The sequence below is a fragment of the Henckelia pumila genome, unplaced genomic scaffold (assembly GCF_033568475.1).
Source record: "Henckelia pumila isolate YLH828 unplaced genomic scaffold, ASM3356847v2 CTG_466, whole genome shotgun sequence".
NCBI classification, from domain to species: Eukaryota; Viridiplantae; Streptophyta; class Magnoliopsida; order Lamiales; family Gesneriaceae; genus Henckelia; species Henckelia pumila.
Genome location: NW_027331833.1, coordinates 3,753,831 through 3,825,919, shown reverse-complemented (window position 1 = coordinate 3,825,919; position 72,089 = coordinate 3,753,831). Strand labels below are relative to the sequence as shown.

The 72,089-nt window shown below is 36.9% G+C and overlaps 4 protein-coding genes and 1 long non-coding RNA gene across 6 annotated transcripts; all 5 read right to left on the bottom strand.

Moving 5' to 3' along the window:
• Positions 1–14,830: 14,830 nt before the first annotated feature.
• Positions 14,831–17,461, bottom strand: LOC140872658 (uncharacterized). Its single transcript, XR_012147876.1, has 3 exons — positions 17,322–17,461; positions 17,087–17,168; positions 14,831–16,451 (listed from the first exon to the last, which is right to left on the bottom strand). It is a non-coding gene; the product is annotated as an uncharacterized lncRNA (long non-coding RNA).
• A 3,191-nt stretch (positions 17,462–20,652) lies between these two features.
• On the bottom strand, positions 20,653–22,136 carry LOC140872590 (peroxidase 5-like). The gene is made up of 4 exons (XM_073275480.1): positions 21,871–22,136; positions 21,548–21,742; positions 21,284–21,449; positions 20,653–21,192 (listed from the first exon to the last, which is right to left on the bottom strand). Exons 1-4 carry the CDS (start codon positions 22,102–22,104, stop codon positions 20,780–20,782), a joined length of 1,008 nt encoding a protein of 335 aa, XP_073131581.1. The 5' UTR covers positions 22,105–22,136; the 3' UTR covers positions 20,653–20,779.
• A 3,368-nt stretch (positions 22,137–25,504) lies between these two features.
• On the bottom strand, positions 25,505–30,103 carry LOC140872524 (uncharacterized). Of its 2 annotated transcripts, none has more exons than XM_073275375.1 (6): positions 29,974–30,103; positions 29,010–29,668; positions 27,394–28,910; positions 27,007–27,165; positions 26,688–26,865; positions 25,505–26,568 (listed from the first exon to the last, which is right to left on the bottom strand). In XM_073275375.1, exons 2-6 carry the CDS (start codon positions 29,641–29,643, stop codon positions 25,736–25,738), a joined length of 3,321 nt encoding a protein of 1,106 aa, XP_073131476.1. In that variant the 5' UTR covers positions 29,644–29,668; positions 29,974–30,103; the 3' UTR covers positions 25,505–25,735. The 2 variants fall into 2 exon arrangements, with proteins under 2 accessions (XP_073131476.1, XP_073131475.1); XM_073275374.1 differs by having other exon boundaries at positions 25,505–26,625; positions 26,715–26,865.
• A 23,012-nt stretch (positions 30,104–53,115) lies between these two features.
• Positions 53,116–53,733, bottom strand: LOC140872621 (uncharacterized). Its single transcript, XM_073275510.1, has one exon. It carries the CDS (start codon positions 53,731–53,733, stop codon positions 53,116–53,118), a length of 618 nt encoding a protein of 205 aa, XP_073131611.1.
• A 996-nt stretch (positions 53,734–54,729) lies between these two features.
• LOC140872620 (uncharacterized) lies at positions 54,730–55,725 on the bottom strand. The gene is made up of 2 exons (XM_073275509.1): positions 55,437–55,725; positions 54,730–55,277 (listed from the first exon to the last, which is right to left on the bottom strand). The coding sequence occupies exons 1-2, from the start codon at positions 55,723–55,725 to the stop codon at positions 54,730–54,732; spliced, it is 837 nt and encodes a 278-aa protein (XP_073131610.1).
• Positions 55,726–72,089: the final 16,364 nt, after the last annotated feature.

The following is a 72,089-nucleotide window of genomic DNA, read 5'->3' as shown; positions in this document are numbered from 1 at the left end:
AAACTTGATGCATGGTGTGACCATGACATCAAGACCAAATGCTATATGCAAGCCTCGATGTCTGATGAACTCCAGAGGCGATTTGAGGACACGGTGAATGCTGCTGACATTCACGCGCAACTCAAGGAACTTTTTGGGGCTCAGTCGAGGGCTGAAAGGTTCTCTACTGTTAAGGAGTTGATGACGTGCCGCATGCGTGAAGGGACTTCGGTCCGTGATCATGGGGTACGAGTGATTTGGCTCATACAGAAGTTAGCGACCCTTGATTTGGTGTTGGAGCATGAACTCAATGTGGACTTGCTGCTTCTATCTCTTCCTTCTTCATTTGATGGATTTGTGATAAATTTTAATATGAACAAGATAGAGGCCACCCTTGAAGAGATGGTCAATATGCTCGTTACATATGAATCCACACTTAAGAAGGATAAGCCAGCTTTCTTGGTGGGCTCCTCATCTTCTGCTAAGAAGGGGCCAAGTATGAAGGGCAAGAAACGTTCTGCCCCACCCAAGAAAGTGGAACCCGAGAAGAAGCAAAAGACAAAGGCTTCAAACAATGGAAAATCCAAGGATGTTTGCCATTACTGCAAGAAGCCGGGTCATTGGAAGCGCAACTGCAAGGAGTATCTTGAGCAGTTAGGAACTGCAAATGGTATGTTCTATATCGAAATAAACATGTCACTTAATACAACTTCTTGGGTATTGGATACCGGATGTGGATCTCACATTTGCAATGATTTGCAGGTGATGACAAGAAGTCGCAGGCTTAGAATGGGTGAGACCCAGCTGAGGCTCGGAAATGGTTCCAGAGTTGAAGCTACGGCCATTGGAGATGTTTGTTTGATTTTGCAGAATGGTTTTAAATTATTGTTGAGAGATGTTTTATTTGTGCCAGATTTAATTAAAAACATTATTTCTATTTCTATGCTTGATAGAGATGGTTATTCTTGCAATTTTGTGAATGGGATTTGCAATATTTACAAGAATGAATGTTTAATTGGAAATGGACAACTTGAAAACGATCTATACAATTTAAAACTAAAAGACGTTCCAGTGAATTGTATTGACAAACCGGCGACAACAAACAAAAGGAAAATCGATAGTCAAAACCCGGCAAACCTTTGGCACGCTAGACTAGGTCATATTTCCTCAAGGAGGATGAACAAGCTAGTGGGAGAGGGCATGTTTGATATGTCTGATATTAACTCTCTACCTACTTGTGAATCCTGCCTAAAAGGAAAAATGACTAAATCTCCTTTTAAGGGGAAACCTGAGCGTAGTCAAAATCTGTTGGATTTGATCCATACAGATGTTTGTGGTCCATTTAGAGTAGGGACTCAACATGGCCACACCTACTTCATTACCTTTACTGATGATTATTCAAGGTATGGGTATTTATATTTAATGAAATATAAGTCTGAAGCATTTGAAAAGTTCAAAGAATTCAGGGCTGAAGTAGAAAACAAGCTAGGTAAAAGTATTAAAGCACTTCGATCGGATCGAGGTGGAGAATACTTGAGTACCGAGTTTTTGGACTATCTGAAAGAGAATGGGATTCTCTCTCAGTGGACTCCTCCTATGACACCACAGCTTAATGGTGTATCGGAGCGTCGTAATCGAACTTTGTTGGACATGGTTCGATCTATGATGAGCTTCACTGAGCTTCCACCTTCGTTTTGGGGCTATGCGCTTGAAACGGCGGTATTGTTGTTGAACAACGTCCACACTAAAGCAGTGGACAAAACACCATACGAGTTATGGAATGGCAAAGCTCCTAAGTATTCGTACTTGAGGATTTGGGGATGTCCTGCTTACGTGAAGCGGACAGTGGGAGATAAGTTGGATAGTCGATCCAGCTTATGTTATTTTGTAGGGTATCCGAAGAATTCAATCGGATATTATTTCTATTATCCTGCTGAAACAAAGGTGTTTGTTTCTAGGAATGCCACCTTCTTGGAGAAGGAGTTCTTATTGGATAAGAAAGGCGAGATGATGGAACTCGAAGAAGTTCGAGAAGAACCCAAAATACAAAATAACGATCCTACACCTCAGGAACCATTGCTGGACACGCCTGCACCTAGAAGATCCGAGAGGACTTCTAGACCTCCAGTTCGATATGGTCTTCTTCTTGAAGGGGATCAAGATGAACCCGACATTGGATGTGATCCAAGAAACTTCAAGGAAGCAATTTCTGATGCGGGTTCGAATTTATGGCTTGAAGCTATGCAGTCTGAATTGGATTCGATGCATACGAACCAAGTCTGGTCTTTAGTAGATCCTCCCGATGGAATTGTTCCAATAGGGTGTAAATGGATCTACAAGAGAAAGCTTGGGCCTGATGGTAAGGTATTGACCTACAAGGCGCGATTGGTGGCGAAAGGTTATACTCAAAGGCAAGGAATTGACTATGATGAAACCTTTTCACCAGTTGCTATGTTCAAGTCCATAAGAATCCTTATTGCCATAGCTGCATGGTATGACTATGAGATATGGCAGATGGATGTGAAGACTGCTTTTCTTAATGGAGACATTAAGGAAGAAATCTATATGAGGCAGCCTGAGGGGTTCACATCCATGGGAAGCGAGCATAAGGTATGCAAGCTTCAGAGATCAATTTATGGTCTAAAACAAGCATCAAGAAGTTGGAACCAGAAATTTGATGAAACAATAAAAGATTTTGGTTTCATCAAGAACCCGGAGGAACCTTGCGTGTACAAGAAAGTAGTTAAGGATGCGGTGACATTCTTAGTACTTTATGTTGATGACATCCTACTCATTGGGAATGATGTAGGGATGTTGCAGTCAACAAAGATATGGTTATCAGGTAGATTTTCGATGAAGGATTTGGGAGAGGCATCCTACATTCTTGGGATACAGATCTATAGAGATAGGTCTAAGAGAATGATAGGACTCACTCAATCAACCTACATCGATACCATATTGAAACGGTTTTCAATGGATGGGTCCAAAAGAGGACATCTACCCATGTGTCATGGAGTTTCTCTATCCAAGTCTATGTGTCCCAAGACTGATGAAGAGATAGAGAATATGACACATGTACCATATGCGTCAGCTATAGGTAGTATCATGTATGGGATGATATCTACCAGACCGGATGTAGCATTTGCTCTGAGTGTCACGAGCAGATATCAGTCTAATCCTGGTCAAATGCATTGGAAAGCCGTGAAGGACATTCTTAAGTACTTGCGAAGGACTAAGAATATGTTCATGGTTTATGGAGGACGAGAACTCAAATTGGAAGGCTATACCGACTCTAGCTTCCAAAGTGATGTGGATGACTCGAAGTCAACCTCTGGATTTGTGTTCATGCTCAATGGCGGTGCTGTCTCTTGGAAGAGTTCCAAGCAGGACACCACAGCGGATTCCACCACTGAGGCTGAATACATTGCAGCATCGGCTGCTGCTAAAGAGGCCGTTTGGATGAGGAAGTTCGTCCAAGAGTTGGGCGTCATTCCTGAATTTGTTGGTCCAGTCCCGGTGTACTGTGACAACACGGGTGCCGTTGCTCAAGCAAAGGAACCAAGGTCTCATCAAAGATCCAAACACGTACTGAGGAAATACCACATAATCCGGGAGATTGTGGAAAGAGGAGACATCATTGTCGAACGAGTGGCCTCTGCAGACAATATCGCTGATCCGCTTACTAAGCCCTTGCCAGGACCATTGTTTGACAAACATCGCGAAGCAATGGGTCTACGTAGTATGACTAGTTGGCTATAGGGCAAGTGGGAGATTGTAAGAGTGGGTGCCCAGTGAGCCAACTGTGTGGCTATGGGCTTTGATGACTCTTTGTATAAACAATCTTTTGTTTAATATTATTTACACTTTTATGGCAATGACTTTATATTACTTCATATTGTTATATTGTGATATACTATTGTTGTTTTGATAAAGACCTTGAATATACCATAGTGTATGTAAGATGTGGTAGAACATGGAGATGTCTATCATGAAATACATCTTATAGTCACTGTATATTCTAAACTGTTCCTAGTCGATTGAGCCGTCCGATAATAAGGATAAGGATCGCTCGAGTTTGAGACTAGCATTTGCGATGCGGAGTACCACGTTTCATTGGTAGGGAACATAGAGATGTTCGAAGCATGCAAATGGATATTCATAGGATGAATAATCGAACTACCCTATCCGGACTTTCCAAGTGGTTATCACTTATCGAGTGGATAAAGTCCGCGGTTTTGGTTGTACACCATTAGTCCTTACGACTTGAAACATCATGGAGACTCTATATGCTAGTGCTGTGCTTTGACTCGTTTATCGACTCTATGGGGGTCATCAGGTGTCGAGATTGGGTACAGTTACGACACATATAGGAGTCAATGCATTGTTGTCAAGGATTCACCACATACTTGCGAGTGTGGATATCCTATGCGATCTGAGGAGATATTAGTGTGACAAATCTCTGGCCAGAGTACTTGATGTGATTTAAGAAATGGTTTCTTAGTAGCACATGCGATGTCACTAATTTGATCTTCAAGATGTATTGCATAGTTATCGAATCTTGAGCGACTCTCGATATACCAATGGTTGTTGATTCGATCGGGATATATGGATGAAGGGACCGTACTGTACGCTAACCAAAATCTACTGGTTCTTGTAGGCACTATCAGTGATACCTAGGGAATCATGGGGCGATGTTGCTAGGCGCTTTACCATGATTCGTTGGGCAAGTCGGAAAGTGTTGTTCCGAGTCACAAGGAGTTGTGAGCCCACGGCTAGCTGTATCCCTGAACCATTGAGGGTCACACAGTGTAATGGAGTTTTAATCCCCGTTGAGATAGTTAAATTTAAAGAGTTAAATTTAATGAACTAAGGAGTTGGACTTCTTAAATAAGAGTAAGGGAGTAGGATTTCCTAAAATGACATAGGGATGGACATTTTTGGAAACCACTGAATTCGGATTCAGGAAAATTTATTTTGACTTTAAAATGTGCAGAAATGGTTTCTGTGCACATTGGTGAAATCAGTTCATCAATCGGAGTCACGATGAATTTTATATTAATTTCTGAACGAGCGGGCTTTGCTTGTCGGGCCCCAGCTTATGACTAATGGGCCCTAAGGTGTTAGTGGCCTGCATTATAAATAAGTTATTTCAGTACAGAAATTACACACAACAGGTCATAATTTTGAGAGCAAAAATCGAAAACCCTAGTCTCTCTAAAAGAAAATTTCGGCCGACCCCTCCCCCTCTGCCCGAGATTTTCCGGTCTGTGATTTTGAATTGCAGTCTGGAATAGCGAATCAGATTCGTTTATTCTCTTCGCAGAAAACTTCTGATAGATTTTCTAGTGCAATCTATCAGAGGGATTAAACCTCTGTTCGTGGACCAGATTGAAGGAGTTCATCGGTTCCAGGGAGAGACAACAAGAGCAGATAAAATCTGTTGGTGTCCATTAATCTCGTTGCGAGATTGGAGGTAAAATTTAATAACTGTTATTTGAATTTTACACACACAATAATTTAATCGTTAAACGGTTGTTACCCACACTATGGAATTGTTCCATAACAAAATTTTTAAACTTCCGCTGCACCGGGTATCAATCGTGATTGATCTGACCGCCAGAGTTTTCCAACATGAAGGTGACGGCTGATGGGGAAGAAACAATCGGCTAGTTTGGTTTTTAGGGTGGATTAGGGTAAATTTTTGTATTAATTAAGATATAGGTTAAATAATAAAATAAAAAGGTTTTTAAGATAATTAAAATACAAGTTAACTCTTAAATAAACCTTTAGAAATCTGATAATATAAAATAAACTCGAAATAATAATTTAGGGGAATTTTAAAAATACTAAAAAGTCAATATTTTGACTAATTTTGGATAAAAAATGACTCCTAAAATTAAATAAAATTAAATACTTAAAATTTTTGAGATAATAAAACTCAAAATATTATTTTAAGGCTCCAAAAAGGCTCATAAAATAATTTGGGTGGAAAGTTGTCATCTCGTCCGTCCTCGGTCCCGTCTACGCGATTAAATAATAAAAATACTAAAAATCATAAAAATCACTAATTATGGGTTAAATGCTTAAAAATAAATTAAATCATGCATAAATAATTCACCTAATTATTTAACCCATAAATCATAAATTTAAATAATTAAATATCCTAATTATGCAGGCGGATTTATGTAATTAAAAATACCGGGTGTTACAATTCTCCCCCCCTTAAATTGAATTTCGTCCTCGAAATTAAAGTACTTACCCGAACAACTCCGGGTAGCGAGTCCTCATATCCTCCTCGGTCTCCCAAGTAGCTTCCTCCTCCGAGTGATTCAGCCACTGGACTCTGACCATCAGTATGACCCGCGTCCTAAGCCTCCGCTCCTCTCTAGCCAAAATCCGCACTGGTCTCTCCTCGTAAACAAGATCTGGTGGCAACTGTAAGGGCTCAAAATCCAACACATGCGACGGATTGGAGACATATCTCCGAAGCATGGATACATGGAAAACGTTGTGCACTGCCGCTAGCCCTGGAGGTAGAGCTAAACGATAGGCCAACGTGCCAACTCGCTCCAAGATCTCGAATGGCCCTATATATCTCGGATTAAGCTTGCCTCTCCGTCCAAAACGCGTTACTCCCTTCATAGGTGACACCTTCAAGAATACGTGATCACCTACCGCGAACTCCAAATCGCGTCGTCTGGCATCCGCATAACTCTTCTGCCGACTCTGCGCAGTCCTCATCCTGTCTCGAATCTGCGTCACGATGTCAGCTGTCTGCTGCACAATCTCCGGACCCAACAAAATCCGCTCACCAACCTCATCCCAATGCACCGGAGATCTGCATCTCCTCCCATAAAGTGCTGCATATGGAGCCATACCTATAGACGACTGAAAGCTGTTGTTATAGGTAAACTCCACCAATGGCAGTCTAGTCTCCCAAGAGCCCGAAAATCAATGACACAAGCTCTCAGAAGATCCTCGAGAACCTGGATCACTCTCTCAGACTGACCATCTGTCTGGGGATGAAATGCTGTACTGAACAGAAGCCTAGTCCCCATAGCCGTGTGCAGACTCTTCCAAAACGCAGATGTGAATCTCGGATCTCTGTCTGACACAATAGACACTGGTATGCCATGCAGTCTAACAATCTCTCTAATGTAAAGCTCTGCATACTGTGTCAAAGTATAGTTAGTCCTCACCGGCAAGAAATGAGCTGACTTGGTGAGTCTATCCACAATCACCCAAATCGCTGTACACCCTCTGGCACTCCTCGGTAAGCCAACCACAAAGTCCATCGTAATATTCTCCCATTTCCATTCCGGAATAGGGAGAGGTCTAAGAAGTCCTGCTGGACGCTGATGCTCTGCTTTGACTTGCTGACAAGTCAAGCACTCTGACACCACTCTCCCGATGTCACTCTTCATCCCGGGCCACCAATACAATAGCTGCAAGTCTTTGTACATCTTCGTACTTCCGGGGTGAATGGAGTACGGAGATGCGTGAGCCTCTGTCAAAATCTCAGCTCGCAACTGATCGACGTTCGGTACCCACATCCTACCACGGTACTGAACGATGCCATCCTCCACTGTATACAAGAGATTACCTCTAGCCTCATCTCTCTGTCTCCATCGCTGTAACTCCTCATCAGTGGACTGTCCCTCTCTAATCCGATCTCTCAAAACCGGCTGCACCGTCAACACTGACAAGCTCGGTGCATGGCCGCTCGGATAGCACTCCAAACCAAATCTCTGAATCTCGGTCTGTAGTGGTAACTGCACAGTCAAACATGATACCACTGACGACTTCCGACTCAAAGCATCTGCCACTACATTAGCCTTACCCGGATGGTAGCTAATGTCACAATCATAGTCCTTCACCAACTCCAACCATCTGCGCTGTCTCATGTTCAACTCCTTCTGGGTGAAGAAGTACTTGAGGCTCTTGTGATCGGTGAAAATCTTGCACTTCTCGCCGTAAAGATAGTGCCTCCAGATTTTCAAAGCGAAAACCACTGCTGCCAACTCCAAGTCATGCGTCGGGTAGTTCTGCTCATGAATCTTCAACTGTCTCGACGCATACGCAATAACCTTACCACACTGCATAAGCACTGCGCCTAAACCAAGTTTAGACGCGTCGGTGTAAACCACTAACTCCTCATGTGGTACTGTCATCGCTAACACTGGTGCTGTAGTGAGTGCTTCCTTCAGCTGATCGAAGCTCCTCTGACAGTCTGAACTCCAGATAAACTTCGCATTCTTCTTGGTCAAGGAAGTCAAGGGTACTGCAATAGAGGAAAAACCCTTGATGAACTTCCTATAATACCCCGCCAAACCCAAGAAACTGCGAATCTCTGAAGCATTCTTCGGAATACCCCAATTCTGCACTGCCTCCACCTTAGACTGATCGACTGCAACTCCATCTCTTGAAATAATGTGGCCAAGAAATGCCACCTGCTCAAGCCAAAACTCGCACTTGCTGAACTTGGCATACAACCGATGCTCCCTCAAAGTCTGCAATGCGGTCTGAAGGTGCTGTCTATGCTCCTCGATGCTCCTAGAATAGATCAAAATATCATCAATAAAGACTATGATGAACTGATCCAGATATGGCTGAAAGACTCGGTTCATGAGATCCATGAAAACCGCTGGAGCATTGGTCAAACCAAATGGCATCACTAAGAACTCGTAATGCCCATATCGTGTCCGGAAAGCAGTCTTGGACACATCTGCATCCCTAACACGCAACTGATGGTAACCAGATCGCAGATCGATCTTGGAGAACACTGAAGCTCCCTGCAACTGGTCAAACAAGTCCTCTATCCTCGGCAGTGGATACTTGTTCTTCACTGTGACTCTGTTAAGCTCTCGGTAATCGATGCACAGTCTCATACTGCCATCCTTCTTCTTCACAAACAACACCGGAGCTCCCCAAGGAGAAAAGCTAGGTCGAACAAAGCCTTTCTCTAACAACTCCTGAATCTGCTCCTTCAACTCTTTCATCTCGGTAGGAGCAAGCCTGTACGGTGCCTTAGAGATAGGCACGGTGTCTGGCACTAAGTCAATACTGAACTCCACCTCTCTCACTGGTGGAATTCCTGCAACATCCTCCGGAAAGACATCCGGAAAGTCACGAACCACCTCTAACTCTGATAATGATCTGCTAGATGGCTCCGAAGTCGTGACGATACTCGCTAGAAACCCCTGACAACCCCGTCTCAACAACTTCCTCGCCTGAATATAGGATATCACCTGAGGAATATCACTGCTCTGAGATGCATGAAAAGTGAACGGGTCGCCCCCTGTAGGTCTCACTGACACTGATCTCCGACGAAAATCAATCGAAGCTCCATTGACTGTCAACCAGTCCATACCCAAAATAAGATCAAAACCACTCAACGGCAAGACTACTACATCTGCTCGAATGGAGTGTCCCTGCAGCTCTAACTCCAGTCCTCGAATAACCTTCGAGGTAGACATAATCTGCCCTGACGGCATAGTAACATCATACCCACTGTCACTACTCTCAGGTGTGATGCCTACTCGCCTGATAAACTCCAGGGAGATAAACGAATGCGTAGCCCCTGAATCTAGCAACGCAAACGTGGAGTTGCCTCCAACTAGAATTCTCCCTGCACGCAGAAAATTCCCAACAGTTTCATACCACTTCTAATTTTTTCCAAACGAGTCACTACAAGTTCTTAATTCTAATCACAAGTAAAACATGCTTCCTATTCTAACATGCAGTTAAATGACCCAAATAACAAGAACTTCAAATTAAATACTAAATCTTTAACCAAAGGAGAATTATTAAAATACTAGGGATAGGATGTACCGGTGATCAAGGAGGTGTCTGGATCGACCTCCTCAGCCTGCATCACGAACACCCTACCAGCGGTGTTCTTCTTCCTGGGGCAGTTAGCAATCTGATGCCCCGGCTCTCTGCAGTGGAAGCAAACTCCTGCTCCCAATAGGCAAGGTCCCGAATGCATCTTCTGGCACTTCGGGCAAGTGGGATGAGCTATGGCATTAGGGGCCCCGCCCCTCTGCTGCTGCTGCGGCCTCTGCTGCTGTGGCCTCTGCTGATTCGGGCCCTTAGCCGGCCCTGTATACTGCTTCTTCGCAGGTGGCTGCGAAGATGGTCGCTGATACCCTGTCTGCACAAACTGCCTCTTACCCTGCTGCTCTCTCTGGATCGCTCTCCGACCCTCCTCAGAACGCAAAGCCCTGCTGACTGCAGACTCATATGTAAACACGTCTGCCATGCGCACGTCATGCCTGATCTCAGCCTTCAGGCCCTCAACAAACTGTCGCAGCTTCTCCTGCGGACTATCAGCAATCATGGGCACAAAACGACAGCCCCTCTCAAACTGGCTTATGTACTCCACCACAGATCTGTCCCCCTGACGGAGACTCATGAACTCTCGGATCATGCGACTGCGCACATCCTCAGTGAAATATTTGGCGTAGAAGATACGCCTGAACTCAGCCCATGTCAGAGTAGGTAGATGGACTCCTCGTACTGCACCCTCCCACCATGAGGCTGCATCGCCTCGCATCATGTATGTAGCACAGCTCACCCTGTCGGCGTCTGTGATCCCCATATAGTCAAAGATGGACTCCAAAGATCGAATCCATCCCTCAGCCACCAACGGATCGGTGGTCCCCAGAAACTCCTTAGGCCCCTTCTTCTGGAACCTCTCGGCGACGTCCTCCTCGTGGGATAGTCTGGGACGGGCTGCCTGCTGCTCCAGCAAGGCAGTAATACCTGCCATCATCGTGGCACTGGCCTGCTCCAGTGCTGTCATGGGGTGCTGCTGAGGTGGCGGTGGAGGTGGAGGTGGATGTGGAGGTCTCCCACGTCGATTCACCTGTCTGGGAGGCATTCTGCACCACCACATATTTATTTACGTAAATCGCCATGCATAACTAAGTGTTTTGAAATTTATACTAACTTAAATTCTAGAAATTAAATCATGCTACAAACATTTAAAACTTACAGACCGGTAGCGTGGAGTTCTGAGCTCGCATAGCAGTGAGGACCCCTCCGAGGACCGTGCTTTGATACCAACTGAAACGACCCTAACTCTATAATAAATAAATATGCGGAAATTTTTTTTTTTTATTTACTTACTAAATAAAATATGTACATATATGCCCATACATATATGCACAGAATAAAAATATTTAAAATGAATAAACAATTAAATACTTAAATAAAAATGCATTCTTAAAGATATAATAAATATCTGAGTCAAACATTAATTAAAAATATACTGCATAAGTAAATAAAAGTTTGCATGCACTGAAAAAATTAAATAAATATTCTAGACCCTCAATCACTGAAAATAATAAAAGTGTATCATGCTGACAAGAACAATCACATGCATAGCGACTCAGAATATTTCACGGTCACGGGGCCACTGCATGCATGCTCATACGTCCTCGCCTCCGGTGGGTACAATGTCATCCTCAGCGTACTCACCTGCACCATACCAGTGTAGTGAGCCTAGAGGCCCAACATGCTAACATAACAAGGGTTTAAAATAATTTAAACCAATTTAATACTAATACATACATATACATGAATGAGAATGCTTAAAAATTACATAACATAACTTACTTAAATAAACATAATACATAACATAATACATAACAATATTGAGCAATTTATTTTCTAACATAGCATGGTTGTATCCGTAGTGTAACCTTAAATCATACATTAAATACTGATCAGCGTGGAAACCTACGTACGTGGCCGGTGACGAATCACCTCTTAAATTGGCAGTAAACTGCCCTTCAATCATATGGGGACGAATCCCCCTTAAATTGTCACACTACTTCAACTTTCAACATAAAATATTTTTATTGCTCAACTTAAACATTAAATCATGCATAAAATATTATTTCATGAATGCATGTACTTGAATAAATGTGTGTCCATCATATATATTTAATTTAATTTCTTATTAACATATAAATATTAAAATAACTCAAATGCATAAAAATAATTAAATATATAATCAGGACACATGCAAATTTTCTCATGGATGGTCCTGGACTGCTGGCCCTAACACTCAAGCCCATTAACTTAAAACTGGCCCATTAACATACTTAAGCCCATTATTTCAAACTTTAAGCCCAAATAATTATTCTAAGCCCAATTAAATTAATAAAGCCCATTAAAATTACACTAAGCCCAATAACACTTAAACTGGCCCATTGGGCCCAAAAACCCAAAGACTGGCCCATTAACTTTTATGGGCCCAAAATCCCATAAAATAAATGGACTAACTTAATTAAAAATTTTAAAAGTCCAAATAAAATTATTTGGGAGTCCAAATAATTTTATTTCAATTTATTTGACTCAAAAACACATAAATTGTAAAATACTTTAAAAATAAAATACTCGAGCCCAATTAAAATAACCCGGACCCGGACCCACTTAACTTAACCCATATTATTTTAGACCCGACCCGGACCCAAGACCCGACCCGGACCCATCAGGAAACCCTAGACCCGAACCCTTAGTCACCCTACCCACTCTCGGCCGCCGACTCGCGTGTGCAGCAGGCCTTCCCGGCCTGCTGCAGCCCAGCTCCGGCCGCCGTGGCCGGAGCCCCGCCGGCAGGACCTCCCCAGGGTCCTGCCGGTTCGAACCACCCCCTGGTTTGAACCCCATGCGGCCTAGACTAGGAGCCCGAAGGCCCTTCCCGTCAAGCCCTAGCCTGCGCAACTCCTGCACCCTTCTCGGAAAAACCTTTCGGCCTTGGTTTCTAGCCCTCAACCCAACCATGGCCGACTCACCTAGACCTCCTAGGGACCCCGTAGGACCTAGCCAACAGCCCCTTTCATGCCATGGAGGAAAGAAACGTGAGCATGAACTATACTTGTCCAAAAACGAAAGCATGAGAGGAAGAAATCGAAAACTTGCTGTCAAAAAGTTTATATTCTGATGTTACCCACTCACACTCATACATGCACTGATATAGATTTGAAAAGTAGAAAGAAACATGCCTTAACACCGTAGATAATGATTGAATACGCGTAGGAAGGACTCCGGGACGACGGGGCGACGATATCTTGCTTGGAACCTTGAAAATCGACCTCCTAAGGTGCTAAAGAGCTGAAGACCGATTGGAGAAGAAGGTGGGATGAAGGTGACGGCTGATGGGGAAGAAACAATCGGCTAGTTTGGTTTTTAGGGTGGATTAGGGTAAATTTTTGTATTAATTAAGATATAGGTTAAATAATAAAATAAAAAGGTTTTTAAGATAATTAAAATACAAGTTAACTCTTAAATAAACCTTTAGAAATCTGATAATATAAAATAAACTCGAAATAATAATTTAGGGGAATTTTAAAAATACTAAAAAGTCAATATTTTGACTAATTTTGGATAAAAAATGACTCCTAAAATTAAATAAAATTAAATACTTAAAATTTTTGAGATAATAAAACTCAAAATATTATTTTAAGGCTCCAAAAAGGCTCATAAAATAATTTGGGTGGAAAGTTGTCATCTCGTCCGTCCTCGGTCCCGTCTACGCGATTAAATAATAAAAATACTAAAAATCATAAAAATCACTAATTATGGGTTAAATGCTTAAAAATAAATTAAATCATGCATAAATAATTCACCTAATTATTTAACCCATAAATCATAAATTTAAATAATTAAATATCCTAATTATGCAGGCGGATTTATGTAATTAAAAATACCGGGTGTTACAATTTTTCAGCCTTGAAGATGATGAAAAACCATCGTTCTTCAGGGGCATTACGAAGCTGCAAGGTTAGTGTTGTGGGTGCTGTGGTTTTGTTTATATTCTACTCTACCTTTTTTGTATAATGCACATATAAGTATGGATCTAAATGTGGTTTCACAGTGGAGAGTATTCATGACATATTATGCATAGCTATGTTAGACCCACAAGTCTTCCTTATCCGGTATTTGGCCCTGTAGTTTGGGCATTTTGTGTTGTTGAAGATCTCTATGTAATCTTTTATGAAGTACAATTACTACGTATAATATGTTGTTCTATCACACTCTTTTCTATACAACCATTAGAAATTAGATTATTAATTTCCTAACTTACTACTATTTGGATTTTTATCAATTACAGTTACACATGAAAGCTTTTAATACATATGATAATTTTAAATCATATTATTCACATCAAATGTGTATTCACGATTCCAATTTCCATCTAATTCCCTCATGGTTACAGTGACCACTTTAAGACTACTTTAGTGACAACAAAACTTTGGAAAAGTAATTATTAATTGCTAAGACTAATTAAATACTGATAACGAAACTAAGGAGAAAGTAAAAAAAATTTGTGTACAAAGAAACACCCCAGAAACAATCAATGACCCAATACAAAATCCTCAAGGTCATCGAGTGCCAAATATTTGTTTCTTCTATGTTAGAGCCCAATCTCACTCAAAATCCTGGGTTTTAGTTGTTCAAAAAATAAAAACTATGGAATACTGCAATATGATATTTCAATGCTTAAAAAAAGTCTTCTCATAACAATGCAAAAGAAAAATGAGAATTATTAAAGTTTTTGCTGTTGTTAGACAACCCAGCGCTGGATTGCTGTGGAATCACCAGGGTTCACAAACACAGCAGCATGTACTGCCTCAAGTAATCACATGCAATAAAGGCAAAACTCCATGGAATTCTAGCATCACAGAACGATCATATCTTGAAGAATCCAATCAATTCCAGAAGACCAAATTCATCCCACAAGAAATCACAGCACCCAAACGCATGTTTATTCGAATTGCAGCAAACTCAAAAATCCACATTAAAAAACCATCTCACGCAACAAACATTGTGGATGGACAACATGTTCAATGTAAATGTGACAAGGAGGAAAAAGATACATAAACGATATCACTTATACGGTGTAGGAGAACCCTCTTACATAGGCTTTACAAATACTGGACATAGATTGAACAAAACATTAACATAAGTCTAACTTAAACATCCAACCCACCGTATTACATCAACATAAGCAAAACCCAACAACACGGGAAGATTGTGAGATGCATCCAAAAAAGTGATGTCCCCTACACAATTACATACCATATCTTCAAACTTTAGCCACTTTTTTCACTGGTGAACATCTAGATTGTGAGCTTTCAATCACACCTTCGTTCAAAGCCGATTTCTTAGTTCCACTGCCAACGGTTGTACTGTCTCCCATATTCATGTAGACATCAACTTCACAACAATGCTTGCTTAGAACTTCCTTTTCTTTTCTCAAGTTAGCCACATACTCTGCTGCAGTTAGAGCCAAAGAACCTTCTACAGAAGCTTTTAACTGTGACGTCGAAAGTGCTAACATTTCTTACATTTAGGAGGTGATTCCAGAACCTCAACTTCATCATCTGAAGTTAAGTATACATACTCCAGATTTCTTTTGGATTCATTTGGAAGCATGTAACACCAAGCAGAGTTGACAATATCAGCAGAGGATTGTTCCTCCAACTCACTCATGTCAGCAGCTTCAAGGAATGAGGAAGTTTGATTTCTAAAAATGACACAAGTGGTTTTATATGCACTTTGCTAAACAACATTCATGCAGAAGTCCTTATATAGAATGTTTTGAGGTACAAGGAGTAAATGAAGCATTTACAGACACTTAAAACTTCCACAAATACCACATTAATTTATAGACTACAGTCTCTCTTACATAAGAATGACTGGTGTGAAGCATAAATAGTGACGAAAAAATCAACTCTGATTCTAATAATCATTATATCACATTAAAAATTAATAAGAAATGCAAACATATATTAGTAACTTACTTCATGTTTCGAAATACATATATAACCATAAAAAACAACCATGACACATCTAACAATCACACCAGTTAACATATAAGCAAGTGTCATGGTCTAAAACACTCTTATTTTAGGACATTACAATCAAACTTACGCAGAACTAATGCAGCACCCTAGTGTAACACATGTCATTGTCATAAACTTCTATCATCACTTGGATAAGAATATAATAAGAAAGATTAGTAGAAGGATGCCACAAAGAATCGAGGAAAACAACAACATATTTCCTCTACGGTAAACGTTGGAGTTGGACGGACGGGTTTGGGTATGTTCGAGTGCAAGAGTGACCTGGGCTCAGATGTGGATGTGGACGACTCAGCATTGAATGATGAACTTCATGTCGTGGTTCATTGGTTACTCCTTTTTTCTGTTAACACACTTGGTAGTCGGTCCACCTACTGATGCACTTCCAGTTACTGTTTCCTGAAAATTGGATACATCTTGGAGTCGATGGTATTAATTGTGTCATTGAAATTTCTTTGGATGGTTGAGAGAGCCTGTACATATGTAGTAATATTTGCCAGGTTTTGTAGAAAACTGTCCAGCTTGTCGTAAAACCATTAAACCATTCCCACACTCACATTATGGTGGATTTAGCGAATCCATATTACCTGATATTACCTGTAATAGAAAATGTAGGTTAATTTGATGCGGTAAAAATTAGTTGAGGAAAGAATACAATCCACATTATAACTAAAATTTAGGACATTGTGTTTCTACATTTTTCTAGAGTGCGTATTGCAAGAATATCAACTAAATTTATTTACATTACTACTCAGCCATCAGAACAATAGTATTTTACACAATCAAACTTGTATTTTTGTTGAAAATAAACTATATAACAAATCAATCAATAACGAATAGGAAGAGCTTCAAGAAAACTTATGTACTAATTAATAAGCATCGCTTGATACAATTTACTTTATTTTTAATTACCAGATGAAGGTTCTTTATAAAAAAAAATAAATAAAACATCAAATCACAAACATAGTATGCGAAGATTAATGCAAGCTATTGAAATTATGAATACATATTGAAACCAAACACAATCTCTACAACAAATGTTTTAAATGTGTATGGCTATTGAAAATGGTGCATCGGAATTTGATTTACGAATTTTTCGAAGTTTTAAATCGTGTACATTTACGAAAATTGGAAAGGAAGTTCAAAAATCGCTTTGATGATTAAAATATGAAACATCGTGTAACGAAATAAGGAAAATATTGTGCTAAAAAAATAAAATCCAAACAAATTACATGCAGATATTCCAATCTACTGATAAGAACTTGGAATTCAGATTTTTCTTCCCGTTGAATCCGATGCTAATATGTTGGAAACCTGGAAATGAGGCAAAAATTTTAAATATTGACAAAGGGGTGACAAATAAAAACAACACGAACACTCGTAAATCACAAGGATCCAACAATATACATTAATACTGGGAAACCTAATTTATTTCACAGATCAAAAAAATAAAGGGTAGGTACTCACCGAACGTTGATGTATACTCACTGGAGGAAAAATCCCTTCTACCCTCTAACGAGAGAGCATGGTTGTTGATGGCGTTAGAGGGGAATAAGTGTCTGGAGTTTTAGTTGGTGTTAAGCATTTAATGTGATTGTCGTTCCCAATTTTTGTCCCGATATGCAAGGTAGAGGAGAAGAAGTGTGGACCTAAGTTTGAGTTGGTGGTGGACATTCAATGTGATTTTCATTTAGTAATTTTAATAATTTTTCATGGGTATTTTGGATAATTTACATTAATTTATTACTAAAAAATGCATACAATCACACAAAATCAAATACAGTATAATTTATCACATCATACTACACATCCACATATTTTATTTTTTAATAACTAAGATAATATATCTTTCTTTCATCCCATCACACGAACCAAGCGGACCCTTGGTGAATTCCTTATGGTCATCATGATTTGATGATATTTTTTTTTATAGTCGCTATGACTTGATAGATCTTTTTATAATCGCTATGTCTTCTTGAATTTTTTACAATCGCTATGAATTCTTGGATGTTTCTTTATAGTACTCGCTATGACTTCTTGGATGTTTCTTTATAGTACGCGTTATGAATTTTTGAATTTTTTATAGTCGCTATGACTTTTTGGATGTTTCTTTATAGTTGTTATGACTTCTTAGAAATTTTTTTATAGTCGCTATGACTTTTTTGGAATTGTTTATAGTCGCTATGACTTTTTGTTGCGCTCTATGAGAAATAACTTAGTAACATGGAGTACTTAGGAGTGGATCAAGTTCCCAAGATTTTGTCTCATAGGATAGTCCTGAACCCACTCTATTAGGTGGTGAGGTATCCCAAAACTTTAATTTTGTCGTCTTGACCTCTTATAGAATCATGGCTTAGGTAGTCCTATAGGGCTGGCTAGGCCTTTGATGGATGGGTAGCCTCAATGATTGCATGGGCCGTGACGTATGAGTTAAGCATTTGTTGATGGAGTTGTGTTTCTGCCTATATAATTGAATAAAAAAGTAAACAAATAAACGTAAGTTTATTATTAAACTTAAAATAAAGGAGAAATAAATAAAAAATTTTGATCTGCAGAGCAAATAAAGTAGCAGCATGAAATTTATTTTAGCTTGCTGGTGTTTGCTCTATGAGTGTAGAGTTTCTTTAGATTGATATGACTCTCAGTCTTGGGTTATATTTCGTCGTATTTTTCTTCTTGCTTTCTTTTTCCCGAGGAGCGCAGCTCATCAGCTTCCTAAATGCATATGTATTTTTTTGGCTCTATGCAACAGCTCCTCCAAAGTGTTCGGGGATTTTCCTGCTATAGATTCCTTGAACCTTCCTGGGCTCAAGTTTTGCTGCAATATTCCAGACAACAAATCGTGGTTCACGTGTAAGACTTCGTGCACTGCGTGAGTAAATTATCGAACATATTCTCTCAAGTTTTCTCCTTCTTTTTGATGATTGTGAATAGGTATGCTGTTTTTTTTGTATTTCTTGTTAATTGAGAATTGCTAGATGAAGCATTGGATGAGTTGCTCTAAGTTGGCGATGGATCCGGATGGCAACTTATTGAACCATGTGAGTGCTCGCCCTGATAATGTTGTTCAAAATATTTTACATTATGCAGTGTTTGTGATATCATACAAATGTGCTTTCGCGTAGAACTTGTCAATATGATCTTGAGGATCACTAGTTACATCGAACTCGGGCAGGCTGAGGATTTTGACTCCCTTAGGTAATGTTTCGGCTAGAATTTTTTTGGTGAAAGGGCTTCGACCCGAAGACATGCAGAATTGCCGATGATTTTATCCGTTTATATCTTTGCGAGACCTATATCCGTGGTTTAGACTAGTGGTTTTGTCTTCCTCGGAGTGGTCGGAAACTGTGTGGCTACTTGGTTCGTCTTCTTTGCGAGTCGTATTTTTTTTAGTTCCCTAGGGATCTTTGCCATTCGTTTTTGACACGGTTTTCTTCAGGTCTTTGTAACCGGGTTCATGAGATGAGGAGCCTCCACTTTGTTCTCTCTTGTCGGTGCTTCGACATTGACGGGATGCCATGAACTGAGCGACCGCTTCAGTCGCTGCGCATGTGGTACTTCCTTCTATTATAGCTGTTAACGTTTCCTGGGTGAAACTAAATCCAGATGGTGGTTCGAAGATGGGAGGTGGGTCTCTATTGCAATTATTTTCTTGAGATATTTCTGATGGAATATGCATTCTCAATGATGCAGCGAACAAGTTTCCCACAGACGGCGCCAAGCTAATGTAGCCAAAAATTAATATTACCCTATTGTAGAAAATCTGGGTAATTTGTGGAGATCCGGGTAAGCCAGATTAATACTTGAACAATTTCAGAGAAGGAACTTCGTGGGTTGTCACATGCATCACAAAGCAAAGTGAGTGACGTCGGGGGTTGCTCGGCGAAGACACTCCGACGCAAGACAGTATTTGCCTAATAAAAGTTCTAGAGAACTAGAGCATGTGACTATAGAGAGCATACCTTAAAATGAGATGACTTGAGATATTTGTAGATATTCGAAGAGTTTCATGATCTTGAGTCTCTTATAGGCTTTTAAGAATTTATGAGCCTTAATAAAGTGTCTAAATAAATAATATGAGACCCAAATGGATTTAATCGCTGGGCTTGGGCTCGGGAGAAAGTCAAATTGGATGATAACCCATCACTCGGAATTCTGAGTAATCTAGAAGAAGGTTTGAACTGATCTTAGGGTTCTAACTTCTAATTGCATGCCTTGATAAATTTTAAAAACTTTTTATGAAAAAACAATGATGTTTTAATACCTTGTGTTTTTAAATTTTGAACACATATTAAATCTAATGGCTATCATTGGATTGAAAAATATTTCTATGTGGAGTCAAGTATGGACCTCGCATGTTTGGATCAATGATGATAATTGGATTTGTATCGAGGGCAATCCCTGCACTTGTACAATTTCATTAACCATGTTCCAAATTTTGAGGGCATATATATAATCTTGTCCGTACATATTTTTAGGATATGTGTGCTCAAACTTTGAAAACACGAGAATTGATAGTCACAAGCGGTTTTAGCAGTACTCTCGAGATTTGTCAAGATAATATATGCAATCAAGCCTTCGATCCATCAACACAGTAAACACACAGCGCTAGAGCCGACGAATTCCAGATTGATGATGAAGAATTTTCTCCAAAACCCATCATTTTCAGGCTGTGAACTCTGGAAAAATACATAAAGCTGATAGGGAGCAAATTTAAAATTTGTCTAAATTAATTATAGATTCATTCATATATCCAAACAAATTAAATATTTTTGGAATCATAAATTTGAAAGCCACGTACAGCTAGCTGTGAAACAATAAAACAAACTCATTAATTAATACAAAATATTCTTTGGCAAGAAGCTGAATTTATTACTAAGAAAAACAGCAAAACATTTCATATATATATATATATATATATATCTTCAGTTGATGACTCTGCAGTTTACACGAATCTCGCCCGTGTTATTACCGGTCAACACACCAATCTGCCCCATCTTCACCATTGCAGCAGCAAATTTCTTCTGCCAACCGAACAAATCTTGAGAGTTTTGGACCACCTGTGCTCGCGTTGGTTGGGTGGTAAGCAAGGTTTGATCCGAAGTGAAGAGGCCTCGATTTGCCACAACTCCTTGATAGTAGTTCACGTCACTAGTAGCCGGGCTGAGCGGGTCCATAGGCACCACCAGATTCGGATTTGTGCTGCCCTGTGGGCATGCTGCCTTCAACTGGTTTGCATAATTGGGTTCCAAAGTCGGATCTTGGCTAGTAGTCGAGTTGAAGTTGTATAGCCTGTTGCTAAAAGACGTGCAATGAGACCGCCCTATCGTGTGTGCACCTACATACATTGTGAGTTAATTAAAAAAGTCATGTAGAGCTAGCTAGGATCGGAGTAGTAGTTAAATATTATATTGTTTTTATATATATACCAGAAAGGATGACCATTTCTTCTTGAGTTAAACCTTTGTTTCCAAAAGATTGTGTGAGTTGATTCACATTGGATGTAGGAGGTGGCAAGTTTGCCAATGCATCAGAAGCTAAAGACACTCTACCATCCTTTCTACCTGCGGGGACTTCGTATCCGAGTCCTCTGGTCTTATAATAACAAAAAAAGCCCGGTCAGATTATAATTAAGTTTTTACAAGAATTGATAAATATATATATATTCATGTTGTCCATTAAATATTTCTTACTATCTCCACGCTGTCTCTAGCCGCAAAAGCGATAATATCCGCGCATGATACCGTGCTTGCACAAGCGGCTTCTATTCTGGCCTTGGCTCTGTCTATCACTTCAAAACCTCGAAGGCTCGGATTATTGGGCGGCGAATCCTTCTCCGCAGGGCTGGATGGGTTGACGGTGTCGATCAGAACTGATCCATCACATCCCTATATACGTACATACACAAAGCAATAGCATGCATGAATACTAATTAATTATAACGCTACCTTAATTAGAAACAAAAACATGATTTACATTAATTCAGTATTCATTAATTCGGAATTCATGAATTTACCCTGACGAAACAATCATGGAAATGCATTCTAACAAGGCCAGCAGCCAATCCATTATTCTGAATGAAAGCATTCCTAACTTCTTCCTTTACAATGCCCTCGGCCAAGGCACACGAAAACGAATAATAACCCACCCGAAGCTCAGCTTCTGTTCGGACATGATTCATGTAAAGACATAACACAACTAAAGACCAAGAATAATATAGAACAGCTTGTTTTGAACTTATAATTACCATTTTGCTTCAATTTAATTAGCTCTTGTGTTTATTTTTCTCTCTCTTTTTTTTATATGGTTCTTAGCTGTATACGAGGAAGCTATTTATAGGCAACAATATGGACAAGCTAAATCTAAGTACTATTTCATTCATGCATATATCGAGTACCATATTAATTTGTTGCAGCTAGGAAATATACTGTAAATTAATTAATGTCGTTTTAGCTTGTCGAGATGTAAGAAAAGACGAGAAAATGTCAACAGGATTAAGTTAGAACATGCATTGTTACGCGCTAATCATGGTTATTAAGTTATTATAATTTATAGCTAGGAACATGTATATATTAGGCCTAAAACGTAGTTTTCATGCAAGAACTGGACAAAGTACATCCATTTGTATATATTGACTTGGGGTGCATTAGAATACAAAATTAGTTGGAGTAGATAAATGATAATATATATATATATATAAATGTGCTTAGTAGTAGGGAGTGAAGTGGGCCTGATGATATTGCAAATTTTTCAAGGGTCGGTAGCGAGGCGGATTCTGTAAGCGTGCAGATCATACGGTGGGAGGTGACGTATAAATTTCTAAAATTATATATATATATATATATATATTAAAAAAACATATGTTCTCTAAATTTGCCCAATTGGATTTTGTAAACGTAGATATCCAGAAATTGTTAAATTGAAAAGTTAGCACTCTGGCGAAGATTGACAATTATGGTCAAAATGTTTATACGATATAGACGAATATAAAGGAAAAAATCTCGGTTCAATCCTAAATATTTGGACACATTCTCGGTTCAGTCCTAAATGTTTGGACATTTCCAGTTTGGTCCTAAATATTTCTCAAAAATTCCCGGTTCAGTCCTAAATGTTTATACGTTCCCGGTTTGGTCCTAAATGTTTCTCAAAAGTTCCCGGTTCAGTCCTAAATATTTTTACATTGCCGATTTTGTACCAAATATTTCTCAAAAGTTTCCGATTTGATCCTTCCATCTACTCGTGTGTTAAAACTAACACCGCGTAGTGTTATATCATTTTTTATTAAGTTTTATATTATTTATTATATATTTAATATTAAACAAGTTATAAATAAAACACAAATTTATTAGAGTTTTTATCAAAATTTAAATCAATTTTACACAATGTTCAAAATGAAAATATTAAATTCATGATGCTACAAAATAAAAACTTAAATAAAATAAATGAAACTTGAGGAATTAAAATTTAATAATGTTATTTCACATTTCTATTAATTTTGTTATATTCTCATTCACGATGCTTGCACATTTAAGAAAAAATCTGGAGGTTGGAAAAAGATATATATCTTTTTATAACTCTTTTTATAATTTAAAAAATTAGTATTTGAGAAAAATTTACTATTATATAAAACTTAATTTCATATCACTACTTCAACAGTGGTCAAATAATTCATTATATTTTCTCAATTGTTAACCATAAATATTCTTCTCTTGAAAAATTTGTTGAAAATTTCAAATATTTTGTGAAATAAGTAATACTAGTTATTTGATAAAACATTTGTTTATTTGTTTGTGATTGATAATTTTTTTAACTATAAGATTGTACGGTTCAATTATTTTTTTATTCTATAATTTTATTTTGCATAATTTATATTATATTTTCATTTGAAAGAAATTTTTGTTCATTTATTATTATTATTATTATTATTATTATTATTATTATTAATATTATTATTATTATTAGCTTCTATTTTATTTAACTTTGTCTTTTGTTTGTAAGTTTTTTTTTATCACACTTTGTTTGTAGATGGAAGGACCAAATCGATAACTTTTGGAAAATATTTAGGACGAAATCTGGAACCTAAAACATTTAGGACTGAACTGGAAATTTTTTAAAACATTTGGGACCAAACCGGGAACATAAAAACATTTAGGACTGAATCGGGAATTTTTGAAAAATATTTGGGACCAAACCGGGAACGTTCAAACATTTAGAACTGAACTGAGAATGTGTCCAAACATTTAGGATTGAATCGGGATTTTTCCCCGAATATAAACTATAAGATTCGAATTTTTTCGTTGTTAGTAAGAAAGTTTCAAATTTTTACATGATGAGATGAGATTATGCGCGCAAAATATAAAATTGCTTAATTCTCAACCTAAATTGCAAACTCTTAAAAAACTTTAACGTAACTCTTGTGACACGGTCTCATGGATCTATATATCTGTGAGACATATTAATTTGATCCATATCTACCGTGAAAGTAAGAAAGATTTAGTTTTCTAGGCTCGGCCAAATTTCTTTTTGCAAATTTAGACCTCCCTAGCTAGGGTAATGAAATACACTGGAATTGGAGAGGTCAACTTTGAGGGGAGGGGAAAAAAATGACCGAGCCCATTTAACAAAACGGTCTCACAAATCTTTATTCGTAAAACGGGTCAACTTTACTCATATTTACAATAAAAAATAATATTTTTTGCATATAAATTAATGGTTTTTCATGTGTGACACAAATAAAATATTTGTCTCACAAAATTGATTAGTGAGACCGTCTCACATGAGTTTTTGTGAAAATAATATTATTTTATGAATCAAATTGGATCGAATATCCACCTCACAAGGGATATATGAGAGAGTTTTTGTTAAATTTCTATACAAGGGAGGTTATAACTATTAGACATATTCAACTTTTCTCCTTACTCTATTAGCTAATTCAGAGCAAAACTTGACATTGTCAACCGAATGGTGAGTGATTTTGAGGAAAATATTTCAATAAGATTTTGTAGATTATGTTTCTTGTTTGAATGAGACATCGATTTGAGAGTTGAATATAATGGAGGAAGCCAAAGGAACCAAAGTAAGAAAATGACATCACAACCGAATAAAAATAATTGTATGAATCCGAGTACAATAATAGAAAAGAGGACGAGAGAGGGAAACACAAAACAAAATAATTCGATGATTGGATAAATTAATTAAAGGTTTAGAAAAATGTCCGATGGCTTTTAAGTAAAGTTTTCTTCCACCAACTGTCATCATTCATATATATATTTTACATAATGATTTCATTTTCAGCAATCTTCGTGTCAAATCAGCTTTCAAATTTTATAACAGAATACAGAGTCAAATTTACATTAAAATCTCTTGAGAATTTGGTTAAAAAAAAACAAAATAAAAGGTTGGGATTGATACCATGCAGAGTCAAATGTATTCATTATCCTAAGACGTGAACCCAACAAATAGAACTACACATTTTGGCGATATTTGGTGTCATTCAAGAATTCAAATTTGTATTCAAATTTATAAAACTCGAAATGGACTTGATAATAATGTAATTTGCAATACCCAAACTCGACTTGAACAAATAAGGTAAGTTCAAAGAGCTGGCTTTACACTCTGTGCACATATAGACGATGAACAAGTTTTGCATATAGTTGAGCACTCTGTAAATAGCATTGCATAGGAAATCTTGACCTATTTATCATAACATTTGTTTAATGTCAACAGTGCAAAGACACAAAGAAAGGAGAGATCTCATGAAAACTACTTGGAGCTCCTCTTGTCCAATCTAAATGTACAAGTTACTCCATTCAAATTGTGATTGTATTTTACCAAAGAGAGTATCATGCTTTTTAGAATCACTTAAAAGCTGAAACAGACTACTAGAAGTTTTTCCATGCCAACTCGTCTTCTTTCTGAACATGTTCCCAATCTGAAGATAAGCTGCTATCATGTAGCCTGCTGTAGCATTGATTCATCCTCTTTTTGTTGTCGAATGAGCGCATCATGGGATCATTGGGCACAGAGAAATGAAGTTCTTTTGGAAAGCCGTATCCACAACCATCTAACTTTGACCCAAATTCATGTTCAGTGAGACTTCCTGTTTGATGAGTTTTTGGAGACAAGTAGAAAACTTCAGCTTCTGATTGAGTATTCTTGACTGGTGCAACGTTTTTCTTACCAGAAAACTCAAAGTCAACCATATCAGCTCGTTGTTCCTCTTCTACATATATTCTTGAGCTGGCCTCTCGAGATTGCAAGAGTTTGAATCTGGCCAAGACGGATTCAGCATGCTCGTTGTTTACAATCTCAGGGTGTGGTGGTTCCTCTTCTTTATCAGTTGATGTAAGGCTGCCTTCTCTTGGTTTCATGGCATTTGATCTCACCAGGACGGGTTCTGAATCACCACAGTCGACCATCTCAGGTTGTTGCCCCTTTCCTATATCAGTAGATGCCAGGTCGTTTTTTCGAGATCTCAAGATATTGAATCTCTCCATGATGGATCCTGCAAGCTCACCATCACCCATCTCCAATGGTCGTTCTTTTTCCAAATTTATTGATTCAATGTTATCCCCACGAGATTTCAAAATTTTGAATCTTGCCATGATGGAAGCCTCGGCATCGTTGGCATTCTCCGTCGTGCTAGAAATGAAAGAATTCTTCAAGGCTGAACTCGGACTAGTTCCATCATGAGTCGTGGGGGTCAGCTTGGAATCTGTGTTTGGACAAGGCAGGGAAGGATTTTGTGACCTCATTTCCACATCTTCATTTTCTGAGCCAAGATTGATAGAAAGCAATAAGGCATAAAAGATTCAATCAGAATGTAAATGTAACCTTTTAAAGTGTTGGCTTCGATTTTACCCATCTCAATCTTCATTTGGTCAAAGCGAGCTTTATAACCAATGGAGCATATATTAGCTTCTGCCTCGAGCCACAAGCTCTTAAAGAGAAGTGCTTGTGAGGAAATTTCTTCATTGCAGTAAAAATTCTCTTTGAGGATCTTTTTTATAGCCTGCAAATCCGCAACCCATAACTAAATGAAAACATATTTAACAATCCAAAGGCACACAGAGTTTCCTACTCCTTCCTATTTGCAGCAGCGACATGATAGAGATCATATTTTCAAACTCAAAATTTGCAACAAATAGCATACCTTGGACATATCATCATTTCTTTTTATGCCTTCTCCTCCCCTCAATGGTGCAAAAATTAGTGATTCATTTGTCTTCCCTTCACCCGTATGTGTATAATTAGGCTGGAAATGAGAGTTAAAGGTATCATTTGTCATAGAGTGCCAGTCTGCTATCTTATCCTGAAAGAAAACATCATAAAACATGAATTTTGAAGAAAATACAGATGCTAATAAACAGTGTATAAGAATGAATCCGCCAGTCTGCTATCTTATCCTGAAAGAAAACATCATAAAACATGAATTTTGAAGAAAATACAGATGCTAATAACAGTGTATAAGAATGAATCCTGAAGGAAAATTGCATCTCTTTAGACGGTTTAGCTAGTCCATAAATGACAACGAGATTACCACACTATGAGACTCCTCAATGATTGCTGACATATCTCGGACACACTTCTTTAATTTAGGCTCAGGTTCCTGGTCGATATTATTTCTCATGCATGCATTGAGATTGCTAATTATACTCTTGATAACCTCCACATTTTTTTCTTCAAGGGCACAGCATGCATCACGCGAAAGGTGACACAGAAGCAACTCTGAAAGATTGTGTGTCGCCTTTATCATTGTTTGAACATCAAATTTTGTATCAGGTAATGGTTTTGCACACTCGTATCCAGCTTCTTGAGAAGAAGGTGAAGCTAGAACCTTCTCTGCTGCACAAACTGCCACTGAACCACCTTCAGAAACGTCATTGAGAGTCAACCTAGTGTCCTCTTCAACATTCAGATGTTTTGTTTCTAAAAGTTTCACATCAAAACTGCTCTCATAGTTCCTTGGATGGATAGGTTCATTCTGGAAATTCAGTTGATCGCATATTTGACTTCCTTCACTACTCATTACAGTCGAGGTCCCAACAAAGGCTTTTGCCCCATCTGATAAATTTTGTTCTCTATTCAAGGAATTGGCATTAAGGGTAGCTTTTAAAGAGTACAGACTATTTCTTCCACAGCTACTGTCATCAACATTGTTACCTTCACCACCTTTTTCACAAAATGCTCTTGTAGAATCACTCAAAGAGCAGAGATTTTGACGCTCTCTGTGATCAAAGGCATAACATTGATCCAGATTCTTCTTAAAAGTGTCTTTAGATCCAATGCCAAATGCAGAAAATAAAGAAGAAGGTGCTCCTTTCCAACAGGGTGAATCCACAGAAGGGTTGCGATGATCAACAAAACCTGAAGAATCCAAGGCAGAGTACACTACTTGATTGCCATCACAAGACATCGAAAAGCCACTTGAAATATTTATATCTGGTAATTGAGATCCAACACTTGCTTTGAATTCACGAGGAAAATTACACTTAGACTGCATAGGACCAGTCAATTCTTTCCCTGAAGCAGGTAACAGTATATTCTCTTTTAAATAATAGCTTGGAATCGGGCTAGACTCATTCCTCTTTGAGGGACCGGACTGTTCAAAATCTACAACTGCAACATTATCAGTATGAGTGGGTCTATAAGAAGCAACATCTTTTCCCAAAAAATCACTGACAGAAGGTGGTGGCCTACTAACCACTGCAGGGGAAGATCTCGTAACTGATACAGAACTAGGGAAATAAGGATCAAAAGGCAGAACATAATTTTCATATGGACTGCACAAGTTCTGAAAGTTAGAGATGTTCTGGTGCATTTCACAGGATCGGCCTAAAGAATATGATTCCGGAAAGATAGAACCAGATACAGAAATACATGGTTTAATACAATCATAAGGAAGCAGGTCAGCATTTTGCTCAAGAAATGGTCTATCTTCCAGCTTTTCCAGTGCGAGCTGTCCCCGATGCACTTCGTCAGAAACTCTGTTCAAATTTCCGCAATGAACACCCAAAACTTCTTGAGGTTTTTGGCCAAATGGAATATCATATATTCCTGAATTATAACAAAGAAACGCATATTACATTCATATGCAAACACACACACACACACACAGACACAGAAACCACATCTGGTTGAATGTAAAATGCATACCTAGGCTTTCTTGAATTTTGTAACTATGTGAACCCCCGACGCTCGCATTCTTTGAGGAGATTTCTCCGCCAAGTCCTACTGTTTTGACCCGCATACCATCACTGAATCCAACATTATCAGCCCATCGAGGTCCATACTCCAAATCAAAGAAGCCCTGGTTATAACCAAGTTGGGATGATGATACAGACAATCCAGAAGGAGAGATCGCATTGCTACTTTGCCCATCATACTCATTGATGTTGCTTCCTTCACCAATCATAGGAGGGACACTAGGAGAATAATAAGGCTTCACTCCACCACCATAAGCAAATGCACTGTCAGACCAATGGACACCAGACGGACCAAGATATCTTGAGTCTGAAATTTGGTGATCATGTAATGGCATGCTTGTTGTTTCGGTGGGATGGATATCCAGCTCATGTCTAGGGGCTGAAGGGCTGGCAAATTGGCTAGTCTGGCTATAGGGTTCAACAGCATAAGACAATTCTGAATAATTTAAAATAGGGTTTGAACTGAGCATAGGGTTCAAATTCAATCTATCAACAGTAAACGGTGGCGCAAGAGCTGACAAATTCGAGATTGATGATGATGAATTTTCTCCCGATCCTTCGCCCACAGACCCAAAACCCATCATTTTCAGGCTGTGAAAATTCCAAAAACTAGAAACAGACCAAAAAAAGAAAAAAAATTACATGAAAATGATGACTGGTAGCGCACTGATTCCAAAAAACAGGAGAATCTTTGTGAAAAGTTGGCCAGAGAAATAGTAATTAAACAATTACTTGAAAACCAATTAAGAGCAAGCTAGCCACGGAACTGATTAACAAACACTGGTTTCGATTAAATTAAACAACAATCGCAAATAAAACATCGATGAAGAACTGAGATGACTGAAGAACAGGAATACCGATAGAATTCAAAAATTGAACAGAATAAAGAAAACGAAGAAATTGAGAAACAAAACCTGAGAAAGAAATTCAGAAGATTTCTCTCCCTCACCGCATTCGTCTTTCTTCAATAGGGGAGTGGTTGCGAAATGTAGTGTAGCATAGCGATGCCTTCCGAGCTGGGGCATTCAGTAGGTGACAATTATATATTTCACATTAGTCCTTGAAATATTGCATATTTATTTATTATTAATAATAATTTGACCTTCTTCAAAAGAACATGATCAAAAAACGAATACAATTAAAGTTGTCAAAACGGGCTAGCGTGGCAGAACGGCCCACAATCAGTCACAACTCACCATTAGACAGGACGGAGCGGGCTGGCCCCACCTTTTAGGCGGATTGGGAATGGCAGAGCGGATCAACCCGACGGATTTACGTGTAATTTGACGGGTTTTGCCGGATCAACCCGCAACCCACCACAACCCACCATTAGGTGGTGCGGGGCGGGTCGGCCAACTTTTTAGATGGTTTGGGAAATTGCCAACCCAACCGACCTATTTTGTATATTTGGACGGGCCAACCCGATAAGTCTAACCCATTTTGACACTTCTAACTACAATGAGGCTCAAGTTAAACGGTCTGCTGATTAGAGATGTAAATTTGGGTTTATCCCGATCGGTCTTAAAGAAAATATAGGTTGGTTTATGATCCCGTTTGAAGATGGTTCAAAAAGAATCGTTCGTCCAGTTATGGGTTGGTTTGGGTTGATTGTCGTTTATTTTTAAAAATTAAAAATTTTATTTAATTATTATGTGGTTTTATTAATTTTGGTGTAAGTGATATTTTATTAGACCTCTTAGTTTTGGTGATCACAAACAAACATCTCATTGTTATAGAATAAATTGTTAACAGGTACTCAAGATGCCAAATGTGAGGTCCGACCAGTCACAAGCAGTTCAACAGCTCAACCGGTCACAAGTAGTTCAACCAGTTGTTGGGTCTCGAAATGCAAGCAATCTTGATTTTGATGATAACAAAAATTTTTATTTTGTTTCTAACATATTTACTCAAGTGTATAGCTAGTAGATCAAAAGTTGGAAGTTTTGAGAAGTTGGAACTCAAATTTAGTCTTTCAAGCATATCTCATAGCTCAGTGATCCAAATGACCAGACGTCAAAACAGTTGAATAACCAACTCAAAATCTACAAGTCATATCTCGGACCAATTGTACCATTTCGGATGTTATCTTAGTCAAACTTATGCCTCAAAATAAAGCTGGATGAACTTATAGCAGCAAGAAGTTTGACATATCAGTTCTGGTTTAATGGTCATATCTCTCAGCTCAGTTATCCAAATAGAATTATTCAGCATGTGTTTCAAAGCTAAGATCATGATTAAAAATCATTTTTACAAGTAAAAGTCTGAATCGGATCTTAAGAAGTTGAAAAATAGTATTGAAATTTCTGGTTCTACACTCAAATTCAGTTGAGATAAATTTTTGGCATAGCTGAGTATTCGAAGCATATCTCTCTCTTAAGAACTTGAAATCCAATTATTCTTGATGCTATGTAAATTAAAGACAAAGAGCTACAACTTTTATGTTCATCACTTTGCTCAAATATCAACGAATCATGCTCAACTGATGTGGTTGCTCAACTAATCCATCTCAACTGAACTCATCCTCAACTGATCCAATTGAGTAGCTCAACTGATCCTATTGTTCAACTGAACTGATGCTCAACTGAACTCATCATCAATTGATCTAGTTGAGTTGCTCAACTGAACCCATGCTCAATTGATCCGAGTTGATCAACTATTTCAGCTCCGCTCAACAGTTCCAGTTTATCTCCAACAGTTCAAATTTTTTTCCCAACGGTCATATTTTTATGTCTAACGTCTTTATCATTGTTGGAGGATATAAATACAACATTTGGAAGATCAAACAAAAGATTTTGATGTGAATTAAAAGCATGGATAGATTATTGAAGAAAAACAAACTAGAATGAAAGCAAGCCCAAGAAAGTGAGGGGTGAGGAAAAATACAAGAGATGGGTATTGAGAGATAAATTCCCCACACCAAAATGAGTTTGTGGAAAAATCTTTCACGTTCAAGTATTGAAAAATACATCATTTGAAGAGATCTCACTCACATAAAAAGAGATGTATTTCATAGAATAGTTGAGTGAGAGTCTTTGCACAAAGACATTAAGGAATATGTAATATTTGTATTCGGTAGTGAGACTTATTGTCACAACCATATCTGAGAGTTGCTAGGAGTTTCGATTAGGCAAGAGATAAGTACTAAGTTAAAATGGGTTTGTACAAATGACTTGTACAAATCAAAGTCTTCTATTTGAATCCTTCCGAAAATGGAAGAAGGGGAGATGTAGAAGAATTTGGTCTTCGAACTTTCATAAAAAATTTTGTGTTTCTTTATTTTGTTGCATTTACTTATTGCTACTTTTTTTAGGTGCATTGTTGAAGCATTTTATGTATTTGATAAAATACCAAAATATTGCATACAAAGTGTTTGATAAAATGTTTAAACCAAAATATTTTTATTATTTCAACTTGCATTATTTTCAAATGATTCTTAATTTTTTCAATGAATTTTAGAGGGATTATTTTGAATGTATTTCTCTCGGTTTGAAAACCGAACTTGATATAATTTTTCGGTGCTCGGTTAATATTTGAACATTTCAATAACAAGCTATTATAGCTCAAAATATTTTAAAAGTGTGTATTCACCCCTCTCTACACACGTTTTCGATCCTAACACAGTTCAACGTTTCAACCAGTGCAAACAGCTTACAAATTTCAGAACCAGTTGCTAAAATCAAAGATACAATTGATCAATCTCGTTAAGAATAATCAAGCTATCACAACCGTTGACTAGTCTCTAAAAGTGCTCAAAAAAACTAAGAAGTTGAAGATATTGCCGTTGAAGTTAATGCATTTAAAAAGAAAAATAAACATCTATATTCGTGCAAGAAAAATCATGCTCCAAGAGCAGACAAATTGATGGCATTACATGCTCAAGACTCAAGTGATCAAATATTTACCAAAAATGGTATCTTTGGACGGTTTGTTTTATCAGTTGCAGTAACTCCCTTCACCCATTTTAGGAAAATGGCTTTATTCAACATTTATTGAAGCAAGGACAGAGGGTTAATATGAAAGAAAACATCCTTTCTCAAGAATTTAATGAAGGGCTCAGTTGAACGTTGTCATTGATGCATATATATATACATACATATATCTATATATATATGATGTAGACAAGCTTCAAGATTACTAAAATTTTGGTCTATGCACTCTTATCAAGCTTACATACTTAGAGCACTTGCCATTTTTCAATCTTTTACATTGCTCACGTATTTCATGCATACAAGTTCAAACATCATATCATTAAGGATAATCAAGGACTCAAAGTCAATTTTTCAACTACTCGTCTTGGACTATTGATGAAATTGATATTCAGATTCATTCATACTTTATCGCATGTATTTGTATTGGTGTTGAAGACGTGTTGTCTTTCGTTGCGAGATACAAATCAACAAGATTGAATATGTGCGGAGATCAACTAGTAATCTCAGTTGAACTTTTAAAGATATTTTACAAATATCGGAAGAGCTAAACAGGTAATGACAATGTAACAATGAAATGAGACGACATATTGTTTTTGAAAATTCGAAGGTAGTATGATATTTCTACGTATCCCTTTCTTTTGAATCCATAAGGATGCACACTAAAAAAAACTTTGGTAATTACAAGTAATTTGAAAAAACCTACTTTGGCTGGACTTATCACACTTACTAACCGAAACTCTTAGTTTAACACTCTTTGAATCAACTTGTGCAAAAGGAATCCTCATAATTACAAAGCATTATGTAACCGAAACTCTTAGTTTAACACTCTTTGAATCAACTTGTGCTTCAACTATACCTTGTCATTCGCTCCCTCATCTCAAATTTGTCCCAAACCTCCTTGAATGTGTAGTGTTGTGTGTTTATATTATGTCGGTGTTCTCTAGTGAAAAACTTATGAAAAGTGGTGAAAAAGTCTCCAAAATTCGGCTGTCATCTTTTATTTATAATATACCATCATTAACGGGCTGAAAACGCCGCACAAAAGCCCAAAAAATAGATAGTTTTTCGAAATTCTGTAAGTCGGGCACAGTGGCATAGCGTGGGTGCGCTTGATGCAGCGCTAGGGCACTTGTGAAGGGCTCGGGTGCGCCGCGTTGATTTATGTGTGGGCGCGGGTATGCCTTGTGCTGCTCTTTTTTTTTTCCTCGATTCTTGTTCAATTCTCGGACTTATTTTTTTTCATCTCTTCATGATTTCTTTATCACTTCATCTGATTTAACCTATTTTTGTCAACTAAAAATATATTTTTTTACCTAAATTTCAGCAAATGACACAAACAAAAACATGGACACATAGTATCGCTCGAGAAACAAACAAAAAGTCAAGTTAAATCCTATAAAATTGAAGTGAAAAACTTGCACTTATCAAATTCAAATACACACTAAGATCCTCAAATGATAAAATATTTCAAATTAAGAGTTGTGCTTCAAGAATTTGACTTTGGTTGTTTTTTCGACTTAGCTCACAGTAAAATAGTCGACAAAGTAGAATTTGAATATTTTTCTGTAATTCTAGAGAGAGAGAGAGTTCTAAGCTTTTGTTCAAATTTGAACGCTTCTTTTGGATCGTACACAACTTGTTGCCACAAATAGTATCTTGTGTCACGTGTCCCTAACAAGTATATCGAAATAATACCATCGATGAGAGTGTGGGAGACTGATAGCTAACCGCTCTGCCTTGTTTGTCACTATACCAAGAACATTCTCGGAATATCTGATTTGCTTATCTGAATGTTTATTTATATATATAGTAGAAATCGATTTGGAGTGAAGAGTGGTATTGACCAGAACTCAGTTAGGCTCGATTATTCGACATGACTAGAGAATTAGTTGTGCAGAGTTCTTGAATTGAGATGTTATGTCGATTTTGTTAATTTGTCCTTTTTATCAAGTTTTTAATCGAAAAATTTCCATTCAAATTGGTCAATATTTTGTAAATACACCAAAATTTAATTGTCCATCAATTTTATTTTTTTTTGGTGATATCAAAATATTGAACTAATGAGATTGTTTTAGATAAAAAAAGTAATTCAATAATATTGAATTTGAAGAAGTACAAAAATGTCTTGGATACAATAAATCGAATTGTGTTGGGATCAAAGATGTGTGAGAGGGGGATTAATACACACTTTAAAAATTTTCTTTGAAAACGTTGTCAAGCGGTCGAGTTGGTGTTAGCCAACTAGACCAAAATTTTTCAACTTTTGAAATTGTTCGAATCACAAATAGTGCAGAAAGGGTTTTCAATGAATCTCTATACTCAACCCAAGAATATGTCAACAAGATAATAAAGTGCAAAAAGGGAAATAACACAAGATATATGGAATTTTGAAGACAAAATCCTTCTACGTCTCTCCTTATTCCACTTAAAAATGAATTCAATAGAATACTTTGGTTTTACAACTCTATGTAACAACCCACTCCAACTTTATGACTTATCCACTGCCTAAATCGGAATTTCTAGTATACCACAAAGATAAGACAACAAGTTTTATTAACAAAACACCACAAGAAACAATAAAAATGTTTGAATCCTTGGATTCAAACAATCAAACTCTTCTATGAAGGCTTTCTGTCAAAAGCGGTCGAGAAGCTTGATGAACCCTTGGTTGATCCTTGAAGCTCTGATGTATTTCTGATAAGTGAGGGTTGGTTTGAGCAAAGAATAATATGACTTTCTTTTGTGCTCAAAGTATTTGAGAATGCAAACTTGTAAGCAAGGTTGATAGCGTTTTTTATTAAAAAAAATTCAGATTGAAAAGTTCTCCTCTCTCAGATGCGTTCTCTATTTATAGTAACTTTTTCATGGGACCATTCAATGTTCTAAAATGATCTCATTAATACAAGAGAACTGTTGTCACGGTCCTTTTTTTATATAGAGTACGCTTCAATAAATGCGTGATTTGGATGTTTTCAAATGTAGAAAGCAACTATCGCAGATAGCTCCTGTACGCAAACTCTGTAGTGTGCATTTTGGGAAAACATTCTGATTTTTCTGATAATTTGTTAGTTGTACATGTCTTGACAACCAAGTTATCTAAAAAAATATGTGGGATACTTTGTAAATTATGTAGCTTGAATCAGAAGAAATCATTACGACCATTTTCAAATAATCTTCAAACGGAAAATGGTCGAGTGAGTTGTCTATAACTTGGACGGGTGAGTAGATCTTCTAATGGTCTTGAATGGTTGAAAACTCTTAGCTGCTTGAGACCAGTTGATAACTTCTCTTGAGTCTTCAATACATATGGTCGAATACCTGTAGTACATTTTAAGGTAGCTTTGTCTACAACAATGAAATATTGTTTGTTATCACCAAACTAAGAGATCTAACAATTTTCCTCTTTTTGATGATGACAAAACCTATGACCCAAAAGAAATTGCAAAATAAGATAGAGAAATAAAGAAATTCATTGATATAATGAATCTCAGTTTTTACAAAGTGCAGAATAATAAAACAAATCTTATTATACCTACTAAGCAAAAGAAAAACACCTAGTCTATTTTCCGAGCCAGCGGCTTCCTGATCCACCTCATCTTTTTCTTTGTATTCCTCTTCCTTCCACATGGCTTCTTCCTGTCTTTGCCTGGCCTCCTCCACTTTTGCATCATGGTTTTTATTTGCTTTCTCAAAATTGTTTCTTTCTTATTCACTTTTTTTGTCAGCACCCCGAGTAATATGATCAATCATTTCCTTAATCTCGGTGACAAAAGTTGTTTGAAAGTTGTCCATACGAGCTTTGAGTCTCTGTTTAGTATGAGTGAACTTTCCAAATATTGTCACAAGTGCGTCATTGGTGTTCATGCAGAGGCCTTAACTTCCTTCAAGAATCCTGCAACTTCCAGAGTAAGGGCATTTGCCTTGCCCATTATGGCTTTGCGGAAGTCAGAAACCCCAACATCAGAAGTACTCAGGTGAGAATCCACATATAAAATCAAGCTTTGAACCTGTTGCATATGATCATACACCGTAGCCAGAGTGGCATCGGTATTCACTTGAGTTGTGGCAGTATCAGGTTCGGTCTGGTTATCGCCTGGTTGATCATCATCTTTAGAGTCAGAATCCTCATTATCTTGTTCCATCTCTTCTGCACTGGTGATGCCTTCATGAGTAGGAATGATAGGAGAGGCATCTCGAGCTTCTTATGTATCAACGGGTGGAGGGGAAGTAGGAGATGTATATTCTGTAATCACCGGCAGAGTAGCAAGTGTGGAGGTGTGGTGGAAATTTGTGGAACAATAGAACTGGTAGTGGTAGTGGTATATGGTGTGGCAGGTGAGGTAGTTTCCTCAATATCCGGTTAAGAAGGAGACTTTAGCACATGTTCTTCAAAGATAGTCTTGGGAGAAGGAATCTTGTGACCAGTAGTTTGTTTTTTGTCCATGTGAGTGGATTGGTCATCGAAGAAGTCAAACTCCGTCATGGACATGACAATTTTATATCCACTGAGGTGAGAGGAATCTCAGGAAGGAAGATCTCCATATCCTCATTTAGAGTACCTGCAGCAAGAGTAGGAGAAAAATTGGTAGCAGATGCCTCAGGTTGAGCAATAGATGGATTGGTTCCAACAATAGCATCAACCTCAGTGGTTGAGGAAGTTTCAACGGGTGTGGAGGTGGTGGATTCAATGGTCGAGGGGGCCTTGGTGACATCCTCATCAATACCAGTCGATAGAGGCTCTACGATCATTTCTTCGACTTAGTCACCAGAATGTTTTTCACTTCTTGTTTTCCCACAGAACCACCGTCGTCCTTAAGGCCTAACTAGATCTCTTTGTCATCCTTAAGGACCGATTATTCCGCTTCTCCTTAATCTTCAGGTATTTATAGGAGATAATGTCCAACGTTATAAAATCTATTCGGTGCAATTATGTTCCAAGAATAGCTGACAACTCAGCAGAATGCGCCACATGTCTTTGTCATCTTTCCAGATATAGTACTGATCGTACGGGGTAATTGTAATATAGCTATATATGAGAATATTGTCATTATTCTCTTTTTTTTCTCCAACAACCTAGATCGAACTTGAATTTAAAGTGAAATATGTTTAGATGGCATAATTGATTTGGTCTGGATGTCTGAGCTTGGTTTGGCAGACTGAACTGATCTGACAGTGAAGATTGATCCAGGAAGACCAAACAAGATTCTTTTTGTAGTAGTCCGGTTTCATTTTACAAGATTAATTTGCTAATCATGTTTAGATGTAATAAAACATGGTTAAGGAATTTATATATATATGATCTAACGGACCAAGAAATCGGACCCAGAACATCCAAAAGTAGGAAATGAGCTTATTTGGGCTTGGAAAAGTTCAGACGATCCGAACTGGGATCGGATGGTCCGATGAGATCGTTTCCAACGTTGGAGTTTGGAAGCTATGGGGACGATCAGAGCATCCAAACCGGGATCGGAGCCTCCGATCATAGTGTCATGCACGTGGCAATAAGACTTGAACACGTAGTTGCATGCATGAGATCTTAGCCTCCGAAGTGGGGATTGGAGCTTCCGATCTTGACCGATCGGAATGTGGCATGCATGCACAGATTGGAGCGTCTAATCTGGACATTGGAGCGTCCGATCGTGCTCTATAAATAGGGGTTCCGAGGAGCTATTTTCACACCAAATTCAAACCTTTCCTCTCCCGTAATGGCTCTATTTTAAGAGCTCCGGGACTCTTTACTTAAGATTTGGAGTAGGTAGTAGTATTTTTATAGTTAACGGACAGTGTCCATAGTGGTGGACTAGCAGCGAAGCTTTGGCTAGGTGTCCAGGGGTCGTAGCAGGGCTGTGCCCAAACTCTGGGGCATTCGACAACAGCGGGCTAACGACGGATGAAGGTATAGCTCTGGCTCCTTATAAAAAAAAATAAGGAGTATGATATAGTTTAATTAAGGCTTTTATAGCATGATAGATGATGTTTGGCATGTTAGATAATGCATGATTATTATGTATTGTAGTGCTGCATGGTAGACTTGAAACCAAGATGGGAGCTTCTAGGATCTGCCTTAGAAAGGTACGATAGTGCTGTTCGAGATATCCTGACTGTGTATGCATTAATTATGTGTTGCATGATTTATATGGCATGATTTTATATGCATATATTATGACATGTTATTATGCTGCATGCATGATCATCTTGAGCTTGCATCCTTGTGATATCCTGTAGTAGGGTATTTACCCAATCTTGTTAGTGGATGGTTGAACATGGACTTGTGTCAGATCACCATCAGTTGGGTATGTAGGTCACCTCCTGAAGCGACGGCACAACGTGCTACCTACTCAGGGCCCTAGTTTGTTTCTTGACCCTTGTGTCTTGGTATCCAGATCACTTGCATTCATGTTCATATAATATTTGTATACACATACTCTCGTGTTGAGCATTTTATGCTCACGTCCTCGTACTATTTTAGGACACCCCATTCGGTGGGTCAGTTGCAGATAGTTTTCCTGAGGATTTGAAGGTTAGGTGGTTAACAAGGCAGGATTTTAGGGTTGACCACTAGATTATACCATGCTGGTATTAAGGTATTTAGTTTCCGTAGTTTATCTCTGATTATAATTGATTATTTTTTAATCGCATGCCTAAGTTTTTTGATTAGTAGGTGATCACGGTGTGGATCACTACATTTATAGTATCAGAGCATGCAATAAGATTCTTTGGGACATAGTGTTGATATTGGGTTATCCTTTGTAGGATTACAAGATGGATTCAATGACGATGACAGTAACAGGAATTGGAATAGCAAGATATCTAGGCTTTTCCAAGATCGTCATTGCCGAGATTGGAATCATTGTATCGCCTTGTCTGGATCCCAGCAGGATGGAGCTGGAAGAGAAAATCCAGTTATCAACTCCAGGAACTTCTCAGGGTTGAATGGAATGTGTGACATGTAGTCATCCATTCGGCTTCGACCAAGGAAGCCACCCCTGAAGACTCTCCACTAGTAGTTGAAAAGATTGTCATGAAGATCCTACCGGAGAATGGACCATTTAATTGGTAGTTTTCGGTAGTGAGATTAAATATTTTAGATCTTGTGAAGAGGAAGTCTGCTGACATGCTTGTATTGATGCTTTTGTGTGTGGCAGACGGAAAACCTCATGTTCAAGATCAGTAGACGGAATGAAAGATTTTTGCATATAGTCAGATTGTAAGATTTCAGCTGTATTGGGTTTTAAATAATGTATTAAGTTTTGTTGTAAACAGTATTTCAGTTGTAAGCATTTGAATCAGATGTATTAATGATTCTATACGTTTTGATGTATCAGTTATCATTTCATTGTACATCTTCCGATGTAATTGGATGTAGTTGTTTATTACATGAGATTGTAATAAAGATTGTATAGAACCTGGGTTAGTGGTTCAAGTGTTGTAATTGTAATCTTTGGGATTATCTTGATTATATTGAATAAAGGATCAGACATTTGTTTAAACATGTATATAATTAGGATTGAATTATGCATGTTTTCAGTTGAATAGTTCTAGATGTATTTCCTAGAATATTCTATCAAGACTTAGTATTTTCCAAGGATGATGTGTTTTCATCAGGGGAACAGTGATGAGTTATACCAAGTGTTTTGGACTGTGTCGATATATGACTAGACGGAGAGAAAGTGCGACCCCATGCTTATATTACTCTGGGAGCCTTTCGTGCTTCAGAGGGTGTCTGGGAGCTTTTCTTGCTTCAAATGGTTATTAAGGAGGAGGCTACCTCAGTCTGATGTGTTTCAACAGTCACAGTACGGGTATATATATTCGATATTTGGATTCTCTCGTGAAGATTTAATTGATACTGAGATTTAGTATCTAAGGAAAATAATTATCGTCTGACTTCGTCAGAGATAGAGATTAAGGATTTTCTGCTGTCAGAATTAGTCTTGGAAATGATTTCCCTTGACGAGTGATCGTTCTGAACAGATATATTTTGTTTTCGATATTGTGATATCTCTAGACGAATAGATCTAGTAGGTGAACGGAATTCTACTAGTGATTATTCGAAGTATCTTCTGACTTTGTCAGAGATGCAGTGACACATTCCTTGAGACAAGGAAGATTCGGGATATTGGATTGGAAAAATCTGCTTTGGGCTTAGTTGGTCTTGGTGTCCATATTGTGTGGACATAAGCAGTGGTAGTAAGCATGGATTTGGTACGGGATTGATGTTAGTAACTACCCTTAGCTATCGTTTGACTCTGTCAGAGATAGGAGTGATGAGTTCAGTGTGGACTTTGTAATTCCAAGTGTTAGGAATTAGCAGACATATGGCAACGAGATCAGAGTTGTTGAGAGCCATGTAAATTATCAGTAATCATTAGATTATCGTCTGACTTCGTCAGAGATATGGAATGAGATTTCCATGATAACGGAGATTGTCCAAGATAGAGGGTGATCATTTGAATTAAGATTAGTCCAAGGATTACTGAGTAATTTTAATGTCCTTTTGATTGGTACAGGATTAGTGCAATTGACTACTCTTGGTTATTTTCTGACATCGTCAAGAGATAAAATAGTAAATTCAGTGTGAGAACTTGGTTATTCCAAATGTTTTGGGTGCGGATTATTTCTTGTTAAACAAGAACCACAGAGATCTTAGTGTTGATCGATAATGTGAGGTTCTAGTAATCAAGAAATTAGTATGTGGTAATTTTAATGATTGATTCTTTTGGGCTAAGTGTGAGATACAATGAATCAAGAATGATGCAATCATTTAGACTAAATCAGTGATGATTTGAGTTGTTGTTGACTAGAAAACATTTGGGACATTTCTGTAAGTTTGTATGCTTAAGAACATGGTATGCGAGATATATATTCAGAATTTCTCAGTGTTTGGGGAATTTTCAGAAATGTGCTAGTTTAGCTTTTGGGTTTCCTTCTGCTTAAGAAGAGTTGATAAGAAGTTTTACTTCTAATTTATCTGTGGCAGATACAGATGTTGTAACCCAGTAATGGGGGAGGTGAATGTTCTTTTGTAGAAAGGATGATTGGAATTGTTCATTGCTTGTTGATTAGAAACTGAACTGAACAGTTGTTAATCTTTGAGGAAAAACTAATAGGATGAGTACAATACTCTGGTATTCAATCCTCGTGAATGTTTCTACAGTATTTCTGGGATTTCATTGTCAGAATTTGATCTAGCAAGCGATTGAATTTCAATGGGTACTAACAGGATAACATCAAGTGTTTAGACGTGAACAAAAGACAGAAGACGAGATCTAAAGTTATCAAGTCTAGCGGGATTGTTGTCATTGATTTTTCGGGATGTCTATTGGATGTGTTAGACCATTGATGTATGTAAGATTGAATCATGAGTTACCAAGATTGTTTTGATTCGAGAACTTCACAAGGGAGGGATGAAACGTTTTGTTCATCTAGTAGCGCAAGTCAGAATTAAGCAAGAAATTATTATTATTATCCGTGGCAGGATAATCAGTATTATTGTTTTGAACATTATCTCAAGTTATGAGATAGATGTCAATATCCGACCCAGATTATTAGTACCAGGAATTTTACTAATCGATTTTTGAATCAAGAAAATAAATATTGATATTTCCAAGAAGAGAAACTGAAGGGTACAGGAATTCAAGAAATGTGGACAACAACGTTGCCACATGCATTATGAAAAATTGTTAGTCATTAGTACTAGAATTCTTTTGGTGTACAAAGACTTGTGTACTCGGCTCTGGTTGAAAAGTATGAAGTGCATTGTTTATCAGTATGTTTCTTGATATTGGGTGTGTCAACAGATTTAGACTGAATATTGACAACCTGGAAGTTTGTATCATAGTTATCGATTTCTGAGTGAAAATGAGAATTATCACGATGGACTTTGTGACCCATTTTCCAGTATTCTCGAGGAATTACGATACTATTAGGGTTGTGATGTATCGACTCACCAAGACAGCACATTTCGTTCCGTGTAATTGATACTTTACTTTTGACAGTAGTGATTGATTACACATTCAGGAAATTGTGAGTTCTCATGGCATATCAGTAAGAATTGTCAGGAAATGGGATTTCAGATGTGTTTCCAGATTCTGGGAAAGTTTTCAATGTGGTAAGGGTACTACTCTTGGATTGAGTACTGCTTATCAGTCGGAGCGCACTATCCGTACTCTTGATAATATGCGGAGAGCTTGGTCTAGCTTGGCAATATCGGCTGCCATTGATTGAGTTTGCATACAACAACAATTATTGGTATGAGACCATTTGAGGCATTGTACGGACAATGATGCCGTATTTCACGGTTTTTGGAAGAAACTTGGGAAACAACAGGTTGAGAAACCAAGAGTTAAGTCTACAGGAAGTTGATATAGTTGAATTATTAGAAAATATATCTCTAGAGTTTATTGGTCTAATTGAGATATTGGACAATAAATGAGATATATTATAGACTAGAATTTCCATTATATGGATCCAGTATCCACGATGTGTTCTATGTATCACTGTTGTGATGATTTGTGGTGGACAAGTCCTACATCTTTCAATCAATCAAGGTACAGTGTATACATATTTGACATATGCGGAGAGACCATATTGATTACTGAATCATAAGAAAAAGTGTTGAGAAATAAGAACTTATTTTGGTCCAATTTTATTATTGAGACACTACTGAAGATTATTTGGATTACAGTGAGATCTTGTAAAATGATATGAGAGAATAAGAACATGTTGTTCTTATTCAAGTTCATTCGGTACTTAAGATATGATTTCGAGGTCGAAATCTCTTAAGTGGGAGAGAATGTAGTAGCTCAGTTCCATTTTACAAGATTAATTTTTTAATCATGTTTAGATGTAATAAAACATGGTTAAGAGATATGATCTAACGGACCAAGAAATCGAACATTCAAAAGTAGGAAATGATCTTATATGGGCTTGGACAAGTTCGGACGATCCGAACTGGGATCGGATGGCCCGATGAGATAGGAGCCAACTTTGGAGTTCGGAAGCTACGGGGACGATCGGAGCGTCTGAACCAATATGGGAGCCTCCGATCGTAGTGTCATACACGTGGCAATAAGACATGAACACGTAACTGCATGCATGATATTGGAGCCTCCGAAGTAGGGATCGGAGCGTCCGATCTTGACCGATCGGAACGTGTCATGCATGCGCAGATCGGAGCATCCGATCATGCTCTATAAATAGGGGTTCCAAGGAGCTCATTTTCACACCAAATTCAAACCTCTCCTCTCCCATAATGGCTCTATTTGAAGAGCTTCTGGACTCTTTATTAAGAGTTGAAGTAGGTATTAGTATTTTTATAATTAACGGACAGTGTTCGTAGTAATGGCCAAGAAGCGGAGCTTTGGCGAGGTGTCCAGGGATCGTAGCAGGGCTGAGCCCAAACTCTTAAGCATTCAAAATCAGCGGACTGACGACGGACAAAGGTATACATCTGTTCCTTATAGAAAATAGGGAGTATGCTATAGTTTAATTAAGGATTTTAGAGCATGATAGATGATATTTGGCATGTTAGATAATGAATGGTTATTATGTATTGTAGTGATGCATGGTAGGCTTGGAACCTAGATGGCAGCTTCAAGGATATGCCTTAGAAAGGTACGAAAGTACTGTTCGAGATACCCTAACTGAGTATGCATGTATAATGTGTCGCATGATTTATATGACATGATTTTATATGCATATATTATGACATGTTATTATGCTGTATGCATGATCATCTTGAGCTTGAATCCTTGTGATATCCTATAGAAGGGTGTTTACCCTATCTTGTTAGTGGATGGTTGGACACATGGACTTGTGTCAGATCACCATCAATTGGGTATGTAGGCCACCTCCTGAAGCGACGACACAACGTGCTACCTACCCAGGGCCCTAGTTTTTTTCTTGACCCTTGTGTCTTGGTATCCAGATCACTTGCATTCATGCTCATATAATATTTGTATACTCATACTCTTGTGCTGAGCATTTTATGCTCACGTCCTCGTACTGTTTTTGGACACCCCATTCGGTGGGGCAGTTGCAGGCAGTTTTACTAAAGATTTTAAAGTTAGGTGGTAACCAATACAGGATTTTAGGTTTGACCACTAGATTATTCCATGGTGGTATTAAGTTATTTAGTTTCCGCAGTTTATCTCTGATTATAATGGATTGTTGTTTAATTGCATGCCTAAGTTTTTTGATTAGTAGGTGATCACGGTGCGGGTCACTACACTTTTTATACAAAGCTTGGTCCGATAAAAATAATAATCTGATAAGAGATTTCTTATCATTTTAGTCTTTTTTAGATAAATATATATGACCGATTATTATATAGATTGAATATGTTCTTGGTTTTGTTCAACGTTCCAACTGGCCTGCTTGAACTTGTTAGAGTTAAATGCTTTTAATAATTGTTATCACCAAAATTAAGATATTACTTTATCACACACACATTATCATAGGATCGATTAGGAACAATACTGCCTAAACTTGATGAGTTTGTTAAGTTGTATTTGTCAACTGAACTTCTTCTTTCTCGACTGTCCATATCAATTGACAAACAAATATGAATAAGTGTGCGGAAAGAGGTCAACTGACATATTAGAACAGTGTTTAAAAATGATTAAACTAGTGTGGAAATGGACGACTGAAATGTAAGAACTCGAGTGTTTGTTTATGGATGTTCGGATATTGAACTGCTCCTACATCACCCCTTCTATCTAGGTAGGAAGGATCCACTAAAAGACTTTGAGTATTATAAAAACTTTGCAACACCCCAATCCAACACTAGGACATACTCCTAGCACCTTGATTGAATGTATCCCTCGACTAATTCATTAAATATAGGCTTGTTGCACCTCAACTGATCGATTACATGAATATTACAACTCCATAACTTAGCACAAATTGATCTTAAACTTGATCAAATATATTCTATGTAGTATGTGCTATATCATATGAGGTGTGAGAGTGATACTGCTTCTTCTGTTGATCTCACTCGATGTTGATCACTCTCTGTTTTTCTTCCTCTTATCCACACCTTTTCACTTTTTGTTGGCATCAACTGATCTTCTATTTATAGATTCGAACTCCAACGATAACTTGATTTGAATTATTACCGTCGGTTTGACTTTGTTTGCTACCTCGTACTTCTTTTGACACAAGATACACTGATGCTCCTGCTTCGTTCGGCGGTGTCAGTCTTGTACGAAAAATCTTATCCCATTCACTGAGGTAGACTGATGACTTCAATCGCATTTTGTTCAACTCATCAGTTTTCCTAACTAGTCAGTCTTGGTAATTTAGTTTAGCTCTGCACGAATGAATCTAGTTATCTTTGCTAGTTCAGTCGTGGATTTAGCTCAAAGACTGGTTAGCTATTTCCAGTTGATGTCTTCAATTTCAGTTGTGGACAATGTTATTCGTCTAATGATTTTTCCTACGTAGTTTGTCAACACCAAACTCATAAATGTTCCAAAAATTTCCCTTTTTTGTGTTGGAAAATCCTTAGCATGAAAACTCCATCTTCGGGCAAAATCATTTCTTGAAATCTTTTAGCACTACTATCAGGCAGCAGTTTTGGAAGCTTCAGTACTGCTCTTCAGTTCTGCTCTTCGACTGATCTTCAACATCTTCAAGAGAGATTGATTCAATTATTTGTTTCCTCCTCTGTGTCAAACCCCTTCGAATACTCATATCTCTACTGAGTGTCATAAGGTATTTGGTCGATATCTTAAATATGTCGAGGAAACATTCTGTGGAACCAGCAATTCTTTGTATCAATCTATTTGTGAAGCTCTAATGGCTGGTTTTAGAACGTATAAAAATAACCAATTGATGTCCTCTTAACTGATTTTCTTCCCTGCAAAACTGGAGTTCCCCTTCGATCAGTTCCCCCTCAATCTGATTCCCCCTCAAACTTTGTAAGAATGAGCTGTTAAACTCATGATGGTTGTATAGAGAAACTGATGACTTCATGATAGTCTTCTTGACAGAGCAGTCTTCAATCCAAGGTAGTTGAGCAACTTGAATATTAGTTGGTATATCACTAGTTGACCTTTGTCTATGTACCAAAACTGATATCTTCAGTTCCTCTTTCCTGTCAACACAATTGATGTCCTTTACTACCCATATTTTTTGGGTCTAGACTGGATTAAATCTTTAGAAACCCATACTTGGACTATCTTTGCAGATTTACTTGTATGTGTGTCTATCAAGAAACATTTTAACATAAAATTGTGTTGTGTGTGCATAGGAGGTGTATGTCAAGACTGATTTTTCATGTAAAATCTCTTATCACGTGTAAAGATATCACAACTGAAATTAGAGATTATCTCATTTTCTTTGAGTGATTTCAGTTGAGAATATCCAGTAGCTTAATTCATAAAGCTTGGAATTTTTTATTCATTGGTATGGCTTGATAGACTGTCTGAGTAGCAGAGTTCTTCATTGGATTTGATCTCTTGGCTTCTGTTTTGCTCAGTTTCTTCATTCTCCTCACCTAACTAGATTAGCTTCTACCAAATGTCCTTAGCATTAGGACATTCCTTTATCTTCTTTAACTTGCAAATGTCCAAGGTGGCGTCTGTCATCACTTTCCACTAATCTTCAATAAGAGCCGCAAGGTGACATTGAGTTCTTACTCTCCATTCTTCAAAATCTTCTAAGAAAAGCTTTGGAGATTCAGTGTATATAGTCATTTTGAAAGAATGTTCAGATGCGAGAAGAACCTCGCTCTGATACCACTTGATAGGATCGATTAGGAATAATACTTGCTAAACTTGATGACTGTGTTCAGTCGTAGTTGGAAATTGAACTGTTTTTTTTTCTCAAGTGTCCATATTAATTGACCAACAAATATGAATAATTGTAAGGAAATAGGTCAACTGACAGATTAGAACAGTGTTTCAAAATGACTAAACTGGTGTGGAAAAGGACGAATGAAATATAAGAACTCGAATTTTTGTTTATGGATGTTCAGAGACTGAACTGCTCCTATGTCATCCCTTCAAAGGATCCACTAGAAGACTTTGAGTATTAAAACAACTTTTCAACACCCCAATCCAACACTAGGACTTACTCAACTGCCTATCTTAGAACTCCTAGCACCTCGACTGAATGCAGTCCTCAACCGATTCATTACATGGAGGTTTGCAGAACCTCAACTGATTGATTACATGAATATTAAAACTTCATAACTTAGCACAAATTGATCTTACACTTTATCAAATATATTCTATGAAGTGTGTGCTATATCAATTGAGGTGCGAGAGTGATCCTGCTTCTTTTGTTGATCTCACTCGATGTTGATCACTCTCTGATTTTCTCCCTCTTATCCAAAATTTTTCGTTTTTTGTTGGCATCAACTGGTCTTCTATTTATATATAGCTTCCAACTCCAACTGTAACTTGACTTGAATTATTATCATTGGTTTGACTTTGTCTGCTACCTCGTACTTCTTCTGACACAGGGTACACTGATGCTCCTGCTTCGTTCAGTGGTGTCAGTCTTGTACAGAAAACCTTATACATTCGATGAGGTAGACTGATGACTTCAGTCGCAGTTTGGTCAACTGATCAGTCTCCCTAACTGATCAGTCTCGGTGGCTATCCAGTCTTGATAATTCAGTTTAGTTCTGCACGACAGAATCTAGTTAGATTTGCTAGTACAGTCGTGGTTTTAGCTCAGAGATTGGTTAGCTATTTTCAGTTGACTTGTCCAGTTGATATCTTCAATTTCATTTGTGGACAATGTCTGTCGCCTAATGATTTTTCCTATTTAGTTTGTCAACACCAAAATCATAAGTGTTCCAACACATTATGAACTCGTACCACATTTCACTACATTAGTATTTTCACCTCATCGTTCATATATACCATCGGGACCTGATACAATAGCTTAGACATTCAACATTTCATATTAATAAGAAAATAAAATAATAACTACGTTTACCTGGCATATTTTTCATAATCAACATTAAAAGCATGAATTCTGTGAATAAAATAATAAAATAACAACTAAATCATTTGTAGGAATGATTGGACATTACAATTACTGATGTAGCCAAAAATCACTTATACTCGACACGTTGATTCCGCAAAGTCCGGAGTATCAATAAGTCCTTGTACGTTCCCTTGGGAGATCTTCAGTGGGTTGTTCCTACGTCACAAAACAAAGTCAGAGGAGCCGGGAGGGTTCCCGGCGAAGGCACTCGACGCTCAAGTCAGTTATTACTCAAGAAATAATAATCGAGAGTAGAGCGATATAGTGATTAAGAAAGTGTGTACCTTAATAATGAGGTTACTTGAGCTATTTATAGATATTCAAAGAGTTTTATGAGCTTGAGCCTCTTATGAGCTTCTGTAAAATTTAGGGTCTGCTTGAACTAAATATATATAATATTTAAATAAGCTTGAGCCTCAAAAATATTTGGAGTGAACCTTCATGATTGGGCTCAGGCCCAGTTGAATTTTTAGGTGTAACCTATCATAGTCCCCCCACTCTCGGGCGTGTCGCGTGTGTTGAGAGGACCGAGAGTAGAATTTTTATTGGAGTATTGTCAGAACTTTAATTGCCGAGAACAAATATTATTTTCCACTGCAAAAATTACGGGGATCGACCTGCCCAGTCAGGTTGCGGGGGTCGAGGGGGCAGAGCCACCTCGTGGGGGCTCGGGGGCAACGCCCCCGAAAGCTCTTCAAATATAGAGATATCACGACGGAGTAACTGTAATGGGACTATGATGCAATGAAATTAAAATCCTGGTAGAATAATGATTGTAGTATAACTGGATGGGAATTAGAGTCCTGCCAGAATATTAGCTGTAAAGACCCAGTATAACTCTATCAGCTATGACTATTATAAATTCAACATCACACTATTTTTTCTTCACAACTTACTAACTCAATTTGGTCTTTGAATTTTGTGAGTGCAGCCTTCGTACGATTGCGTATTAAAAATAAACGAAGGAGGGACAGATTGACATGGCAGGTAATAATTTATTGTAGACCATGTGTCCATAATTATTTCTCTCTTGTTTTTTTTAGGGGAAAAAATAAGTTTGGCGGAGGTCCGGAGAGAAAAATGAGAAGGATGCGTAAAAAATGCTAAGAAAAGACTTAACAAAGGAGCGAGCTATCGTTGGTTCTCAAGAGCTTCCCCGGAGGAAGAAGTCTCCCACGCCTTCAAATCATGCTCACCGTTCTGGCCCACCATCCAAAAGATCCGATGTGCATGACAAAAAAACTAGTGGCAAAAGAAAAGATGTTGCAGTTGTACCCGACATCGATGCACGCAGTAAAAAGGTTGAAAATCCAAGATATCCAAAGAAAAAATATGACAACGAACGAGTAGTTGATCTGGAAGCTTTTGAGGGTCACCACTGTTCATGGAAGGAGTGAACCATAAAAATAATGCTGGATCTTTTTGGGATTTGCAAGATCCAGAAATTGGTTGGAGAACGGGAGCGGACCTGATTGGAGATCATGATAGGTTGCATCTACTGCCACAACCTACCGATGTGTTGACTCGGTTTCTTGCTTCGTCTGCCTTCCAGGTATATCATTACTTGCTTGTTGTTTTTTAGTACGATATTTACGTAACAAATAATTTTCTTTATCTATGGGTTTTTACAGATTTTATCTCTTGCTCACACTTTTCAATTTCGAGAAGAGAGGTCTTGAAATTCCGGGAAAAAATTTGATGACGAGCTGACGTCCTTAAGGGGTGAGTGCAAAAGACTTGGCGAGGAAAACACTAAGGCTCGAGATGATTTTCTCAAGTCACAAAAGGAGCTTGAAGAAAAATCCAAAAAGTACGATGCATTGTGCAAGGATATGGAGCAACTTAAGGGGAAATATTCCCATGAATCGGAGACCGGAGAGAACTTTCTCAACTCGATAGTAGGCAAGAGTCTTTTGCGAAGTACCGGAGAAAAAGCGATTGAAGGCTATCAAGAGTTCACAGCTTTTAGGGATGAAGTGATTCAGCGAGCGATTGTTATTCATGATGAAGTTGTCGTGGATTGTTGCAAAGAACTACGGGATACTAAACTAGCTCCGGAGGAAATTATTATGTTGATTCACCCTAAAATTCCGGAGCCTAGTACTGCAAGAGTTGAGAATGACTCGGATCCTCCCTTAGGATATTTATTGAGAGGTCTGGGTGATGAGGAGATGATTGAAGCTTTGCGTTCTAATTTTTAGCTTATATAACCAATAACGACGGGTGTGTGTCGAAGCTACATGGAGAGTACTCTTTGGAGCCGTGGAGCAGTTTAGTTTATTATTTCTTGCCACTTTTGGGCAATATTTTTTATTTGTAATAAAGACTTTGACGTCTTAGATTTTGTTTTCTCTTTTTGAGCGCGTAAGAAGTTGGTAGAGGAACAAAGGAAAAACAATTATTTCCCCTTTTTTATATATTAAATTTTGTCGGTTATCATATCTCTTTGTATTTTGAAGTTGCTATTGCATACTTTCTTGATGGATAAAATACTATCACTTTAATATTGGAGTACTTGGGAGGGGATCAGTCTCCCAAGATTTTGTCTCATGGGGAATTCCTAAACCCACTTAGTGTGTGGTGAGTTATCCCGGGACTTATAATATTATTATGTCGTCCTGACCTCTTACAACATCATAAATTCAAATGTCCCATGGGGCTGGTCAAGCCTCTTATTGTTGGAAATTTTTTATGATTGCTAGGGTCTATGACATTTATGTCGTAAGTAAGCGTTAATATAGGAGATGAGATATGATATTCTTTCGACAAAGTAATCTGCTTGTATAACAAAATAATCAAATTAGTTGAAACTGCATCACAAAATTGTAATAGACAAACATAAAGAAAATATGCTAATAACAAAAAAGATAAATTTAGCCTTTTATTGGCGAGAGTTGCAGTTTATGCATAAAACTTCTTCAGGTTGGCCACGTTCCAAGGTCTGGAAAGTATTCTTACATCTGAATATTGGAGGCGATATGTTCACATCTTCACAATCTCAATTACTTTGTACGGGCCTTCCCACTTTGGGTCCAATTTACCCACAAACTTCAAGATGTCAGATTTTCTCAAAACCAGGTCTTCTACTTGAAAAGATCTTGGTTTGACTCTGTCATTGCATGTTTTAGTCATACAAGCTCGATATCTCTCAGCTCGTGTCGAAGCTTTATCTCTCAGTTTGTCCACCAAGTCTAATGAAATTCGGAGGGCTTGGTCATTCCCAGATGAAGTGTATTGTTTCACTCTCCATGATTGCTCTCCAATTTTGACAGGAGCCACAGCTTCTGCTCCATAGGCCAGGTTGAAAGGAGATTCTCCAGTTGAAGAGCGTGGAGTGGTTTGATATGCCCATAGAACACTTGCCAACTCATCTACCAATTTATCTTTGGCATTGCCTAGGCGTGTTTTGAGGTGCTGTAGAATGGTCCGGTTGGTGACCTCGGTTTGCCCATTGTCTTGAGGATTCCCAATAAAAGTGAAGAACTGCTTGATGGAGAGTCCTTTGCACCAATCTTTTATCTTCGCTCCAGATAATTGAGTTCCATTGTCCGAAACTAAGGTTTGAGGAATGCCAAATCTGCATACTATATTCTTCCATAAAAAAATTATTATGTCTCTTTCAGATATTTTGGCCAATGGTTCAGCTTCGACCCATTTGGTGAAATAATCCACAGCAACTATCAGAAATTTTCTTTGTCCGGTAGCAGGAGGAAAAGGACCTACCAAATCCATTCCCCACTGAGCAAACGGTAAAGGACTTTCTAGGGGCTGCAAGATTGTAGCCGGATGGTGATGGAAGTTAGCATGCTCTTGACATGCGTGACAATGTTTCACTAACTCAATAGCGTCTTGCTTCATCGTTGGCCAGAAGTATCCTTGGCGTAATGCTTTCCCTGCAAGAGCTCTGCCAGTTAAGTGATTTCCACATATTCCTTCATGAATTTCACGGAGCACATATTTTGCCTTAGCTGGCGTTAGAAACTTTAGGTAAGGTAAAGGGAAACCTCTTTTGTACAGTTCTCCGTCAATGATTGTGAACCGAGCAGCTCTCACTCTAAGTTTTTGAGCTTCGACTTGGTTAGCAGATAGGTTACCCCGCATCAAATAGTCGATTATTTCATCTTCTCAAGTAGGTTGTTCGCTGTCAGCACAAAAGATGGTAACATCACTTCCATCAGTTTTTTCCTTGTCATATGTTAGGAATGTAATTTTCCTATTATCAATGTTGGTCAAGGAGCTTGCTAACTTGGCGAGACGATCTGCTGACTCATTTTCCACTCTAGGTATCTGCTTTACATCGTAGCTGTCTAAACGCGAGAGAAGCTCATTCACTTGAGTGAGGTATTCAAGCATTTTATCTTCCTTTGCTTCGTAATTTCCATTAATCTGGCTGACGATAAGTTGGGAGTTACTATGTATCGTCAGTCTTTTTGCTCCGACCGATAAGGCCAATTTAATTCCCATGATGAAAGCTTCATATTGTGCCTCATTATTTGTTGCAGGGAAAAGAAATTTGACGGCGTATTGAAATTTATCTCCATATGGGCTCTCCACGACTATACCTGCCCCGCTTCCCGTAAAGGTTGATGACCCGTCGACATAAACCACCCATGTCGGGGTGGAGCTTTCTTCTTGAGTTACTGCCATCTCTACTAGAAAATCAGCTAGAATATGTGCTTTAATTGCTGGATGCGGGCGATATTCAATTCCATATTGGCTCAACTCAACAGCCCACTTAACCATTCTTCCTGATGCTTCAGGACTCGAGATAATTTGTTTGAGAGGATGATTGGTGAGTACAATTATTGGATGAGATTGAAAGTAAGGACGTAGTTTTCTCGCTGCAGTTACCAAAGCCAATGCCAGTTTCTCGATCTGTGTATATATTAATTCTGCTCCGTGTAAAGTTCGACCGATATAATAAATTGGTTTGTGCTCACGTCCTACTTCAGATACCAATACTGCACTTACCGCTTCCGCAGATATTGCTAGATAAATTAACAGGGTGTCACCTTCGTTTGGTTTTACCAACAACAGTGGAGAGGTCAGATGCACTTTTAACTCGTCAAATGCTTGCTGACACTCTTCTGTCCATCAAAAACCTTTCCCACTCCTCAGCATTTTGAAAAATGGTAAACCCTTATCTGCAGATCTTGAGATAAATTGGTTGAGGACGGCCAAACGTCCTGTCAATTCTTGAATGCCTTTCACACTTTTCAGGGGATTCATATTCAAAATTGCTTTGATTTTTTCAGGGTTTGCCTCTATTCCTCATTCTGACACCATGTAACCAAGGAATTTGCCTCCTCGTACACCGAAAGTGCATTTATCCGGAGTAAGTTTCATCCTGTATTTTTTGAGTATACTGAAGCATTCCTCAAGATCTTCCAAGTGATTAGACGCTTGGGTACTTTTGACGAGCATGTCATCTATATAAACTTCCATGTTACGTCAGATCAAGTGTTCGAACATGGTATTTACCAGACGTTGATAGGTAGCTCCAGCATTCTTCAATCCAAACGGCATAACATCATAACAATAAATTCCCCAATCAGTGATGAAACTTGATTTTTCCTGGTCTTCTGGCGCTAAGCCGATCTGATTGTATCCTTGATATGCATCAAGAAAAGTAAGCAATTCGCATCCTGCTGTCGAATCGACTAATAAATCAATTTGTGGGAGTGAAAATGGATTTTTGGGACATGCTTTGTTGAGATCAGTGAAATCTATGCACAAACGTCATTTTCCTCCAGGTTTTGGTACTAAGACAACATTTGCAAGCCAATCTGGGTATGAAACTGGCCTGATGTACTTTGCCGCTAAGAGTTTTTCCACTTCAGCAGCTATATGTCGATTTTTTTCTGGGCCAAATGCTCTTTTCTTTTGTTTCACTGGTCTCATTTTCGGATCAACACGGAGGTGATGGAATGCATATTCATGAGGTATTCCGGTTAGAGGCTCATCACCCCAGGAAAATACATCCAAGTTGAGACCGGGGAAATTTTTCAACTTCTCTTCCAACTCAGGAGTTAATTTGGTCCCGATCTTCAGGGGTTTCTTGGGATCATTTGGAACAATTTTTATGTGCTTTAGAGTTTCGGTTGCTGTTATTCTTTCTTTTCTCTCGACTTCCTCATCCACCAAATGTATTCCGTTTTCACGTAAAATTTTTCCAGGTTTCGGTGCTCTTTCCTCACTACAAACCTGTCTTTTACGATTTCCTGATGAAGCCCGTAATGTCACCGCATGACATTCTCTAGCTAGACGACGGTCACCAATAGTTTCTCCTACTCATCCTGGAGTCAGAAACTTCAGCTTCATATGATATGTCGATCCGATGGCTTGGAATATATTGAGACTTGGTCATCCCAATATCACATTGTATGCAGATGAAGACTTTACTACAAGGAATTTCACCATCTTAGTAGACCGTTTGGGGTAAGAACCCAAGGAAAGAGGAAGCGTTACTTCGCCCAAAGCTTCAACTATTTCTCCGGAAAATCTGACTAGTGGAGTGTTGACTGGAGTTAACTGTGCATTACTAATACCCAACTTGACGAATGCATCATGAAAAATTATGTCGGCCGAAATTCTTGAATCCACTAGAATTTTCTTTACCCAAAAATTGGAGATTGTGGCTGAGATGATTAAAGCATCATTATGGGCACCCCGAGGGTTCTCCAGATCTTTGTCGCTGAATGATAATCCATCGTGGATAGTTCCAATTTCATACATTGAAAAGGGAGTAGGACTAGACAAATTATTGGTTCATTTTGCTGCCCGCAGAAGGGCTTTTCTTGCATTGTTTGAGTCACCACAAGCAGGCCCCCCAGTGATTACGGCGATTATTCCTCCAGTGGGAAAATTTTCATCAGCTCGTTCATGTTGTTTCCCAGTTTCATCATTCTGCTTTTGATAGTCACGTTTTGGTTGTTCGTCCCGACGTCTGTCATCTCGCTTCTCACCGCGGGACTTGTCCACAAAATTCTCCAAATGTCCACGCTTTATGAGTTTTTCAATTTCTGCTCGCAAACTGAAGCAATCTTCTGTAGTATGACCTTTATCTTTATGAAAATGACAGTACTTGTCCGAACGTTGGCGCTTTGGATTATTCTGCATTGGGCGAGGGGGATGCAACAATCCTTGTTTTTCAGCCACTACCTGAAACAACTCGATCCTACTACTACTAATTTTTTTATTTTACAAATAAATAACTAAATATTTAATATAAAATATATTTAAAAACTATCCATCCATAAATGAATAAATAAATAACTAATACTTAATATAATATATATATACTTGAAACGTGTAAATATATATATTAAATAATTACTTTCTAAAATAATTATAAACATAAACAATTTCCCATAAAAATATTCCAAATAAAAAAAAACCATAATAAGAATTTGCATGAAAATAAAATAAGTATAACCCATGCAATAAAATCATCATCAACCTCTTAATAAAAATTCTCACCTAAAATCCATAAACCCTTAATTAAATCATAAAACATGTGCGAAAAACATAATAATATTCAATTCACTGAAAACATGACTAGAGCGATGGTCACGGGCTAGCCGGCTGTCGGGAGGCTCATACGTCTTCACCGCCATTCGGGGCTACATTTTCTAAATCATATTCTTGCTCACCTGCACCATTTAAGTCTAGTGAGCCTAGAGGCTCAACACGTTCTATCTCATAATAACAACATGAATAAAAATGATGCAACATATAATACATGCAAAATACATAATAAATAATATATATATAACCATGCACGTCTTTATACTTCATATATCATGATTATCACATAACATAGCATACATACTCATACATAAATTATCATGCATCATAGTAAGGGCATATCATCATTTAAAAATCTGAAGGTTATATTCATACTGTGTGACGTGTCATGTCGATTGATCAATCTAAAACCAGCGTACGTGGAGGTGGGATCCCCACCTCTTGGCCCCTTCATCAGGCTGACCCCGGATCCGTAGGCAACATAATCATAATCGTATGGAAAGGCAATCGGGCCCCAGTATCCCGACCTACAGTCTCGTGTCATATGGAAAGGTCTCCGGGCCTAGGCATCCTATCTCCAATCCCGTAGGTTGTCACACACCCACTTCAACTCCCTTAAAATATTTTTCATTGCCCAGCATCACACATATACATATAGCATCATGCACATACATAAAATTTTTCATGAACTTATTTTCATAAAATATTTCCCGCAAATATATATTTAATTATTTAGTAATAAATGTAAAAACAATACTTTTTCATACTTAAAATATTCATGCAATAATTAAATATATATTTACGGACCATGCATAATTTTCATGGATTGGTTTAGGCTGCTGACTCCTTAGACTTGAGCCCATTAACTTTTAGACTGACTCAAAAATTCAAAGACTGGCCAAAAAATTCCTATGGGCCCACGAGCCCATAAAAATCATTGGCTAACTTAAATAAAATATTTGAGGCCCAAATAAAATTATTTGGAGGCCCAAATAATTTTATAACTAATTAATTTAGCCCAAAAACACAATAAATCATTAAATACTTAAAAATAAAAATACCCAAGCCCGGACCACCTAACCCAGACTCGGACCAATCTGACATGACCCACAACATAACCGACCCGACCCAGGCCCCAGACCTGACCCGGATCTACCCTAAAACCTAGAACCCGATCCCCCCTTTCTTCCCAAGCTGCCGCCGCGAGCAGCATCTAATTCCGGCATTTGGCCGGCCAACTCCGGCCGCCAATGACCAAAGTACCACCACCCAAGTCTAGCCCACTCCCAGAAGTTTCTAACAAGTCAAAAACCAGACCAAACCATTGACCATGGAGTGAGAACGAAGCTTTGGAATCTTGCCCATCTGCAGCTCACGCGCAGACGCAAGCAGTTGCGGCGTTTTCCATCGTGCGGCTTTCTAAGACCATCAATGACCATGAAACCACTTCCTAGACCTAGAAAACATCCATACAGTTCTAACCCAATAAACCACGCACAAATCCATGGCCTGAGGAAGGAGAACGAACCCCCTTTCCTCAGAACCCTAAACCTGCAACCTGTGCACAAAACAATGAAGAGGGCTTCGGCCCTGGCCTATTCCACCCACATGCAACCATCTAGACCAACCGCAAGGACCCCAACACAACTTAGAACCATGAGCCAGCAGTCCAGAACGATTCCATGGCAGAAAACGTGAAGAAATTTCATGAAAAGTGGATCAAAGTGTGGATTGTTCAACAAACTATGCATAACTTTCATGCAAACACATCATAGAACATTAGCATAACGTTTTCATGATCAAATAAGAATATAAAACTTGAATGGTCGCCAAAAGAGAGAATTTAAACGTGCCTTGGTTGATTTTTGAATCAAAACTCGATTACGACGCGTACGACGATCTCCGGGACGAACGGACTTCAAAACTTCAAATAAATCTTCAAATTGCTTGTGTGTGATGTGAGTTTTCTGGTGAAAATGATGGAGAAGAAGGAGATGGCGGCTAGGGTGATTAAACGTGAATGAGATGAATAAATAAGTTTAGATATAAAAATTTTGAGATTATCTTAATTATCTAGACTTATTGGGTAGATAATATATCACAATAATATAAAAATAAAACTCTTAAAATTAACTAATTTCAGATAATTTTCGTAATATAATTTTAAAGGAATTTTAAAACTCCTTAAAAGCCTTTAAAATTACTTAATTTAGTGAAAATTTGCTCCATAAATATATATATATACATAAACTATTATTTTCTGAAAATAATACCTTAAAAATAATATTTTAAAGCTCATAAAATCCTCATAAAATATTTTGAGTGAAAATATATCATCTCGTTCATCCACGGTCCCATCTACGCGATAAAAAAACTAATATTTTTAACAATTCCATAAATGGCATAATTGCGGGTTAAATGCTTAAAATAATATTTAAATCATGCACATAGAATCACATAATTCACATAAAGTCATTTAACCCATTTATTAAAATTTTTACTTTAATTATTTCCTAGTTATGCATGCGAAATCACCTAAGAAAATTCTGGGCGTTACACTACCAGTATATCGGTTAGACGTGCATTGAGGGGTATATTCTGGAGGCGGGGGCTCTGTGCTGTTCGCTTCTCGTCTTGTTTTCTAGTATCTTTTTTATCTTCTTCTCTCTTTCTTTTATTCAAGTAGTGTGGCTCTACAGATTCTTCAACCCGTATTTCTCAGCTCTTTCCAGTAATTCCTCTAGGTTTTTGGGCGGTCTTCCTGCTATTGATTCTTTGAACTTTCGATGGCGCAAGTTTTTCTACATTATTCCAGCTAACAAATCATGATTCACGTGTAATACTTCGTGAACCGCGTGAGTAAATCGCCGAACATAGTCCCTCAAACTTTCCCCTTCCTTCTGAATGATTGTGAACAGATACGCTGTTGTTTTTGGGTATTTCTTGTTAATTGAGAATTGCTGGATGAAATAGTTAGTAAGTTGCTCCAAATTGGCAATAGATCCAGAGGGTAACTTATTGAACCATGTGAGTGCTCTTCCTGATAATGTTGTTTGAAAAATTTTACAATATGCAGCATCTGTGATATCATACAAATCCGCTTTTGCGTAGAATTTGTCAATATGATCTTGGGGGTCACTCGTTCCATCGAACTCAGGTAAGCTGGGGATTTTGACCCCCTTTGGTAATGCTTCAGATAGGATGTCATCAGTGAAGGGGCTTCGACATGATGGCAAAATTGCTGACGAATTCTGTCCAGTTACATGTGTGCGAGATCCATCCTTCCGGGTTGGATTAGTGGTTTTGTTTTCGCCAGAGGTGTCATGAACTGTGTGAACACTTGCTTCACCGTCTTTTTGAGTAGTATTTTTCTTGGTCTCCCCTTGATCTTTATCATTCACTTTAGAATTATCTTTATTTGTGTCTTCGTTATTATGGTCAAGAGATGATGAGCTTTCAGTCTGAGCCTTTTTCTTGCCACTTTTGCGCTTACGGGTTTCTAGGTACTGAGCAACTGCATCTTTTGCTCGAGTGCTACTGTGTTTTCCATTAGTGCAGTCAAGGCTTCATGGGTGAGAGTAATGCTTGGTGGTGCGTTTCCATTGTTATTATTTCCTTGATAAATTTTTGAAGTAATATGTGCTATCAATGACGTAAAGAACAATTTTCCATGGACGGCGCCAAGCTGATGTAGCCAAAAATCACTTGTATTCGACACGTTGCTTCCGCAAAGTCCGTAGTATCAATAAGTCCTTGTACGTTCCCTTGGGAGATCTTCAGTGGGTTGTTCCTACGTCACAAAACAAAGTCAGAGGAGCCGGGAGGGTGGTTCCCGGCGAAGGCACTCCGACGCTCAAGTCAGTTATTACTCAAGGAATAATAATCGAGAGTAGAGCGATATAGTGCTTAAGAAAGTGTGTACCTTAATAATGAGGTGATTTGAGCTATTTATAGATATTCAAAGAGTTTCATGAGCTTGAGCCTCTTATGGGCTTTTGTAGAATTCAAGGCCTGCTTGAATTAAATATATATAATATTTAAATAAGCTTGAGCCTCAAAAATATTTGGAGTGGACCTTCATGATTGGGCTCAGGCCCAGTTGAATTTTTAGGTGTAACCTATCAATTACCATCCTTGTACATGTTATCAATATACATTATTTACTTTTTCATGTGACTTCCATCTAGAGAAACAATTCCCAACAAACATTAACAAAACCAGTAACACATGCTTCCAAGAAAATAAAAAACCTTTAATTGGTACTTGCGACTAACATTGTCTATTTTACAACCTACAATACTCCTCGAATTAGTCTCTTTTTTGCGTTTGATAGTTGTGATGAGATTAACAATGTGTATCTATTAGTTAGGATTAAATAAGGATAATTTTTAGTAATGATAAATTTATTAGTTGTTTGGTAGTATTTTTTTATGTGGGGATAAAAGTGTGCTCGTATTTTTTGGGATAATTTTACCCTTGCTAACCTCACCACCTTTACCCATCGGCCATCATCAAAGAACCCATGTCTATCTATGTCTTGCACTTGCATCTTCAATCTAAGAAAATCAAAGCTTCGGGAACATTGTACAAAATCTTAGATCTGGGCCGTGACGAAGAATCCATCTCGAAACATAGGTTCTAGATCTGGTGGTGAAGAACCGGTACGTATTTTTCCTTCTCGTCGAGCATCTACGAACCAAAATATTTCTTCGTCTTTTTGTTTGAAATCTGAGATCGCGACTACACTACTACCTTTGTTCTCCCATTTTTCTCGTATATTTGAAGAAATTCGGTGCATACACCGGCTCGGTTGAAGCATTAAAGTTGAGAATCTAGCCTTCTGGGTTTTAAATTTGGTTATGAAAAAAAAGCAAATTGATTGGCTCGGTTGAAACATCAAAGTTGAGAATCCAGTCTTCTGTATTTTAAAATTGGGTTTGAAAAAGGGTAAAATGATTGGCTTGGTTGATTGAAATGGTAAAATTCAAAGCGGGACCAAAATGGAGGAGAAGAACGAGTGGCGGAGCAAAGACAGTTTACGGCAAAGGGTAGCAAGGTAAAAAAGTCCCTAGTCCATGACACTGTACACTTTGGCTGCGTTTGGTAGCATGGATAAGGACTGGATTAGTCAATAATCCACCGTTTGGTTCGTTTTTTAAGCTTTTCCATGTAACCCACCGGCCCGTGATTAGAGGCCAACTTCTTGGGAAAAAAGGGCTGATTACAATCCTAGGGGGAAGCAAGGTATTCTTATCCTAACTGCTACAGTAGCTTCGATTAATGGGACGTTGGACATTTATGCCCTTCGCCCTAGCATCTATTCTCCCCCCTTTTTTCGTGTAACCCGACGGAGACTCCATGGTAAATGTTCCATTCTCACCTTTCTGCCGCATTCGTACTCGAAGGTACCAGAGGTATGAAATCTGTTACATTGTTCCATTTTTTATTTTCATTTTTTTTTCTCCTTCGATATAAGCTCAGTATTTTTCTTATTGTGCGCCAAACATTGACGAGTATTAATGGAGATTTCTGGATCTCTGCAGGTAGAGAAGGGTTGGTTGAAGATAAGGTTTGGACCGTTTCTCAAGTTTATTGCATCCATTTCTTCTTCTTTTCGTCTGCCGAATTTTTTTTTTCTATCAATCACTTTTGTTTCAATAATTGTCCACCAACAGATTTTTTTCTCCATTGAATTTTTTTAAATATATGCTAAGTTTTCTTCTCCTTCGTTTGCGAATAAATGAAAACATGATAGGCCAATTACTTTGTTTACAGTGTTCAAAGTTTTGTTAAGAATTTGAAGAAAACTCCATACCATCTCCTTGGCAGCAGATCTGGGAACAAAGATTTTGACGGAGCTGAGAATTTTTTAAACGAATATCAATTCAATTTCAAAAAATATGAACTGGGAAATGGAGGAGAAGGGATCGGAGATGGTATGCTCATGGATTTGTGAAAGAGAAGTGGAGGAGAAGGGATCGGAGATGGTTACTAGGTCTTTCTGACATTTTATACGTATTTGCAGAGTAGCGAGGGCATTTTGGGAATCAATCTATTGTCCAACTATTAATCCTAAACATAAAAAACCAACCAAACAAAAAATTGATTTTATTTTAATTTACGAAAATCATTATAGAAAATATATTTATCCCACATTTTATCCTTACACTAATAATCTTATCAAATGTACCAAGCGCAGCCTTTGGGCTTAACAATACCACAAAGTAGGCCTTGACAGTAGTACCGTCTTTTCCAGTCGCTACAGTGCCTTTGTACCGGGCCCTTTGTATAAGCGCTTTCCGTGAAAAATGCAATCAAACGTTAGATAGCAAGCTAATCCTTAGCTAATCCAGGCTATCAAACACTGCCTAGAGTATTACTATACCATTGTATCTTCCATATGCCCCTTTATCAATCTCTTGTATATCATGCATAGCTATTTTTTCCCCATCCAAGCTTGTGATACTCCAGTTGAATACCATAACCTAAGATTTGATATGAAATTAACACATATACATCATACATATATATATGTATCTACTGTATTAAAATTTTGAGTTTTACTTATTTTGTTTTCAAAATATTATTATACAAGTCATTTTGGCTTCAAATACATACATTGTGAGAAAAAATAATCAGTCAATGAACTTTAATTTGGGAAACACCAGCATTTAATATGGAAATCCGAGGCACTACATGACAATTAAATCCATGCATGTTTTATGGAGAAAGACTAATGCATCAATATTAATTCTGGTTTAATTAATTGAAAATATATAATAAACAACTGTTTATAGGGCCAGATATTTTCTTTTTCTCACATGCAAATGATAAAACAACTTACCGATGGGCCATATACAATAATTATTATGATGGGATTCCATATATCGGATGAGGCGATATTAAACTAATGATTATTCCTTTTTAAAAGAATAAAAAAATTCCAACAAAAATAAAAATAAATAAGTTATTTTCATTTTTTTTCGAATTTTTTCGAAATGATAAAATAAATTACTATGTGTTGATATTTGGATCCGAGTATCATGGAGAAATAAATATATACTAGCAACGGTGCACATGCATTTGCGTGTGTAAAATAATGACTACAATATATATGAATTTTGATGCTTAACGGGTTAGGTTAATTAGAAAAAAAAAAAAAGGGGGGGGGGGGAACTGGAATTGGCAAAGAGAGTTATTGAAGATGTTGGGATAGTGAGTAAAAAACATGGAGAAAAAAAATTAAAAAGAATGGTATTTTGGATATATTGATAAATAGATCATGACACCAAGTTAGTTATTATAATATGCCTACACTTAATAAATAGTAAAAGATACTACTATAACAACTTGGAAAATTTGTGAGAGAATGAAATCATAAGCATATTTATGTTACTTAACCTGAATACAGATTGCTAAGATCGATCGTTTTTTTATAAATAGAGCTGGGATATTTCAGTTTTTTTAGTCCCCAAACTCAACCATAAATTATTCTAACATGATAATAGTACTATGAATCCCCACAAACGATGGATCTAATTGTAGTTCACGCTCTAATTTTTTGATGATTCCATTTTGATTTCTTGGGCGAAACAGACGATACCTCGATCGGAGAGAACGAATAAATCCGATATGATCCAATATTTCTTACAAGTCACACTATAAGTCAACCCAATATGCATCTTTCTCTCCAAGAATTCGGAAAGATACTTTTGGAACATCAACAAACATTGATTAAAAGAAAAAAAAAAAGAACTAAATATTTTATTTCACTTTGATATAAAACATAAAATATAGGGTTTTATTGTATTTATAATATTGGATTTATCATAATTAATTTTATCCATCATAGATTAGAATAAATAATTATAAATAAAGACAAAATAACCACGAGATATATTGAGTTGGTAGAAAATTCTAAAAGATATATATTGTTGAGATATTTCACATCGATTAGATTGAGTTCATGGGAGTTTCTTGTATAAACAAAGACAACTCTCCCCTTTTGAATTAGATTTTGGGGTTGAGTTTAATTTGAGCTAGCTTTTGGGGTTGAGTCAAGGGAGAGAGTTGTCTTTATCTATATATGAAAATCTCAGGAATTCTATCCATTCCGATATGGGAAAATTACCAACTAACAAGCCCTCTCACGCCTAGGAATAAATATCTGGAGTATGGATACATTAACGGCTGACCCAATTTTTGGGCTACTCAACGGGAGATAGTTGTTTTCGTCTTATATAAGAAACTCTCATGAATTCTATCCAATCGATGCGAGACATCTCAACACACGCCCACACACCTAATAATGAAACTATTGACCCTTCATATGCCCGAGAATGAAATGATTGTAGCGTGGAGACATTAATTGATGGCCCAACTATGGGTAGTCTAACAATAACGGTGGATCTGATACCATGTTCAAGACAATAGACTTAATATAACTTAACCCCAAAAACTAGCTCGAGGGAAATTTGTATTTGTCTATATATAAGAAACTCACAGGAACTATATCCAACCGATTTGGTACATCTCAACTTATATTAGACGAGGATTTCAAACTGTCATACTCTATAATCTTCTACATTGTTCTATATTACTACGTCGATGTAAAATATTTTCCTAAATCTAGATTAATTCGTGTACGATTCTATAACATCTCAGATTCCTTTCGAACATTTTAGATAAGGTTTCTCTTATTTCCAATGGGGTTAGAGTTAGACAGTTATGGACAAGGGTGAGTTTTCGGTATACCGTATAAAAAATATTAGTATGAAAAAAATTCATATCAGAATCACTATCAAAATTCCGAAATTTTGGTACGGAAAATTCATACTGATACCGTAGAGATACCAGAAAAAAATTCGATATACCAAAAAAAATGTCTATATATCGAAAAATTTCGGTATGGTATCCCAAAAAGTCGGTATTTTGGTTCGGTATCCCAACCCTAGTTATGGTGACTATTTTGAATAGAACTTGAATTTCTTTCAACTTTCTCCATATTTTTTTGGAAAAATTATAATTTTGGTTCGATAATTTTGTCACTTTGTGATTTTGGTCTTTTTCATATTTTTGTTTTAGTCCTGCATATTTCGATTTTTGTAATTTTACTCTTTTTTCATTGAAAAAATGCTAAGTGACATTATACACGTCAGCTCCACATCAACACTTCATTGACATCACATCAGTGTCACGTTGGAAAAAATATTAAAATTACCCAAAAAAAAAATCAAAGATAACAGACTAAAACTGAAATCAAACAACATAAAGAACTGAAATCGTAAAGTAACAAATATTCAGGACAAAAAAAATCAATTTTCCCTACTATATATATTAAAATTTTATTGTGTGTGTATATATATATATTTGAATTGGTATTGTAATTATTTTTTTGATTTATGGATAAAGATGGATAAATATAAAATATTGATATAATAAGATCCAAGCAGTTTGGGCGGGCGATCATGGGTCCACTAAAGTTATGTACATCAAGGTCAAATCAATTATGATAGAAAAAATTAATTTTCTTTGAAAATTAATTAACAAATAGAATTTTCAAAAAAGCTAGAACATATGTCTTGCATCAATATAAATTAAAATGAAATAATTTAATTAATATGAGGGATACATTTGAACGTGCTGTGTTGCAGGATCGACATTTTTCATTAAATGCATCAAATGAGTGGAATGGCCCCTTACAATACATTAACCAACAGATAGATGTATATTCTGCAATTGCACATACGACATTAATTTCATACCAAAATCATGAAGAAATTAGGATATGGCATGTGCTAACATGGTTTTGGTCTTTGGTAAATAGATTATTTTAAAATTTTGTATTATCGAGGCATATCGATATATTTTTTTTGCACATTAACTTGAAGATAACCGGAAAATTAACTCTTTCATTACCAATATTCATCAGTTCGGGGCATCGGCCCTACAAACTATTAATATTGTACAAAAATTTTTGTGAGACAGTGTCATTGATAAATTTTTTGAGGTGTATCTATTAATTGGGTCACCTGTTATAAAGTATTATTTTTTATGTTAAAATATTATTTTTTTATTATAAATATTGGTATATTTGGCATGTCTTACAAATAAATTTTTGTGAGATCATCTAATAAGTGACTGTTGTTGACTTTACCCTGATGACTCTATTTGCTGTTAGAGCTGTCAAAATGGGTTAGGCCCGTCGGGTTGGCCCACCCCGCCATATAAAATAGATGGGTTTGGTTGACAATTTCTCAACCCGTCTTAAAGGTGGGCCGACCCGCACCGCCCCGCATAATGGTGGGTTGGGGTGGGTTGTGGTTGGCCCGCCAAATTACATGTAAGGCCACCGGGTTGGCCCGCCCTGCCCTGCCACTTAAAATAGGTGGGTTGGGTTGGGGTTTTTCCAACCCATCTTAAAGGTGGGCCGCTTAGTAAAGATCTTATGAGAGGCTCACTATAGACATGTCGTCCACTTTAATAATAATACCTTTGAAATCCCAAATCTGTGATCATTACAATATCTAATTGATGTGATTATCATAAAATGGATCTTCGGGTAGTGGGTAAGAGCCCGAGCAAGGAATCCGCAAGCTCCTTTGTCCTCTTGGAGATGATAGCTACACACCGAAAAACAAGAAAACTCGTAAGTGGGGAGCCGAAAGGGTTTTCGGCGTCGCCACTCTGATGCTTAAGTCAAACTAAGATGTATGGAGTGTGCTTATGAATTTTTTGAGAAAGTAAGTGTGTATAAAATAATTGTGAAAGATGATAATGAACATACCTTAACCAAGTTGGGAGCCCAAAATTTATAGGCAAGTAACTGAGACATTAATGATTACACTGCATGGGCTGACTGACAATCATTAAATACCGGTCCTATCTCCTCACCTAACAAGACAATCCTTATGCTTAGCAAGTAAAGTATATCTAGGAAATATAGACTCACAGGGGCCACTACAAGAAAAAAAGGGCTATAGTGACATTCATAAATGTCATTATATTTTACTTTTAGTGACATTAAACTTTTAATGACTTATCCAAAAGATGTCATCTATTCTAATGTCTTCTTAACCTTGCTGACATTATGTAATGTCATTAGATGGTATTAATGTAAACTCCATAGGTGTCACCAAAAAATAATATAATAACAATATGAAATGTCAGGAAAACCCATATTTTAAGAACACTTATATTTGTCATGTTATAATGGTAATAATGACAAGTTTATGTGTTCTTTAAAATCATTTATAAAGACACTTACAAGTGCCCTATATTTTATTTATAGTGACAATAAAAAATTTCACTAAAGATAGCTGATAAGGTCAATTTAAAATGCCTCATTATGTAATTTATGGCGACACTTATAAATGTCCTTTATACTTACCTATATAGAAATTAAATTTCGTCATTAATAGTTATTTATATCTTTTAATATTTTTTAAATACATCACAAATCCAATATTTAGAAGCAACTCAAAATTCTAAAAATTATAAATTATTGACATTTATCGAAATACTTAATCAAAACTACAATTTATTAACAACCAAAGTTTAGATACATAAAATTCTTGCAACATTCTCATAATATATCTACAAGCTGCCTTGATTTCTCATAATATAACAACAAGCTAAGTACACTAAAATCAAATGACTTAATAATAAGAAAAACTAACATTTTTTTCAGAAAATCTTTCACAATCTGGACAAATGCTGTGATAAAACTCATTTGACCACAAACTTAGATTAATCTCTGCGAACTTTTGATCAAATCGAGGGTCCATCCAACCTAAAGATAAAATAAACTAGCAATTATATTCTTATTTCAACTTGATAAAATGATTAACCTGTAATACGTTCTCTTGCATAAGTTTAAAGAACTCTGGAAAACGGATGGAATTTATTAAGAACTGTTAACACACAATTCCCAAATGAAATCGAATAAAAAGTAAGGAAGTTACAAATCCTTCAGGGTAGTCAACTTTGCTAGCGTCCCCGGTAGTTCGCCAGTTAAATAGTTTGAAGTGAAGAGCCTTGAATCATAAAAATATTGTAAAAAGATCAGCTTGAGAATCAAATCAAATCAAGAAGTAACGCAAAGAAACAAAAGACACAGACTATAAAGACATACAAATAAACATCCACACCAATGTCGGAACTAGGGCGAACATCCTTTCCCAAACAAAATCCTAAATATGCCCCTAAATTCCAGGAAAGAAAAGTTGAGATTAACAGATACTACAAATCAAAGGGCTTTACAATTTCTATATGACAGGAAGATTCCCGAACTCTGGATGTATAGTTCCTGTTAGCTGATTGAACTCCAAGGTACTGTAAACACTTTTTTTAAAAAAAACAAGAAACCTTAATTCAAGGTATGAATTAGAACAAAATTTCATCTCTCACATGAAAATTGTAATAAAACACAAATGGATATCCAAAAAAACTTTACAGGTTCGCAAGTGTGCTGATGTTTGCAAGCTCTTTGGGATCAGACCATTTATCCAATTTCTGAGGGAACTGCATTGAGATGTGGTTGAAATAGTGCCAAATTCAAAGTTTTGTGAAATTTAAGGAAAATATGCAATTAAAGCAAAACATATTCGCACAAACCAACTGTGAACGAAAATTACAAGTTACCTGAATCCCAAAAAGAAAAACAAAACCCATTCTTTTACATCAAACCACAAATATTATATAAAAAAAATTACAAAATAAAAATGAGGATTAAAATCTTACTTACCCCATTATAAGTAAACAAGACTGAAGCTTTCGAGTACTTATTGTTATCTCTGTCCATTGCTTCGATCTTTCATCAACTGTGAACGAAAATTACCATTAGGCATATTTAGATTCCGTTTGATTGGAAAAGTTATGAGATCAAAATCATTTTTATAAAAAAAACACACACACACACATTCTTAAAACCTATAGTGTTTCGTTACAAAAACAATTTTAAAAACCGCTTAAAATAGTTTTTTTTTTTTTTAAAAAAAAAGAGAAAACTGTAAATTTGGTCTTGTATGTTTGTCACTTTACGATTTTGGTCCTCTATGTTTTCATATTTTAGTTTTAGTCCTGCATGTTCTGATTTTAGGTAATTTCGATCTTTTTTATTCGAAAATATTTACGTGACATTGTACACGTCAGCTCCACATCAGCACTGAATTGGTGCCACGTCAGCGCCACGTCGAAAAAAAAACTAAAATTGCCAAAAAAAAAAATAAAGATAGCGGACTAAAACTAAAATCTGAAAATATAAAGGACTGAAATCGCAAAGTGACAAACATACAGGAATAAAAAAGCAATTTTTCAAAAAAAAATTCAAGAAGTATAGATAAAGATTAAGAATTATTTTATAGGGTATGATAGATTAGATAAGAAGAAAATTTACTAAAATAAATTTAATGATAAAAAAATAATATTTTGCAATTTGGAAAAAAAAAAGTTGGTTTATCAAAAACAGACCATAAATCAAACTTCAAGTGTCTCAAGCTTGATAATATATATAGAGTGTGTTTACTTGCTATGATAAGTATATGATAATCTTAATAATCTTATCAATTTCATGTTTATTTGCTTTTTGAGGGCCCGTATTAACTCATAAAGCTCATCTTTATTTATCTAATTTAAACTTTAAACCTTGATGAATTATCACAAATAAATGGTATGATAAATAATCATTTTTAACTAATTATGTTTTCAATTGAAAAAAATTACATTAATATCCTTTACTTCCCCAAAAAATAATATATGAAAACCCCATTTTAAAAAATTATAAAACATGATTATAAATTTCAAATACTTGAAGATATATTTAATAAATTTTATTTTATTTTAATATATGAAAATTTCATTTAAAAATTATAAAAGATGAATAAAAATTATAATAATTTAATATATGATTAACAAATTTAAGTGGATTTTATCTTTATTCTTTGGAAAAAAAATTTAATTCAATTTATTAATTTTTTTTGAAAAAATAAATAATATCTATACTCAATAATTTTGGTCAATTAAAATAATTTACATGCGGATTAATAATAATGTACATTCTGTCAACTAACCCAAGGTAGATTGCGGGTAAGGCAGACTGGCCTACAAAAAAATAAAATAAATAAATAAATATAAAAATTTATTATAATTAATTAAAATTTTCTTATCATAATTAAATATTTATAAAAAAATCAACAAGATTTTAATTATTGATTTCACATATGTACAATTTATACAAAGTAATTAATACAAAAAATTCACAAGTACTATTACTTTTAAAAAAACATATATCACCATAATATACAAATTTCTCTTTTTTAAAAACAAATTCCACTTACAGGTCTGCGGGCCAACCCGAGCGTCCAAGCTCGTCGTGTGCTGGTCGAGTGAAACCCGCAACCTGCATGAGCTGTCTCATTTAGGCTCGTCTTTAAATGAGTTGAAAATTTTTAACTCAACCCACCTAACGATTGTGGCGAGATGGGTCAACACGACGGACTCAATCCAAATTGACGGCTCTATAAAGAAAGAGGTGATATTTTGCATTTAATTTTTTTATTCAACAAAATATACACATATAGATATAAAGAGACATACACATATAAAAACTCTTATGAAATAATCTCACGAGAAAATTTTGTGAGACGGATCTCCAATCCGATCCGACTTATAAATAATATTATTTTTTATGTCAAACTTAGTACTTTTCAATACATATATGGATCAAGTTGATTCGTCTCACAAGAGACTTTATATATATTACTAATATAAGGTTTAGGCATAAAAGAGACAAATTTGGTGTCATGGTCTTATTTTTGTTTTTTTCCTCTGTTTTTTCAAATCATCATTTAAAATTTCATTTTAGTCTCTTATTATTTTTTACAATATTATGATTTGATTCTCTTGAAATATAATTATTTTAAATTGCAGTATAACTCTTTACTACTTTTTTTTTTTTCTATTATAATATTACAGTTATTTCATATAAATCAAATTAATTATAAAAAGAATTGTACAATCACACGGCATATTCTAAAGGTCATGTGTGTGTATATAATGAGATATATATATATATATTATACAACGTACAGAATTAATAAATATAAGAGTATAACATAAAATATGTTACATATGTAAGACGTTTCAATATAATCCATGTATAGAATTAAAAGAAATAATTTTGACATATAAAATAATGCTATTTTCACATTAATTATATCACAAAATAAACATGTAAAACAATCTCAGGAGACTTTATTGTATAACATAAAAGATCATTTTGGTCATGACTGCGGAGGAGGTAACTAATTATTTGGATTTGTGGCCATGGAGTCGCCTCGTTTGTGTCCTCTAGACCAATTAATAAGTAGTGAACTAGTCAGTTATTACATATTTTAAAAAATTATTTCTTTTTGCGCAATAATCAACTATCAAAAGCTTGAAGTCGACCAATTATTGGGAATTTGTCCTTTGATATCCTAGTTGGTATTTTTCGAGTGAATTAATTAATCTAAATTTATATATTTATACTATATATAATAGTTGAGCACCTTAGAACGAGGACACCAACTTTT

Excerpts from the sequence above, each read along its gene's own strand:
- LOC140872590 (XM_073275480.1), bottom strand. The coding sequence starts at position 22,104 with ATGGTAATTATAAGTTCAAAACAAGCTGTTCTATATTATTCTTGGTCT. Across the intron at positions 21,743-21,870 it reads TCCATGATTGTTTCGTCAGG|GGATGTGATGGATCAGTTCT; the intron begins GTAAATTCATGA and ends GTACGTATATAG. Across the intron at positions 21,193-21,283 it reads AGAAATGGTCATCCTTTCTG|GTGCACACACGATAGGGCGG; the intron begins GTATATATATAA and ends CAATGTATGTAG.
- LOC140872524 (XM_073275374.1), bottom strand. The coding sequence starts at position 29,643 with ATGATGGGTTTTGGGTCTGTGGGCGAAGGATCGGGAGAAAATTCATCA. Across the intron at positions 26,866-27,006 it reads GAAATGATGATATGTCCAAG|GCTATAAAAAAGATCCTCAA; the intron begins GTATGCTATTTG and ends GCGGATTTGCAG. Across the intron at positions 26,626-26,714 it reads CCAAATGAAGATTGAGATGG|AAAATGAAGATGTGGAAATG; the intron begins GTAAAATCGAAG and ends ATCTTGGCTCAG.
- LOC140872621 (XM_073275510.1), bottom strand. The coding sequence starts at position 53,733 with ATGGTTAAGTGGGCTGTTGAGTTGAGCCAATATGGAATTGAATATCGC.
- LOC140872620 (XM_073275509.1), bottom strand. The coding sequence starts at position 55,725 with ATGTATGAAATTGGAACTATCCACGATGGATTATCATTCAGCGACAAA. Across the intron at positions 55,278-55,436 it reads AACGCTTCCTCTTTCCTTGG|GAGAAACTATTGGTGACCGT; the intron begins GTTCTTACCCCA and ends CAGGATGAGTAG.